Consider the following 71,898-nt stretch of genomic DNA (forward strand, 5'->3'; position numbering starts at 1 on the left):
GTGAATGCAGACCAGAAAATTGAGCAAGATCTCCAGAATTGATGTCTGTGGGAACAGTCCCTCCCAAAAAGAAGCCTCAACCTTCTGTCTTTTGGAGTTGGGCACAGGGCGGAGCTTCCTTCCAGATGTCTTCAGTTTGAAATGCTGGTCTTTCTACTCATCCCCACACATTCTCAGTGAGCTCCCTCTCGGCATTGAGGGGCTCTTTTTAAACTTAACTTTCTAATAATAAGTCCTTTGGAAAGAAGAGTTTGCTAAGTTCATTGATTCTCTTGGCAAACTCACAAATCCTGGGTTTGGACAGATTAAACAGAGTACGGATTTCCAATACCGATTCAAAGGACAGTCCCTGAAAATCCAGAAAGCTTTCTTTAAACTCCAGAAAAAAATAAATGAGAGGAAGGAAAGAAAGAAGTGAGGGAGAAAAGGAGGGGCGGAAGGTTGGTGAAAGACAGAGAGGAAATAAATCGTGTAGAAAACATGATTTCCAAAGCCAAAAGGACAAAACACGTCCACTAACATATATTAACCTTTATTCTATAACAGAGACATAAATAATTTTATGAATTCCTATGACCTGTACAAAAGACAAAATAAGATATTGCACTAAGTTTAGATATGGGATATTAGGATTTAATATTAGTTCAACAGAGAAATATATACAATTTCAGGAGTTAAGGCAAAACCAGATGATACTTGAAACATAAGAGAAGATTTGAAAAATAGGCATAATTAAAAACAAGGGCATCCCATCTCTCGTTAATAAAGTGGTCATGTCTAAAGAAAAAAAAATCCCTCAGGTTTCCAATAAAGTGGTTATTATCAATCATGTTAATTAAAGTTGAGCAATAAACTGTAAGATTTCCCAGGGAGGAGAGAACTGGTAGAGGAGGTTGGCAGACTGAGCACTGAGAACACGGAGAAGAGACTTGTTCCTTGTCAGATTTAAGATCTATTCTTCCTATTAGAAAATATAATAATTTGGAAAATATGACTCTTTCACATATATAATTAAAATACAACTATGAAGCATTCTTTTTTATTTTCTTTAGGGGAAGTCATGTTGGGGAGCTCATAGGGTAAATTCACGGGCAAGCCATCCATCACCCTATTTGTAGAGAAGACACAAAATCGTCACTGAAAAACAATTCTCAGTTACCTTAGGAGAACAAAACAAACAGAGTCCAAAGGAATAAAAACAAGGGTGATCAATAGATGAACACAGCACACAGTTCTTTGGCAGAAACACACTAACCATTGATTGAAGTCCGAACTTTCAAGTGTTCTCGTTCTTAGACCCGGTGGGCAGTCTTTTGAAAATAAACAAATAAAATTCCACATCTGCAAGGAATTCAGTAATTCCAGGAAATTAAAATCAGAAGAGCCCCGGCAGACAGCTCGTGAGCTTACATTTAATCAGAGCTGGGGTTCGCCTGCTGGGGGTTCCGATCCAAACATACTCAAACGCACACACGAAAGTAATCTGGGAGACTTTGTATTGGTTCGGACGGGCCTAGAATCCTTAAAGAGAATCCATATTCACCCATGAGAAATCAATAAGAGACATCAATCCGATGATGAGAAAATGATCTTCATGTCGTCCAGACGGGCCGCCCTCACCCGCTGGACATCGCGGAGCGGTAGACTCTATAGGGGAAACACCAGGAAGCCGGAGAAGGTGGAGTACTGCCAGCCCCCGACCAAATTACCTTTCTCCAGTTTCAGGTAGACCTTGTCCTCTTTATCTAGGTAGAGGAGGACCCCATTAGTGGCGGCTTCACGAGTCACGTCTTTGTCGCCAGCAAAGGCAGATATGACTGGTTTTCCATTTAGCATCAGGTTAACCTAGGAGAAAAAAAAAATCACTGAGAAGCCTTCCTGCAACCCAAGCATCTACTGGGGTGACCTGATAAAACGTCTCCTGTTCAGTAAGCAGATCCCCTTGCTGCCATGCTAGCCAGTGGCAGGGGCTAGATGAGCCGATGCCTTTTCATTAAAAAGAAAATGTATGTCTTCCATAGAAAATTCCTTCAATAGCTACAAAAGAACAGCATCTGAAGAGCAACCCAGCCACGTGGAGACTGGCCTCCTTTCAACTCATTAATGAAGCTTCCTGCTCGACCGCTCATCTTCCACAGCGATCTTTTGGGAGTGAGGTAAGTCTGTGGCTTCCCTGTGGACATTGGTCAATGGAGACCTGGTGCCCTTTGGCCCCAGAGGTAGCAAGATTCTAACAACATCCCTACAGGCTACTCCCCAGCCGTGATGGAAATCACTTGACATCAGGGGATGTGTGCCGTGATCACATCCTCTGTTTTCCCGAATAAGAACTGTGTATTAAAAGTAATAATCGCTGCTAAGACGATCTTAACGAAGGGTAATTAGCAAAAAGAATCACTTCTTCATGCTACAATTTCAATTATACTGTGCTCGACTTTACCTCCATTTCTAAAGATTGGGGAGAATTTGTTTATGAGATATTCCTTTTATGTTAAAAAAAAAGACAGAATTAATTAAATCTGACATTGATCTATGTATCCATTCACTAAGATGTGCAAACATGGTGGAAGAGGGCCTCGTCCATCATCCACGGTGACACAGTGTAGAGTGTCAACCCGTGCACAAGATAGAAAGTCATCCTGGAATTCCATAGACATGGATCATTTATTGAAAGCTGACATATTTGAACAGTGTGGAAACTGGTGCCATGGTTGTCTTTGAAGGTAAGATCAAGCCCATCATCTTAGAAAGCACAGTGGAAAATATATTGCTAACGATGGAATTGTAATTGGCAAGAACTCACTGGCATCAGAGAACCTGTAGATGAATTAAAGCAGAAGCACAGCACCCCCTTTCCTAAAGGTATTTTGAATAGTATTCCTTCATAGATTTGTTCCTTTTGGTTAACTGTAGCTCATAATTTGTAATAATCGTTAACAAATTATTTTACTTATTTACTTATGATGCACTTTCAAGTTCCATCAGCCTTACAAGTTTTTCCTTATGAGTTCAAATAATTTTTGCACATGCATTAAATGAAATAAAGTTTTTTAAAGAGATGCGTGGCACTGAATTTTTGCTAAACTATGATTTTCAAATGGTTAGTTATTATTAAGGTGATAAGTTCAATTTTTTTTCCTATGTTTCCAGTCACATGACAATGTTACCAAGAAGAAAGTTGGATATTAAGTATTTTTAAAATAAACTACAAAAGTGGTTGGTTTCTTTTGATAATGAAAACACCTTTAGCTAAATACTTAAACGTACATCCCATGGCCAATAAGCACCCCTTCCAGGGCGAGGGAGGGAGGGTGGAGGCACATACCTGGATTGTTTGGCTCTGGTAGACTTTAATTACATGAAAACTGAAACTGTAAATTCCTTTTCTTGGGGCTACAAAGACAGACTCCAGCGTGAAAAAATTACCCACATTTACAAGAATCTACAAACAAAAATAATAAATAACAGTAAATTATTACAATATTCTCTCCTGTAAGTAAAATAGAATTCCCCCTCCCCTCCTGCCTTCCTCTGTTTCTTTCATTTCTTCCCTGCTTTCTTTAGCTCTTCTTCTTACTTGACAACTAACTTAACGACCCCTAGAGAATAAAACACTGAGTTCTATTCCTTTTCTGTTCAGTGTCTTGGAAAATGGATTAGTAAAGAAGAGGAAAAATTGAGTCACTGCTCTGTATCCAAGCCTGAATTTCCAGCAGGGCCCATGACGGGGGAACATCCAGGTAACATGTGGGGGCGGGTAAATATCAGCTTCACCTGGAGAGTCAGCTACAAGGCCTCTGCCATCCACTTCCATCCCACCCTCCGCCAGCCTCCTCTGTGTCCAGAGGTGACGTTTCCAAGTGGACCAATTGGCGCCTGTGGGCTCTCTGCAGTCACTCCTGGACATGCCACGGAGGCCAGGGCACCCCCATACCATGTGATACAATCCGTGACAACAAACGGTTGGTACACAGAGTGACCCAAATGCCTGCTCCCCTCAGCCCTGCCAAACCTCCCCGGGACCCTGTTTTTTCATTTCATTCTTAAACCATCTAGATCTTAATTATAGCGTTTTGGCAGTGACTCAGCCTTTGCAGGCTGCCAAAGCAGAGAGCAGGAGCAGGGACGGTCTGCGTAGCATGGGGCCTGCCTGCGTTCCACCCAGTGTCACCCATTCCCCTCGCATCAGTCATCTGCTCTTTAAAGTTCAAGGGTCAAAAATGAAAAGCAACGTTAAGTCACTGTTTTCCAAGAAAGCAATGATGCATTTTGTATTCCAAGATCTTCAACCTGGTTCCACTGGTTATGAAATTAACTCTGAATTTCAATGTGACCTCTTCAACTAAATGTGTACATGTCACAGAGGTAAGTTCCTTCCTATGAGAAAGAAGGTGCGGGGTGTGTGTGTGTGTGTGTGTGTGTGTGTGTGTGTGTGCTGGGGGCTGGGGGTGTGGTGAGTGCTGTAAGGTTTCTTCCATTTCTCTCCAAGAAATGAATCTATCAGTGGCATTCAAAAATATCAGCTATCCCTATAAAGATATAGTCTCTCTATATCAAAGGCAACCTGCTACTATCTCTTTCAAACACTACTTTCTTGACAAAATTATACATTTTAATCTTTTGGCATCATTCCCTAAAAAGATAATATTATCAGTGAGCAATGCACCAGAATACAGCTCTGGTCAGGCAGATCTACCAGGCTCAATGACTCAAAATACAGGATGTGTATCATTTTTTGCCAAGACTTCACCTTCTTCCAAATAAGCCCCAGATTTCTTTCTCTAACCTGATCAATGCTCTTTCAATAACAAGTCACCGGCTCTGCAATGATCCCCACAGAGGCTCGCCCATATAAAATAAATGGAGGCACTTAGCGGGGACTTCCTGAATCCAAGACAAGTAGCATAATTCATTAGCAATCATGGAAATGGCTGATTAATGTTGACTCCACAGAAGCCTGCGTGTTGACTCCACATTGTAATTAGAACATCCAGGCACATGGCGCTTCCTAACTGACTGTGGCGTGTTGCCTCTGAGATGCAGGGCTCCGGGGACAGAGCACAAACTCTTCTCCTCGTGTAATTGAAAGAAAGGTCACCGAAAAGAAAGCCTGCTCCGAGGCCAGGGCAGTGCCCACGGGGTTCCAGCACTTAATTAACGCACTGACACACCGGCGGGCTGGCCTGAGACTTTATTTCCAGCAAGATGGAAATACTGCACCAAAACCCCACAGGAGCAGCTTAATTCTTTCTGAAGTCTGACTATTGGACAGAAAGGCGGAGAGGCCGTCTCTGCCTCGGACCAGCCGGACTGTGAACCACTTAGGAACAATTAAGTGAGGAGCAGAAATGCCCCTGGTCCTTCCCGCACACCCCGCAGCACCACTTAACCTGTGGGTTTCCTGGCTGCCTTGGCATACAGCCGCGAACTGCACCGGTGCTTTGGGGATTTAAAAGACTCTGGGTGCTCTTAGGGCTCACCTGAAAACCCCAGGGACGGTTTTCAGTTTTAAGACTCCTGCTGAAGCTAGGCTGATAGCTGGGTGTCTCCTGAGCCAAATCCCAGAGCTCTGGGTCTCTAAAAAGGAGCCACAGCCACCGTCAGCTCCTCTCCCTTGTCCTGCTCCCAACCCCAAAGTCTACCTGGCGCCAGTAATTTGCAATTCTCTGGAGAACAGGAGCCACGGGAAGGGAGAACCAGCTCCCCAGTGCAGCAGCCAGGTCTCCTCTCTCCTCCTCTGCAACTTTTCTCCAACTACCAGAGAAAGGTTTTCCGCTGCAGCGCGCCTGCAATGTGTAGGGGGATCCTGGCAGCCAAAGAGGGGCAAGATGGGACGGGGCCATAGCTCCCCGCCGCTCTGGGCACCTGCGAGATCTGTGCAGAGGTTGGCCCCCCGATGTTCCTGGAGGCGCTGCTCCACCGGGGAGAAACAAACCCTCATCTCACGTCTGCGAGGGCCCCGGGCAGCCCCTCCGCGGCGCCCGCAGTGGAGTGCCAGAGGGGCCAGGCAGTGCCCAGGGGCTTGCCAGGTCCGGGGAGCAGATTCCCCGCCGGCTCCGAGGAACCTGTTGCTGTGCAACTTGTCCTAGGCTCCCGCTCCCACCGCCCCGGCGGCCTCTCGCGGGGGGCTCGAGAGCGCATCGGGCTTGGGGGTGAGGACCGTGGAGACATTAGAAGTTTCGGTCCCGGACAGGGTCGGGGAGGCCCGCGCCTCAGGGCCCCGCATCCCGACCGCACCCGCTTCGCGCGAGCCGGCACAGCGGCCCGGAGAGCCCCCCGCGCCCTCCCGAGGCCCCGCGCCCCCGGGGGTCTGACCTGGTCGAAGTAGATGATGCGCGTCTTGTTGCTCATCTCGGACGGCTCGTGGTTGGTGCTGCGCACCGCCGAGAAGGCGACCTTGGAGTTGGCCGCGCGCACGGAGATCCCCAGCGGGGACGACGACGAGCCCTTGGAGTCCGTGGCCGGGTTGGAGTCGCACACCACCAGGCACTTGCCCTCCAGCACGATGGGCTCCGTGTCGTTCTGCGCCCAGACGCGCAGCGCGGGCAGGGCGAGCGCGAGCAGCACGGCGGGCACCGCGGACAGCGCCCGGCGCCCCGAGCCCATCGTGAGCCGCGTGGGCAGCGCAGCCGGGGGCGCTTGTGCTCGGCGTCGCCTGGTGCCCGGGGCCCGAGCTCGGGGGACGCGGGCGGCTAGATCGGCTGCGCTGCAGGGGCCGCGGCGGCGCGCGCGCTGCCTCGGGCTCTGTGGTCTGGAGTCGGAGTCTCCGCTCGCGCTCCCTCGCTGGCTCTGCTACCTTTGTCCTTTAAGGAGCTCATGCAGAACCCCCTACTCCACCCTCCTCCGCCCCAGAATCAGCCCTGTCGGGGGGGCCCTGCGCCTGCCCGTGTTCCTAGACATCTAAAAGTCACCCGACCCTCGCAGCCACCCCTCAAAGGGGAAAATAATCAAACATCCTCACCCCCAAAACCGAGGTGCCCTCGGCGAGCCGCCCGGCAGCAAAGGCAAAAGAGGGGCGCACGGGCGCCCGGGAGCGGCCGGGCCGCGGCGCGCTCGCTCCGGGGACGGATTACTGAGGCCGGAGGGGTTTCCCGGACCGAGGAGAAGACGAGGCTGCGCTCATGGCCAGGGCTCCGGCGACTCCCACTTTCGCGTGGTCAGAAATCCCCCGGCGCCGGCGTCTCTCCAAGGTCCGCAGGCGGCCGCGGCCGCGGGGCCCCCGGCGCAGAAGGCACGGCCGGGCGGCGCAGTCCGGGGGCGCAGGCGGGCTCGGCCGCGGGTCGTCTCCAGCCTCCGCCGCGCGCCCCGGTCCCTGCGCACAACTTTCGCGGTCCTCGCGCGGCGCGGAGAGCAGCCGCGGGCACACGCGCGCTATTTATAGGCGCGCGGCGTCCGGCCGGGGTGGGCTTCCAGCTCACCCCGCGGCTCCTGGAAACGGGGAGTCGTCGGGCCGGCCCCACCGAGCAGCTCCCGCCCGGCCTTCCGCGCACCCCAGGACGAGCCGGGCGCGCGGCGCCGCTGGGTCCCCAGGTCGGAGGCCACCCAGACGCGCGGGCGCGGCGCGGAGACTGTGTGCCCGGAGAGGGGCGCCCGCCGCCCCGCGCTCGCCCCCCGCTCCGCGCCTGCTCGCCCCTCCTTGGTCTGGACCCGCGGGGCGGGGGCTGCGGCTGCTCTCACCCCTCCCCGGCGCGGGACTCCGCCGCCCGGCGCCCTCCGAGCGGAGCGCGGCGCTGCCCGCCGGGGCTGCGGGGCCGAGCGCGCGGCGGGGGCTCGGCGTGGCCGCCCCTGGGACCTGGGCACCCGCCGGCGTCCCAGCCGCGCCAGCCACAGCGGCTGCCCCGGAGCCCTGGGGCCTCGCAGGCTCTGGGAAACCTCCCGGCGGGCTCCAGCCGGTGGAAACCGCTGGGAGGAGGCACCGGACGCCTTCAGCTCTGGGGAGGAGAGTCAGAAGCCGCAGGGGCGCCCTGCCCGCTCCACGCGCGCATCTGCCCGGGGCGCGGCCAGAGCGCGAGGGAGCGAGGGAGTTGACTCAGCAAGAAGAAGTCCCTGGAACCCTCGCCTAGAAAAGGCCCCCTGGTTCCTGAGAACGCAGCACCTTTCTCCCCTCTTGATGTGGGGCCCTCCCCTCCCAGCCACCCCACTGCCATCTTGGCCTCTGATTGGCAAGATTTATCTTCCTCTTCCGCAGCCACCACTGGGAGGAAGGACTCGGCTCTGTGGAGATGGGCTGCTGTGGAGCTTGCCCAAGTCTCTTGCCTTTCTGAGCAGGCAGGACTCAGCTAAGGAAGGTCCCCAGGAAGGACCCTGGGGTCATGTCACTACCTTTCCAAAGTCCGTCTAGATCTCCGGCTGCCAGAGGGCAGGCTTGGTGTCTTGAATCAAAGCATCATCCCCATAAGCCCTTCAGAGATCCCAGAAATGTACTGACTAGGTATTCATGGAGGGGGTGTTTATTGGCAATGACCCCTGGGTGGATGGCAACCTGTTGTTTTGTTTTTTTGTGTATGTTTTTGTTTTTCTGGATGGAGGATGTCCTCATTAGAACGGATTCAAGTCTTTCCCCAACAGAAGCCAAACCTGCATCTCCAGAGCCTTGTCCCCTCATGAGGTCCTTCAGGAGGGCCAGGTATGGTGCCACATGTCCAGTTGTTAAAACTAGAAATGCTCCTACTGGTTGGGATTTCCCCCTGGCCTGCTCTTTCCTGTAATCTTACACTTTGTAGCTCTCCTGGGGATTTACCTGGCGGGCCTGGAGAGCAGCTTCCAGGTCCAAGCCTGGGCTGATCAGTTTCAGGCTCAGAAGAGTTTAAGGTAAAACACTTGGTTTATAAGCGAAGATAATATGCTCTTTCCCACCAACCTACGTTTTCTCTGCATCCTTTTTTCTAGGCATCTTCCTTCCTTCAAGAACTCAGGAACTATCCTTTCACTAAAAATATTCCCAAAACTAGCAGAGTCACCATGTTTGGGACTCAGTAATTGATTGTGGAATGACTAGATGCCTTTAGATAGAATGCATTTATCAGTCATTCACCTTTTAGTATAAACCGGTGTAAATGAAGGTCTCCCAGTAAACTTTAAATTGAAAGCCTCTTGGGTCATTGGTGATGAAAGTCTTAATTCCTTACTAAAAGCTGTTCTTAAGAAGATATCCAATGATGTGGGGCCCAGGGTCCTCTCTCCTTCCCCCAGCCCACCACTGATTGAGCAGGCAAAACACCTGGGTGCTAGCACTGCCAATCCATTCAGCACTAGGAGACCAGAGCATGTGTTGGGACACAGCCAGATGAGTTGGGATTGCCAGGTTTTCTCTCTCTCTCTGACCTGAGTGAGCCACGGAGATGACTTCCGATAAGCTCTGGGGCCAGTAAGAGCATTTCTGGTTTTAAGTGGAACTGCAGCTTGGACATGTGGCACCATACCTGGCCCTCTCCATGGACCTCATGAGGGGACAAGCCTGGAGTTGAGGTCTGGCTTCTGCTGTGGAAGGACTTGAACCCCTGCTAATGAGGAGGTCCTCCATTCAGAGCTGAACCATTTCAGAGTCATGCGGGAGTCAAAGCAGAGGAAAACAGGACTGACCACGCTTGTAGACAGAGGCCAAGACTGAAGACGTGCACCTCTGAGTGATGAGTGGGGAGGGGCCAGTGAGCTTCCAACTCAGAGTTCCTACTCAGGAGGGACTGACCTTCACTCTTCTAACTTGGGTTTCCTGAGAGCCTCCTGAATGCTTGAAATAAAACCCACTTCACTTGAGCTACTTTCAGAAACCTACTACTGTTCTTTACCATCCAGAACCCTCAGTAGAACAATGTCCCAGAAATCACTTCACATAAGGCTGGGCATCTCCTGCCAGAGACATTAATGAATCCAATCTCCTGCCCATGGAAATGTTTTCCTAACATTTGGGGAAAGAAAGCATCACCTGCTCCCCAGCCCCTCCTCCAGCCCAGCACCCCCAGGAGGAAAGAAATGGGTCCAAGTTTCATCCTGATGACAGTACAGATGCCTTCCACCCTCCCACCCGCCCGCCCACCCACCCTTCCTTTTCAGTTGAAAATGTTTTATCAGAAAAACTAGTTGTGACCTGAATGTTTCCCTTGTTTGAGATTCCTAGATTGTATGTGAGGTCCAGGAATAATGCTAGATGTTGTCCAGGAATGTTGCTAAGTCTTTAGTGATCTCATTTCTCTGCAGTTGAGCTCAACTTAAAGTCAAGTATCAAAGCAGGTCAGTAAATGAGGATCTGAACTGGATCTGAAATTAGGAGCAAGCAATAATCCCGTGGCCAGTAATTCTGCACCTGCTGCCTGAACATCCCTTCGAGAAACCAAGTCGCAAGCAAGATTCAAGAGCAATTGTATTTCCTAAGATGTCTTTAAAAAGGCACAGACAGACAGACGTGGCACTCAGCCCTGAGTGCCTCGCCTGGAAACAACTCTGTTGAGTGATAGAAGATTCCATGCATCATGCAGCAGACACAGGTCAGGAGGAAGAAGGTGGAAAATCTAGACGGTGAGGCTCCCATCACATCCAGCCATACACCCAGTGGGCCACTTAATTACCCTCTGCGCCCACAGTGACAGTGCTCAACCAAGCCAACGCTCTTCTTCAAGGGAGAAAAAGGCTCCATGAACAACCCAGACAGAGGACAGAAGGTTCCAGGGCCGTGTAAATCCTCAGGATTTCCTCTAGAGACAGCCACACTCCGTGTTTTGTGTGAAGACAGCATTTGTGGGGGAAATAGATAGAAATAGTAGAAAAATAATTGTGAATTGACTTTATAGTACACAACACTAATGATAAAGGACTGATCACAAAAATCTACAAAGAGCTGATGAGACTCAACAACAACAAAGAAAATAATCCAGTCAAAAAATGGGCAGAAGAGCTAAAAAGAAACTTCTCTGAAGAGGAAATGCAAATGGCCAACAGGCATATGAAAAAATGTTCAACATCACTTGTCATCAGGGAAATGCAAATCAAAACTACCATGAGATACCATCTCACACCAGTGAGAATGGCACATATTAAAAAAACTAGCAACAACAAATGTTGGCGAGGGTGTGGAGAAAAAGGAACTCTCCTGCACTGCTGGTGGGAGTGCAAACTGGCCCAACCACTATGGAGAGCTGTGTGGAGATTTCTGGACCTACTAAACATAGAGCTTCCATAGGATCCAGCAATTCCACTCCTAGGTATTCACCCAAAGGACACAGAAACATCCATTCCAAAGAGCACCTGCACCCCTATGTTTATAGCAGCACTGTTTACAATAGCTAAGCTTTGGAAACAGCCCAAATGCCCAAAAATAAATGACTGGATCAAGAAGATGTGGTCCATATACACCAGGGAATATTACTCAGCATTCAAAAAAGATAAACACATGCAATTTGCAGCAACATGGATGGCGCTGGAAGGGATCATGCTCAGCGAAATAAGCCAGAAAGAAAAAGAAAAATACCGGATGGTCTCACTCATAGCAGGAATCTAGAAAACTTAAATAAGGGACCAGGAAAATGAATAACTATAAGAAAGTGAAAATCAAAATCAACAAAAAACTATGAACCAGAGATACTCTATGGGGGGTAGGGGGCGGGGAGGGGAGGGATTGGGGTCAAAATAAGGGGGTTGCAATTGTATGGGGAATATAAAATAAAATTTATTATAGAAAAAAAAATAAAACAGGTGGTGAACTATTTGGAGAAAAAAAAAAAAGAATTGCTTGGGAAAGTCCCCACATTGGCACTGGGGCCGTGTCGGAGACAACACCCTAGGACTTGCGTGGAGGTCTCCTGCGTTGCCCACGTTTGTCCCTGTAATTATATTTATCACAATTTTCAGAAGTTGCTGCTTTATTTGTTGTGTCCTCTGGGGATTAGCAACTCCTTCAAAGCACCAAATTTAGCAAACAGTAGATAAGGAAAAAATTACTGAATAAAGTATTATTGTTGCTCTGATTTTTCAAAAGGGAAATAATACATCTTTTACCCACTCTGCCATCAGTATGACAGGAAAAGTAATTTCTGTCGAAGGTTTTGGGGAGCTGGAAATGTTGTCTACCCTTAGTTACTAAGACTGGGAAGTCAAGGAAACACAAAATTTATTAGAAGACCTGGCTCACAGAGTGCAGTGGGGGGACTGGACCTCGTGCACAAACATGAAACCTTCTAGATACTCCGTAACATTGCCCCCCCCCTCCTGAATATAAGAAAAAGAATGTGTATTATAATATAAGAATACAAGAATAATAATGTGTATAAGAATAATAATGTGTATGACTCTTTTGCTTACTGAAATCTGGCTTTTCCTGAGGTCTACATGATGGATAATGGCCACCACACTCCCAAATTTCTCATGCAACAAATCCAGCCACCCAGAGGATCGTCCAGAATCCCAAGGAAGAGACTCCTTGACCACTGTGGTGTCCAGTGTCTGTCCCTCGCCAGAGAAGCAGACTCACAACCACACACAACGCCTTCCCAGCAACCAGGCGTGCTGCAGGATCCATGGGAGACACAAGCCGGCTGCACGGGAGTGAGAAGGTGCGAGTCGCAGGTTAACACGCGCTGTGTGTTTCCTAATAGCCCCAAAGTGTGTCCAGATGAGGGTGGGCTTGGCTCAAGGTGAGGAAAATAAATGAAAAGACAGACAGAAAATGTCAACTTTAGGTAAATGGGATAGAAAGAGAGCAAACGCGGCTCCTTTGACTTAATAGTTTCTTGTCAGATGTTTATTATTTGAGTGGTGCCGGCCGTTGTGTGCTACACGGCGACGCGCACCTGGAGCATCTTCTTTTAAAGAAAGGGGCTCAAACACGGTACAAAAATGAAAAACAATGTAAAAAATATATAAATAAAAGAATTTTAAAGGAAAGGAAAGGGCCCTGGACGAGTAGAAACTTATTCTACTACATTTCTTTCATTTAAATTTAATTACGGTTCGGAGAGAAAAGGAACTAACGTGCCGGCTGATAAGCAGGATTGGCTGGACAGCAATTTTCTTTCTTTTGTTGTATTGATCCAACTCTGAAAACTCATCCGCTCATAGTCTAGGAGGAGGCCCAGAGGTGGAAAGCTTCACCGCGTACATTTAAGAAAAGAAAAGGGACATTGGGAGGCCAGGGCTCGTGAGTAGGATCAGCATTTCTGGTTGCATCTTAGATCAGCTTCGCTCCGAACGTGCAGGCGTCCCGGGAGGCCCTGGGCTCTCGCCGCTTCTGGGCAAATGCCGGAGCCTGAACCGGGCCCTGGCTTGGAAGCACCTGCGGGAGGTCCAGTACTGGCCAGGCTGATGACCCTTTGGTTGAAAAGGGGGGTAAAAAGGGCATCGAGAATCACTTTCTTCTCTCAGCAGTGTGACCACTGGGGACAGCATGACCACCTGGGAAAATTACAATCGCAAAACAACTCCCCGTCCACAGCTGGCGGCAGGGACCAGACAGGGCCAGGCAAGCAGGGCGGCCTGCACGGCCAGGCTCCCGGGAGCAAACAGGTCGCCGTGACTGTCGCTCACAGGGGGTCCACTGGGGACGTGGCGCACCGCGGTGCCCTGGATGAAAGCCCATCAACTGTCTTGGAGGCCCCAGCCTGCTCCCCTCACAGACGCCCTCAGGAGAAGGCAGCCTTCCTGTGGGGAGACAGAATTAAGATTCCAAGGGCCGGTTCCCAGACAAGAGAAAAGGCGGGTTTGCCAAGCGACTCACCTGCTACTGCCATTAGTTAGCGCCTGGCCCTGCAGTGGCCCCCCGAGTGAGTGAGTCGCCCCCAGTTCTGCAGGGCAGCTGCTCTGAGGTGCCCCGGAGGCATCAGGCGGGTTGGCGAGGATCCCCCAGGGGTGGACCAAGAGTTTCATTTTCTTTTTATTCCTTTCTTCGCCATTCTGCTAATCACCCGGGCTCATCACTCGGGGAATCTGAAAGAAGCACTTAGTAGAAATAAATTCTCCAAAGTGAAAATTATATGGAAAGTCAAGGACAGCTCATCAGAAACCGTCATCAGCCGCAGAGGAATCAGAAAGCCAGTGGGGGCGGGGGAAAATCCCGCAGTTGGTGGAGACTCAGAGTCGGATCAAGCATCTTAAGGAGGTTCTGGCCCTACCCACCTGGCAGCTGGGGCTTCTGGACACTTCTGACTCTTCTGAGTTTAATGGCGTGTGTTTGGAGCAAGAGGGAGAAACAGCTTCAGTGCCTGGAGCGGTGAGGAAGAGCTGCCCCGGCAGCCCACAGTGTGTGTCCTCCGCCGCCTCCCAGGCCTGGGCCTCCTGCGCCATCCAGTGTAATTCTGCTGCTTCCAGAGAAGTATTCTCCTACGACGTGGCCACTAGGAGCCAGCCAACCCCGCGCTTCATCTGCTGCTCACCTGAGGAGGCTGCAGTCGCCTTTGACTCTGAAGAAAAAGTTGGCTGTGGTGGTGGGCTCATGTGTCGATCACCACAGAAAGTTCCAGAAGGATTTTCAAGGGTCAGCAGCAGTCTGGGACATTTCCCCTTGTGCACTAATCGAGTTTGTTTGGGGGAATCTCAGTGGCTGGTACCTGCTCTTGTTAATGGTGGCCTTGTCTCAGAAGTAGGCTGTATTAGCCGGACTCGCGGGCGGAGGAGCTGAGAGGCTGCGGCCAGAGGGGTTCTGGGGGCAGGTGGCCGGGCTGGGCTTGACGGCAAGTCACCTGTCCTCGTGTCCAAAATCTCGCCCCTAGACTGCACGAGAAAGTGCGAGACAAAGACTCGGGGCTCCTAATATGTCCAGTGGACGACGCCAAATTCGGAGGCGCTGACCGCATTCCTAGAATTTGTAATATCGGTGAAAGGCAAGCATGAATAAAGCTTGTGGGGAAAGAAGACAGGTTTTAAATCACAGAATTCTTAATAAAAGCTACTGACCATAAACCCAAGGTGGGGGATATGTGTGTGTCCGTGTATTTATATTTGATATACATATACACACACTTAAATTCTTGATATACACTAGGCATGCACGACATGCCATATAATTATATAAATATATGAATACATATCTAATACACGTATATCAGGCATTAAATATACACGAGATCAAATACATGTTACATGTGATTACATGACAAGTGGACCTTCTTGCAGCTTTCTGTGCTTTTCACTCATGACACTCACCGGAGCTGCAATTTGACCTTCATCTTGTCTAGTCATTTGACTGGAAGCACCTTCCTTGAAATACCACAGGCATTGGGGGTGCCTCTTTGCTCCCAGACACCGAGTCCCCAGGGGTCCCTACATGTTATTCGCTTGAGGGAAGGAGGGATAAGGAGGCACAGCAGAGAGTCTAACACCTGCCCTCTCTGAGTGTATTTCCAACAGCGCTAGCTCATGTCAAACACTAACTTATGTTTTCCCTACTTTTCACGAATTATTTATCACGTGGAACAAGCCATCCTGCTATACTTGGAAATTTCATGCCTTTTCAGGAAAAGAGCTGCAAGTAGCCCTTTCTGTCCCTGCACCCCATCTTCACAGCTGCCCGCCAGGTCACACTCGGGCTGAGCTCCCAACTCCACCACATCCTTATCTGCCAGCAGGGTTCCAGGAGAACCTGTCTCCACGCGGTCGTGAGGGAGTGAGCAGAGTGAGACCAAGTCGTCCCTGTTCTGTCCCCTGCCTGCTAACCGGTGCTCAGGGTGCCAGGAATCAGTGCAAGGTATGGCCATGGCTTCTGCATCCGCTGGCTTCTGCCTATTTCCGCTGGCTGTGTACCTCGGGAATGACAAACAATACACCGACTAACTTGACTTTCTTAGCCATCTGTCTGTTGGCTAAATAACTACCTCTTGGATCGACCAGCTCATCACTTTGGCAGCTGGTGTTTGGGTGATTGACTGCACAGAACAACTTCTGGGTTGGGTCCAATATCTCCTGACCACAAAAAAATGAATTGCACAGGACTTTGCATAGACTTTCTATAAAGCAAAATAGATAAGACAAGCAAAATGAAGGAGGAAATAGATGAACTGTGCTCAGAGCAAAGCCTTTTAAGCCCCTTCGTGGCTGGATTTCATTCTCTCTCCCTTTTGCCTCTCCACCGTTGCTCTGCTTTTCTTCTTTTCTAACCTTCTTCTGTAATTTTTCTCAATAAGTTTCTAGCCTGACGCCCCATTCAACCCCTATTTAATCGAGACTTAGTGTGTGCAAGCTGAGGCCATCAGATGTGCCATCAGGGCTGAGGTGGACACTTGCTGTCTCAGTGGCTCGCAACCGGACCACATCCCCATGTCTGGAGACCCTTCCTCCTTATGAAGCAGACCCCCACATCCTACCACAAAAGCCAAAGTAGGCAATGCTCATTTTCCAGCTTCCCTTGCAGCTACGTCGCAAGCATGTGACCCAAACCCAGCAAATCAGACGCACCTGCCCCAGATGTTACTGTGAAGTCCCTAAGAGAGAACAAGAGCCTGGAAGAGCCGCTTCTAGGGATGGGGGCAGCAGGTGCCGATGTTTTGGGGCAGTAACCAGCCTCACACATCCAGATGGGGGTGGGAGGATCATGTGCAGCAGACTGAGGGGTCAGTGCCCAGCAGCCTCCATCATCCTGCCTTGGTGACCCAGGTCTATAAGCCCGAGATGACTCCCCAATCACCTCCAACCTAGCTCCCCACCCCTCTTAGATAGCCTGAGAACCACTGAGCACCCTGTAATAAATTCCTTCCCTGCTGAAACTAGGGTCAGCTTTGTTTGCTGGCAAGCAAGAGTGCAGGTGGACCCGGAGGCTAACCAGGCACTGTAGTGGGGTGCCAGCCGAAATAACCGTGAGGAGGTACAGTGGGTGCCCACACCTGTCTCCAGCGGGCAGCTGCTAGTAAGCCCGTACAACGTGAGCCTAGTCAGGCCAGACGTTCGATGTTTCCATAGAGAGACAAATGCAGATTTTGAGCTGAAACCCTCACTTTGGGATGTTAGCACCAAGTTCAAAAATGCCTGTGGGCCACTGAGCATGACCGAGCCTCGTCACATGAAGGGGACACAGAGCAAGGCCAGGCTCGGGGGTACGCACGGCAGGGCCAGCGGTCCCTGAGGCAGCTGACACAGGGCTGCTGGCCGCTCACCTGTCCCTCACCTATGTTTTCTATTTAACCTACGAGTTCACGGGGTTTCTGTGAAGTGCAGAGCTCAGATGGGAGATGGGACAGTTCCTACAAGAAGCCTCTCTTATAGGTGCCCTGAAATGTTTCTTTCAAGTAAAAAGTGAAGCAAGTCCCGAAGAAGAGGCACTGAAAAGCAAAAAGGTTGCAGACTGGTGGTTCTGGGGCTGCAGACTGCCCGGTCATGCTCAGAGGCCCACGGGCATTTTTGAACTTGAGAATAATGCCTGTGGATTGTTCTCCCTGTTTGACACGACAGCGTTTCCATAGCAATGTGAACTTGGGTTTGCACGCAGCCATTGTGATGGGACTTTGGCAGACTGTGCAAAATCATTAATTGCACGTGAGTCAGGAGCCTGGCACTGCTGGCACCGGCCTGCTGGACAGCAGCTTTTAGGAGCCTGAGCCTGGGGGCTTGGGCCGCGTCTTCGGCCCATGTGCCCCTGTGCTGGCCGTGCTCACCCTTCCCTCGAACACACGTGGCCTAGGGCCCTTCCCACGCCTGCCTGTGCCAGGCAACTGCCACTGGGGGTCCAGGCAGCAAGGATTCGCTCTTTGGTCAAAGATTTGGGAAATAAAGATGAGCTTCCTGGGCTGCTGTTGTTTGCAGTGTAATTGTCTTCACTAAGGGCTGTTTTTCCTGAGCTCATTTGGGCTGATGTCTCAGTTGCCCTCAAAGACCATCGTGGACCACACAGCCCCCTTGTGACCCATTCCCTGTGGTTTTCTCGGTTCCTTCATGATCTTCCTCCAAAGTCCCAGACCCACCTGTACGCCCGATCACCGGTGCTCAGGGGAGCCTGGCCTGGGGTCTGATGGTGGTGGGGGGCTCTGAGGCCACTCCTCTCATCCGTACCCCTTCCTCTCAGATCAAGAGGTAGTGTTGGGCACAGGCAAAGTGGGGTGGTCTGCTGTCCCACGATGCTGATACAACATTATTCCTGACGGCTCTGCTTGCAGAGCCCTTGCTAGTCGGGATTCGGTACCAGGAGTGCTTCTAGAGGAACAGAATTTTAAACATGAGTTTTCTGAATTGACCCTGGGGTTTCCAGGGTTGGTCCTCTCGTATGATTAGATGGAAGCACCATTTCCAGCAGCAGAGACCACGGTCGTGACCTGTTTACAGAGACAGAGAAATGTCTGCATTGGATGCTCCGAATCAACCACGCATCAGAAACCAGGAGTTCAGTGATTCCATATATACTTGGTGTAATTTTTGGAGCAACAACACTGGTTGGTTGCTTCTAATGTTTCTGGACAAAGTAGTAAAAGTTAAGGATGAGCTCAGGGACTCAAAAAGTATAACCAACTGATCACGCTGATTATCCTGCTAATAATTCCTTAATTACCACAATCAACGCGCTCACAATTAAATCTGATAGTGCTGATTGAACACTGATGTGAATGGTTGAGGCCCACTTATTTCATTGTAGCGGATCCATTCAGTCAACATTCACTATTAATTTAACAGCTACCAGGTGCCACACACCCTCCACACTCTCAGCTGCAAACAAAGTGATTCTCACACCCCTCCCCTGGCTAGAGGCCCATGGGGTTCCCGCTGCTTGGAGAGGAGATATGGCACCTCCACCCCATCGGCGTGGGTCCTGGCTCTCACCTAGCTCCCTGACCTGAGCCTAAATGCCACCAGCCCCCTGGGCCCGCAAGCGGCCACATCCCGCCCCACGCGGCGCTCCCCGTGCAGTAGTCTCTGCACGTAGAATGACGGCCTCCCCACCTCTTGGTTGAATGACATTTATTTTTCCAAGCGCAACCATCCCTTAGAACCATCATCGATGCCGGGAATGTTCTAGATCTGTACTGTCTAAGTAACTGCATGTGGCCAGTGAACCTGGAAATGTGACTAATGCACGGAAGAGCCGAACTTTAAATGTTATTTCACGTTAATGAATGAAGGGAGTCAAAGGGTGTAAACCTCAGTTATAGCCCTGGAGGTGTCGTGTGCAGACTGGTGGCTAGTTACGATCTATGAAAAACTACCAAGAGAGTAAATCTTAACTGCTGTCATGGCGAGAACAAGAATTATTACTATTTCACTTTAATGAATTTAGATTTAAATGACAGTATAGCTCTAAAATTTAGTTCAAATGTCAATCTTCGCTGCTCACTTTTAAGCCAATATACATGATAACTGGTACTTTTTAATCATAGGATTTATCACAGAAAGTCCATGTGTGATTAGTAGGTTGATCTCTTTATTGTCAATTTCTCCCTCTAGTCAGCAATTTTCATGATGTTTAGGGATGATCAGTTTTGTTCCAAATTGATCTCTAAGACCCAATGCCAGTGACCGGCACAGAGCAAACAATATCTGTGAATGAGTGAATGAATCAACCAATGAATGAGATTCAATGACTGTAAGCGCTCAGAAATCACTGCGTGTTGCCGAGCTTCATTTCTTCATCTAAAAAAGTCTACGGGTCCCTTCAAATTTAAGCACAGTATAGATGTCACCACTAAATAGGAGATGACAGAAATGTGGCCTATGTGGAAATTTCTAGGCATTACCTTAGACCATATTGTCTCCACAATGACTACACCTAATGCATTTCAGAAAATGACAGTAATTTATAGTGCAGAGACCAGTCTATGAAATTTTATCAGAATTCATTTCCACCACTTCATTAAGACATAAAATTTATACAATCCATATTTCGCTATTGAAACAATTCAGCGGGGTGACCATTTATATTTTGCTGGGATTGGAAAACTTTTCAGACTCGAAGTTGAAATCTGGAGCCTCAAAACATAAGAGACACTCAGGGTAATCACTCCACCTCTGATTTATGCAACCTAGCAACTAATAAAACGTGGATCAGGGAGATTTAATATCAATTTATAATTATCTTTTTCTTCTTATTACTTTTGGTAATAACTTTCGTGTCTTTCTCATCACACACTCCTCTTTCAGAACAAAGTAAACCAAAACTGCAGAAGGATCATTTGACCAGGCAGTCAAATAAATTGCATAAAAAGCAGACTGATGGGGTGGGGGGTGGTTTTACATTTTGATTGAAAAGTTTATCACTAATTTAAACTTGGCAAGGGTCTTGTATATAATATTTAGGTTAGTTGCCAATTCTCAAGATTCAGAATTTAAATAGAGCGAGTCCTCTAGACCTAGCTTAAAATCCATCCTTCGTGGGCCTCCCTGGTGGCTCAAGGGGTTAAGCACCGCACTATGAAGCAATCCGCAGCCTCCACAGCACAAGTTTGATCCCCGGCCAGCCAGGGTGCTACCCACATGGCGCAGCAGACCTTTCCTGTCTCGCCTGCTGATCCCCTCAGCAGTGTATTTCAGTCAGTCTGCCTGTTCTGTTCCCCACTCTGTCTCTGGTGAATCCTCTCTCATACAAACACCCTGCCCCCGCATCTCTGGCCTGTACCCCAGCTCTTACATGTATAAATAAATAAATCTTTAAAAAAAAAATCCATCCTTCTTTCCACGTTGCCCTGGCCATGCTAATGGCCTCGCTTCCTTTTGCCAGGGCAGAGGCTTAATAAACAATCCATGGCACTGAGCTCACAAAGACAGCAGAGCACAGCAGTCAAAGGCACAGACCCTGGAAGAAGAGGCAAGTGTTAAACTTGACCTCACTACTTGTTTTTACACTCAAGTAACATTGCGCTGTAACCTCATGTGAGTGTCGGGTGTCCACCTTTGAAGACCAACATGCGCATCCACTGGTTTAAGTTCACCACTAAACCTCCAAATGCATCCTTCGGCTTTCCATTGCCCCGTGTCCCATCTACCCTCTCTTTTCCCCACTTTCCTATGTGACTGCTGATAGTTGGCTACAATCACAGCCAACTCCTCACACAATATCACCCTTGGGTGCGTGGAAACTGTGATGTGCGACGAAGCCTGGTCTGCAAATGACATCATGTCCTACAGCATCAGCCTGAATTGTTTTTTCTCGTCAATGTTATAACAAGATGACACTGAACAAAACAGCATGATTCCAGGATCTGCTCACCTATCTGCAGAGTTGGCTTGGGGGAGGGTGGGGTGAAACATATGAGGTGTTCATTGCCATTCATCAGTGTCAAAGGGCATCAGCCACTGGTCAGTGGAGAGGAGGGAACAGAAGCATAAGCCCCAGGGCCACTGTGAAGCTCATCGACGGTTCTGTCTATTTTTACAAAGTTTTGACTTGAGGAGCTTCACACAGTGTCTAGACTGTGATAAACTCGTTACCTGTATTGCTTCATTTAAGTCTCCTTAGCAAGCCTATGAGATTATTACTGTCATTTTAGAGAAAATTAGCTGTGGTCCAGAGAGATAAGTAGCAAGTCCAAGAGCAGACAGTCGGCGCGGGGCGCTGAGACTAGGGGCCACGTTGTCGGCTCTTGGTGTCTGCTGTGATCTAGTCCCTCAGGCCTACTGCTAGGAACTCAGAACTGGGAAACAGAGAATGAATCATTTGACAGTAAAAATATGAGCTGGGTGGTGTTATGGATGAGGGCTGGGGCTTCGGGGCGGCACATGGGGCCCAAATGTAAGAAGGCACCCACTCTCAGAAGCAAAGGTAGCTTCCTCCCTAAAATTGGTTTCTATAAGATCCCCCTGTATCTTTAAAATAAACTTGCTTTCCCATAAAATAACCCGATGGGTTTCTATCCCTTGGAACTAATTCTCCGAGTGTCTATAGGATGAGCTATACATAATTTGGAAGAAATAGTAGGAATTCAAACTTCCATGGCTTGGGAATGCAGCTCAAAGATTAAAACAGTGTGGTCACTTAATCTAAAGAGTCCTTTTAATTTAAATGGAACATGAGGTAGAGACTTAAAAAGGTACTTGAAACCTAAGGATCTGATTAAATATTAAGATAAACTCGAAATTAACTCAAGCAATTTAAGAGCTTTATTTCATCAAAAGCAAGACTCAAATAGCATATGTACAGTTTATTTCTAAAGGTCATATAATCAAGATTTGTGGATGGCAGAAAATCTACACTTCATGAGACTGTCTGGCCATCTGTCTACATGTAGTAGTTTATGGAATTATATAGAGAACAAGATATTTCATCTCTGTTTCACCTTCACTCCCTGTTGCCTCAGCTCTATCTTAAGACACCTGTTGACCCACTTAGGGTGGCTGTGCAGAACCACCTCAAATCTCAGTGGCTTAATATACATATTCCTCACTGCTCATGCATCCAAGGGTCTGCGTGGAAGTGGTCTGGCCTCTGCCAGACTTCTGAGACCAGTCAAACTTTAGGGGGTGGTCTAATTGTCTGTACATTTTGCAGCCGGAGCTTGGACTGGCACATGGTCATGGCTTCTGGCATACGGTCATGTTCATCACATTCCATTAGCCAAAGCAAGTCACACAGCGAGCTCTGATTCAGAGTGGAAAAATAGGTTCCTCTCCACGATGTGAGGAGCTTCAAAGTGACAATACCAAAAAAAGGTGTGGCTATGAAAAGAGACATCCATCACAACAATAAAACGAATGCTCATCCTGTCCAATCATTCCAGTATGTGACCACGAATAATTCAACGACTCTGTCTGGTCCTTATCTCAATTTATAAAGTAGGTAATAATATTAACCCTATCTCAATGCTGTAGGGATTAAGCGAGGCAACACGTTACGCGTATATTACAATACCTAGAACACACTCCACCAATTTTAGCTATTATTTCCTATTGATATTATTGGTAAATTTCCTCATGCAGAAGTTAGAACTCTACGATCCAAGCGTGGGGCAGGATGGGCGAAGAGGAGATTGCAGTGTCCCAGAAGAGGGGAATAAGTGCCTTTCCACTAAATTCCACCAAGCCAGATGCTCTCTGGCCTGAGCAATTTTTGATAAGTAGATGATTTAATGACTTATTTTGTGCCAAAATGGAAACTTCATAGTCACCCACAATAAGAAAAACAGAGTTCACAGAGCAGCCATCAAAATGTCAAAAGAAAAAAAAAAAAAAAAAAAGGCTGGCAGGATCTGAAAAGAAATGCATAGCTTTCGTGTTTGGCTCTATTTCCAATTTTTATTGGTATTCTACATTAGTGCAGAAAGAAGGAAATCTAATTTAAATTTACAACTTGTAGAGCTAGGTTATTCACAGGGCACTTTTCCTATATTTTTCTTTCAAAAAATATTCTAAATGAAAAGAAATTCCTTTATCTTAATTGAGAACAACAGAGATGAGATTATGGGCAAAAGCTGACTGATTTTCAAATGTAGAGTTTTATCCTAATAAGGATTTTCTTCATCAAATTCACAGCACTTTGGTCTTTGAGTATCTTTGCTGAATAATTTCCTTATCCTCCACCATTATATTAGCCTTTACTCAAATCCTATCCTTTTCATGATAATTAGTTGAAGTAAAGTAAAACTTAAAGTGAAAAGATATGCAGGTAGGCCAGAAAACTCACTTGAACATAGCCTAAAATTAAATGTGGTAAAATATGATTTTCTGCTATGAACAAGTTACCCCCATACAGAAGTATGTGTTCAATGTCTATTAGTGCAATTAGAAATAAAATGAAAATGAGTAAAGGTCTTAAAGAGACCAAGAAGGCTGTCATCAAAGGTAGGCTGGAAGGTCAGCCTCACTGCAGAAGGCATGGTTCTGTTCAGGTGAGCCTGGGGACCTCACACACTGGCTCAGCCATGGCCCTCGGTGCAACAGACAACACTTGATTGTCTGTTCGGGCTACAGGCCAGCTTCCTTGACTATGAGACCTACTGCAGTTAAACACAAGTAATCTACCTGCTCTCTGTTTTGATAAGGGAATTCTAGCAGTGGAGGTCCCAGAATAAAAGGGGTCTTTCACCTGTGTGTAGCTTTTTTCTTGTTGCCATGTGAGTTTTTGAGTTCAGGTAGCCAAATGAGAAACCAAGCCGTTTGCAGATCACAATGCTCCCACTCATGTGAGAGAATCTTAAAGGGTAGATAGAGACTCAAAATGCTCCTATCCTAAAATACCCAAACTGCTTCCCAGAGCCCAGAGTCTCCTGGCACAAGCAGCAGGAACAGAGATGGGGTCCCCTGGGAAGTGTTAAGAGGACCCCTATTCTCAGACAGAGTTGATGAAGCCAATAGATAAGTGGACATAACTGGTTCCATTTTAACCTTCTTCTGTACTTTTTGGGAAACAACAACATGATCTACTTATGTCATCATTACCATCAGCATCACTGATGTGTCATTTCAAGAGAAGAATTAAGAAAGTTTGAAAGGGAGAGAAAAATCTAAGAATGTTTATAATGAGAAAATTATATGTTGAAGAGGAAGGTAGTAATTCTCAAGAGCTTTATAAGAAAATTCTTAAAATAGCAGCAATTTTTTCGTTAATAGCATTGGAAATAAGAGAGCAGCGGTGTTTTGAGGAGCATGATATTTTTGTGCTGGCAGTAAGTTGCTAAGATAACCAGGAAATTGCAGACTTTAGAAGTTAGGTTCGTTGGGAAAATGTTCCTCTCCCTAGGGAGAAAGATTGGTCTGAACTTTTAAAAAAAAACTGAAAGAAGTCAAGATAAACCATGCTTAGTACCGGTTCAGATTTTTTTAAATATTTGAATTTACATAGATTTCTTCACAGGAAGGGAGGCACTTACGGGCCGCTGCACATCAAACTCTGGCTCCATCTCTTGTGGGCTCTGAGACAGGAGACAACGCCTGTTCGCTCTCGCAGACTCAGCCTCTTCATCTATAACATGGAGATAACACTGGGATTAATCCTAGGGTGGGTGGAAAGAATAGAAAAAGCACCTGTAGCAGTGCCTGCCAGATAGTTCACGGTTAAAAACACTGTTCTCTTTTGAATTGAAGTAACACTGCGCTGTCACATTATCTAAGTGCCAGGAAACATCATGGAAAATGGACATGTGAACACAATGCATTAACTGTTCCACCAAGAGCTGGAGTCAAATCTATCCTTCACCATTCCATCCCCCCTTTTCCTGATTTACCCACCCCTTTCCTGTCCTTTCTTGTAATCCCTCGATCTTAAAGTGCGAAAGCTTATTTTTGTTTTACTTACTTTGTTGATTCCTGTTTTCTCTATGTACAGCACATGAGTGAAATCATACAGTGTTGGTGTGTCTTTGTCTGGCTTATTTCACTAAGCATCATAGCCAAGAGGTTCACCCACGCTGTTGCAAGCAGCAGGGTTTCTTCTTTTTTATAGCTGAATAGTATTCCATTGTGTATATAGAGAGCATTTTCTTTAGCCTTTCATCAACTGACCAACACTTAAGTTGTTTCCAGCTCTTGGCTGTTGTAAGTAGCTGCAATACATTTGGGGGTGCAGATAGCTCTCTAAATTAGTGTCAAAAGCACGATACATTATTCTTATTGCAGCAGTAATTCATCATCTCCACAAACCCTCTTCTACTCCACCATGTATGCTCTTTTCGGGTTTCAAAATTGTTCACATGGTGATTGTGTGACTGCAAAGACATGACGCTGATTTTTTAACACATGGCAAATCCATTGTCCTGCCAGCTCGCACGTGCTTGCTTTTTTCCCCACTTGGCCACAGACAAAGGCCGCACACTTACTGCAAATGGCGGGACCAATTGTCAAATCATTTTTGAAATTTCTCTCTGGGAATTATTTTCAGTTCAGTTTAACCATTCACCCAGGAAAACCTCTAATGGTTTATATACATCCCTTGTTTTTGACCAAAACAACCACACTCAGCTTGTTATCTCGATCCTTTACTTAACTAATGTCTAATTGAACATTTAGTAAGCATGAAGAGTCGGCTCACTGTGTAGGATTGGAGTAAAGTAGACAGGCTCCTGACATGTTGGTGCTTTCAACAATCCACAAGTAATAGAACAAACACAGCAGACAAATATGTAATTACACATTGTGACAAATGCAGCAGAGAAAATAAGCATGACATAGCAGCAGAGAATAATTGAAGGGACACTCCTATTTAGATCACAGCACATGATAATCTCTTCAGTGCACAGGGAAGGGCCGCGGAGTGACAAACTTGGACTTACATTTCAAACAGGCGCGCAGGCTGTTCTGGAGAAAAATGAAAAAAGCATAAAAGTGCACATGAGCAAGCCAGTAAGGAGCCTATTAGGGATATTTAGGCAAGAAAATGATGGGAACTTGGAGGAGAAGGGCCCCAGTGTAATCTTAGGAAGACGTGTGTATATTTGAGGTACATTTTTGAAGCAGAAAAGGCAGAATTGGAGGCTAAGGAATGGAAGAGACAGCATAAGGGGTGACTCCCAGGCAGAGATGCACACGTGAAGACCCCCCAGAGCTCAGGCTGCAGGACCCTCCTCACAGACACCCTTTCTGGGTTGCAGTGGGGGGCCTTTGCAATCAATTCATGGCGTCAGGGCGTTGTTGATATTTGCAAAAGAAAAATATTTGTGTCTGCCTCTTCAAATAGGGAGTCCTTGGATTCCTCGAGTCCTCCATCTCCCTGCTCCCAACTTTGACCCTCCCTTCTTTCACGGGAGGGTGAGGGTCCCATTTGCAAGTGTAGGTGTGGGGTGCCTGCCAGGCATTCAGGTCACTGAGAAGAACCTAAATGACTTCCAGATCTTTCCAAACATCAAACCCACTTTCAAAGAAAAAAAAAATCTGTTGACAACATTCGGCTTCTAAATTAGTGGTTCTTGATATTTTTGATAATTTAGGACACATCCCGGAAAATGCAAACACAGTTTCACTCGCCGGAAACCAAGGGCTCCTCCCGTCCCTACCTGCAGTCATCACATTGTGGGACAGATCGTCTATTTTCCCCAAGATTATCCTGATAGCCATATTTTTTTGAAAGTATGAATTGTGGAGCATTTGTTAAAATTCAGCCATCTTGCTTCATAATCCCATCTTATTCCCACAATGCCAGTGCATTTGAAGACAGTAGAAATGGTGTGGTTTCTATGCTGAAACCTTCTGAGAATGTGGATTTTCAAAGCACATTTCTCATCTTTTGCATATTCCCAGGCTATGCCGTTTTAAAGAGCTGAATGTATTTCCTAGTTTCTATAGCGTGTACTGGTTTTTTTTTTTTTTTTAAGAGCATCAGCCGATCACTGGAGAAATTCATGAATACTAAATATTGCTCTGCAGAATGGCTTTTGCTGGCTCCCTCATCTGGTGTCACTCAGACATCCTTTTGTTTATTCACTGAGTCATATTACAATGCTTCTGACTTTTCTTCTCAATTCCACGATAAACCTGAAATTGGGAGGTATTGAAAAGTGCTCCTCCCCCATTTCGCTTGTAGGAAAACACAAAAGTTATTTATTAAATCACCAAACCATCAATACAAATTCTGTTAGGACCTAAATTCAGTGTCCTGTGATGATCACAGTTTCCACAAGATTTGCCTCTCCAGAAACCGCAGGGCACCCATGAGACCAAGAGAGCTGCGTGGGCTTCCATCCCCTCGGCAGGACCCCACCCGCCCGTCACCTCCACTAGACCATCAGCTCCTTACGGACAAAGGTGGCCACGAACCTACTCTGTGACCACACACGTCGCACATGGTAAATATGAACACAGTAGGACTGAATGGTGACGTTGGTTTGGCTAGTTGACGCCTTGAATTGCTGCATCTGGAGTCTTCCCATCTTGTCTGCTTGTTCAGCTCCATACCTGCTACCCAGCAAGAATGTGACCAGGCACGTGCCACAGATAATCTCATTGGATTGCTCACGAGAATCCCGTTCGTGACACTGTCCCCATTTTGCTGATGAGAAAGACTAAGACTTTGAGGACTTCAGTAACTGCCTCCGAAAGGTTTGCCTGCCTGCTAAGCTCATCCTCTTTTCACTACCCCACGCTGACAATGTGGCTTGCTCTGTGGCTGCTGATCTGGCCGCCTTAAAGTCCATGAGACACCCTGAGCACCATCCTACCTCAGGACCTTTGCACTTGCTCTTCCCTGCCCCTGAAAGCCGACTTCCACTCCCCCACTCTCTCGATACGCACTTCTTCGTCATACCCGTTCCAAATGCCTTCTCTCGGAGCAGCTATGCGGAGCTCTCCACCCAAACCTCTTCTTCTTCCCTCTTGCCACTCCCTACTCATCGCCCTGCTTGGGGTTGAATTATAGTATCTATCACTACCTATCGCTCTTACCATTTGTTGTGAGTTCAACTGATTTCCTAAAATTTTAGATTTCAATACATTTATAGACCAGCATCAGATGACTTTATTTTGTAGCTATTGGTTTTTTTCTCCATTTGTTTTATGTTTGTGAGTGACACTGTATCATGGCCCAGCTGATGTGGTCTCTGCAGATGACAGAAGGTGCCCATGGGAAGCGCGGGTTGCATCTCACTGTGCTCTTTTTGCTTGGTGGATATTTAAGCTTTTCTGCTTGTTCCTTCATTGCTATCAGCACCATTTTCCATCCCATACATACAAAGTTAACTAAAAATTAATCCACAAAAATATTAAAATGTGATATGTTTCCTAAGCCTTGTTTCATTTATCATCTTTATGTTCCTGCCAGTAAATTTTTCTGGCATTTGCTTTAACTTTGCATTCAATGAGGATTGATGGCGTGTAGGAGGATGAGTCTGACTGTGATCACAATTTCACAAAGGGATGTAATTAACAACAAAAACAGCAATGAGGACGATCGCTGGCATTTATGAGTAGACCCTCCGCGCAAGGCGCGTTCTCTGCTCTTGCTAAGTGTTTTTCTGTGACCCATACAGTCACCATCCCCTATAAATGCTCTTATTCCCACATTGAGGGGAAGAATCGAAGCTCAAGAGTTGGAAAACTGGTGGATCAGTAAATGCAGGAGGCGGGATTTAAAAGCAGGCTGTCCGACCTAAACTATTCTCAGCTGCTCTGTAATGACAGCCGGTGTGTTGGGGGGGAGGTGTCTGCTACCATTATCTGCCCCTCCCCCCCATGCAGTCTAGTCAGCATTCAGGAATTCACAAGTGTGGACAGAGTGAAGCAGAAAAACCCCAGATTACAAGTGATGTTGAACATTTTTTCATATGCCTGTTGGCCATTTGCATTTCCTCTTCAGAGAAGTTTCTTTTTAGCTCTTCTGCCCATTTTTTGACAGGATTATTTTCTTTGCTGTTGTTGAGTCTCATCAGCTCTTTGCAGATTTTTGTGATCAGCCCTTTTGTTGTGTGCAAAACACATTTTGTTGTGTGCAAAAATGTTCTCCCAGTCGGTGGGGCAGAAAAACCCCAACTCGGTGTGGCCCTGTGAGCTGGGTCCCAAGGTTTAATATTAATTTTGTGCTTCTCTAAAAAGTTATATATTTCATAAAGTCTTTTGCTCTCCCCATCAGCCCTAAGAGGCAGTTGGTATTATTATGCTCAGATTACTTTTAGGGAGACAGCAGAGAGGAAAACAGGTCACTTGTCCAAGCTCCCCCAGCTGGGAAGGGGGAGTGAGGAGTCAAACCTGGGGAGCTTGGTCCCAAATCCACCTTCTTCTCACTGCCGCCCCTCATCCTTAAGAGACTGAAGTTTCTGGTTAAGACACAGTGCTTCGTGGAGACTTTCTATTTAGCTTTTTTCCTTTTTCCATCTAAAAAGCTCAAGGGATCCACTGCAGGGAGATTGTAAGCCATGAATACTCTTTAAAACTTACAGCAGTAAAAAATAATAGGGGAGCAGAAAGGAGAAATGGTTCCCATAAATCAAGGGATTTTTTTTCCCCTTCTTCTGAGTGTTTCCAATTGGCATGGAGTTTTCCAAACAAGTCTTTGTATTTGTGGGGGATTTAGATCCAATCAATAGCCTCAAATTTCACATTATTAAAGTAATTCTGAACCTGTCAAGAATCCTGACCATAAACCAGTTCCCTATGTTGGGACTGGATCAGTCACAAAACAGCCAAAAATCTCATTTTTCAATCCACTTCATCAACTGGTCAGTAATTGACAAGCACCCCCTAGAGTAACTCATTTGTGAAAACAATTAGAAGAGAAGACTTCTGGGGGCCAAGAAGTGTTGGTCCCAGGGTTGAACTATCAGACCATGTCTTTAAACATGTTTTTAAGCACAGCCTGTTGCCATTTGAAAATAATTTCAAAGGGTCAACCAACTCCACGTCGTGGTGAAAAGCAAGACTGAAATACTCTCCACCAAGGCCATTTATTGTGCCTCTTTGTAGGTATTTTGACACAGAGTTGGAAGTTCAGGTAGCAAAGTACCTTATAAACTGAGTGTGCATGGAAATGGGGGTGGGGGAGAGGGGCTTGTTAAAATACAAATTGTAATTCCTCACAAACTCCCAGGTGATGGACTGCATCTTAAAGATAAGCTTTACGTCACCAAAAAGTCACAGGCGTTGAAATCAGGTCGACGTGGGCTTGAACCCTACTTGTTGGCTGTATGAACCTTGAACAAACCTGAATCCCTCTGAGCCTCTGTTTCCTTGCTTGTCACGTGGCACTGGATAAGACAGAAGCTAGAAGATTGTCGTGCAGTGTCTGGGAAAAGGGAGATATTTGATAAATAGAAGCCATCCAATGATACTGTATGTTATTGTGCTAATATGACTCTTTGTAACTCACTCTAAGAAGATGGAGGCAAAATGGGTAAAGATGCTAGAGGAAGCCCCGGGGGTGGGGTATGGGGTCCCCAAAGCCATCACCTGCGCCTGTTACGGCTTGAGTATTTCATGTCCATCAGTCGATGGCTGAAAGAGTAAATAGTCTCAGGTCATCGTTACCTTGACCGTAGAGCAGGTGTTAAGAAGGAAACTGAGGCTCAGAGGTGGTAACTCGCCCTACGTGTTATGGCTCACAAGTGACAAATGTCTAGTGGACAAACCATCTCGATCGCTCTGCAACAATGGAAGTGCCCCATCAATGATGCGTCCATGCACATAGATTTACAGTGAAAGCCTCAGCATTAGGGTGTGTTTGGGAGGAATCTGGTATATACTGAGTGCCCCATTTATTCTGTAAAATGCTCGATGCTCTAGAAGTTAGATATTCACAGCACTTTACCTGCCTCTCTTTACCTATTATGTGGAACCATCTTCATGGAATCATTCCACTTTTTGTGTTAAACTGCTTTCCACATTTCCTCTAGACCCTGCCTGTGTAATCCTGAGTACTTCATTCGGTGACTTTTGAAGCAGGGTATAGATGAGAGACCCTAGCAAATGAAACCTGGTTCTCTGATTGTGTAACTCAGCGCTCTTTTTGACACAAGTGACAGAAATCCAATTCAAACTAGTTTAAGAAAAGAAAAGGTATTTATTGACTCACCTCCCTGAGAATTCTGGGGTGATGGCGGGCTTCAGGAACAGGTAGACCTAGGGGTTCAAACAGTGTCATCAAGACCTAGCCACTCCATCCCTCAGTCCTGCTTCCCTTTGCATTGATTTAATTCCCAAGTGTCTTGCATTGGTGGTAAATGGCCCTTAGGAACTCAATGCTGACATTTCCATCAAAACAGTGATTTTGTTTTTGGTAATTTCAGAAGATGAGCTTTTTTCCAGTGGACACATAGCAATCCTTGAACCAACCAACATGGCCAAGAGAATGAAATATGCAGTTTGGCGAGGAATTCGTCATGTGATCACCCCTAAGGAGTGGGGAGTGGCGTCACCCAGAGGTCTGCAAAGATGCTGTTGTCAAAATAAGGATAAACGAATGCAGGGAAAATAAAAACAACCAAAAAGCTGCCACAAGTGCTAGAGGGTCTCACAGAAAGCCAAGAAATCACAAGTGGATTAGAGGAAGCTGCAGAGCTAAGGATTTAGAGCTGCGTTGATAGAGGATTTATCCACCTTTCCCAGTGACCTTCCAGTCCCATAATACAGACGCCACTGGGATGCACATAAAGGATTCTTACATACTGGGGCAGGGTTGATTATGACCGCCATACCTCTTGGTCCAAAGAGGTGAGTTAGTGAGGCAGATTTAAGGCGTGGTTCCACCATATCCCTGCAGCTCTTTGGGAGTTGGAGGATGATGGAAGTTCCCAAGTCAGTACAAAGAAGTTCATCTTTACCATCTATCTTGTAGGTGTCGCCAAGACCCCAAACAGCAATGACTTCCATCAATGAGGTACCCCCCAAGCAGTCCAGTAGAATATCGGTGCTGACACTGATGTTCAAAACACTGGAAACACTTTTCTGACGGCCGTCAAATCAGGCCGGGAAAGAAGAAAATCAAAATGTGTGTGTGCGTGCGTGCGTGCGCATATAAACACACAGTTTTATAGAATCATCTAGTTAAATGCAGCGGACCACCCAGTGCTGAAGAGTTAAGACAAAGGCAGGGACAGAGAAATTATTATCACCAGCACAAATTCTGCTCTGGGCCTCAGGGATAGGGATACCGTGGAAATAGCAATCGTATTCGAGGCTATTTAACATGATTCACATATCAATGAAGGAGTTTCAGGTTGGGAGAATTTAATGACCTACAGAAAATTGCCAGCAAGTTAGGAAACTACATCGTGTTGATCCCTGCATCGGATTTCCACATCTCTGTCAGGTGCTCTCTCCACAACACACACACCAAAGGACTGATGAACTTAAAAAAATATTCAGGAATCTCAGCAGAGATTGAAAATTGTGTTCCAGGACCATGACTTTCAAAAGTTTAGCCTCTTCGCTTAGAGAAGTCAGCACTGCTGTTGACTGTAAGTGGTGGAAACCCCCATTCAAAATGGCTCAGTGTGAAAGTCTATTCATTACGTAACTATGGGAACCAGGGCGGGCTGCAGCGTGGTTATGCCCAGCACTCAAAGGACATCCTCAGAATGTGGTTTCTGTCTCCCTCTTAGCTCTGAATCCTATTGCATTGCTTCCATCCTCAGGCTTCATACTGGGGTCCCTAGTGCCATCACCCCCAGAATAAGGGCAGTAGGAAATAGACTCACTCACTGGTGTTTCCCTCACAAGTCTGACTCTTCCCAAACAGGCCAACATGGGCTCAGGTGGCTCTCCTGGACCTGTCCCTCTGCTGGGGGAGTTTGAGTTCCTGAGGGGTCTGTCTGGCCCACCGGATCTGCCACCACCATGAGGAACGGAGCTTCTTTTGTGGGGAAGAGCACATCCTCAAAGGGAATGCAAGATACTATTATCAGATACTGTTATCAGAAGAAAAGGCTTTCTGGGGCCTCCCTGGTGGCGCAAGGGGTTAAGCACCACACTATGAAGCAATCCGCAGCCTATGCAGCACGAGTTTGATCCCCGGCTAGCCAGGGAGCTACCCACACGGTGCAGCAGACCTCTCCTGTCTCCCCGCTGCTCCCCTCAGCAGTGGATTTCGGTCAGTCTGCCTGCTCTGTTACCCGCTCTGTCTCTCACCCCCTGTATCTCTGGCCTGTACCCCTGTTCTTGTATGCATAAATAAATAAATATTTTTAAAAAGAAGAAGAAGAAAAGAAAATAAAAAATAATACCTATTAAAGAAGGGCTGGAGGCAATTAAAGTCTCTGTGAAGGTCAAAAGAAAATGGCTATTCACAGGTGGACAATGAAAGCAACTCACTTCTGACACTCCTCCTTCGTGTCATTTCCCTGCTTAGAATCTTATTCACTCCTAGCCCCTTTCAAAACCAGACCAAATACTTGACAATCAGAGCTCAACATTAGATTTTTCTTCAGAAAAAAAAGTGATTCTGAATTTCGTGAGTTTTCCTGCTTTAGACAACCCAACCCAACCCGTCAGAGGCCATTTTGACTTGCTAGAAATCAAGCAGGTGCTCAACATCAGAGCAGATCCCAAGCCCTCTGGGGGGCACAGTGAAGACAGTCACAAATGGAGAGTCCCCAAGCCACGCACACCCTGTGGATTCACAGAGTCTGTGAGAGGAACGTTCTAAAGATGTGGCAAAATCCAACCAAGCAAGCATTACTGCCCTTGTTACACACAAGATGGAAAATTGGACTTTCCTTCAATTGGACACACGTGTCCATGTTTTTTCAACAGCCATTGCTGTTGGATGTTAGGGCATCAGTCGGCAATTAATGAAACTCACAGTAGAACTTCAGAAAACTTTCATCTCTTTTGGAAGCCACGTCCCTTCAACTACTGGCCTCAGGTTCCCCGAATTCTCCCATCACTCTTGCTGCTAAAAATTAATAATATCCAGTCAAGTATTTCTATTTATTTGTTTTCACCCTCCACTCAACCATCTGTACCTATACTCCATCTGCCTCCCTCCCCAACCCGTTCCCTCTGGCAACCATGATTTTCCTTTTGCTGAGTTCAAAAATTAGTCCTACTATTCTTTGCCTGTGAATATTTGGGGGGTATTTATTTTGCAGAGATGAGTGAAACCCTCTCATGTCTGTGTTTAATTTCTTGACTGATTTCACTCACCATCATCACCTCGCCGTCCATTCAGCCAAGTGTTTCTAAATGAACAGAAAATGTAATCAGAGACTCCCTTCTTTGGGACGCGATGCTTCTCTCAAAGAAAAAGAATTGTCGTGTGCTATGAATCATTCCTCCCAAGTTGAGGGAGAAGTGAGCACATGCCAGCTCCTCGAGTCCCAGGCCCCACAGCAGGGGTGCACACTTGCTGGATCAGGGGCCTGGGAGCACACAGTGGAGGTTCTGCAAGGCCCTTGGTGTCCCACACAATCACCCAGCTCTGCGGTGACCGTGCAAAGGCCCCCACAGACGCCATGTGAAGGAAAGAATAGGGCTGTGTTCCCCAACACTTGAGTTATTAAAACAGACAACAGTCCAGATTTGGCCCCAAAGAGCATTATTTGCTGACCCCTGATCCAGAACAATGTTGAGGAGGATTCTGAGCTTTTATCTGCATTTGGCAGGAAACATTGTCAAGGCGGATGAGCGACATCTACCAAAGACTTGGCAAAGAGGGGCAGCAGCTCGTGAGCTCCACACAGGCTGTCCCCGCAGGCCCAGCATCTGCTGTTTCCCCCACGAGGCCCCGCACTGCGTGTCAGGACCTGTGAACTGTCCACCGAGGGCAGAGGGGGCGCCTGGGTTTTCTTCTGAGGTGAACTAATGGCGCTTGGGAGGGACCCAGCCCGTGACCTTGGCCTCATTAGCACCAGCCCTGACCAGCTGAAGTGTCTTGCTACAGAGCAGGCCTCTGGAAAAAGCAGGGAAAAAATACCGTCCTTGTTCTTTTGAAATGGTCGCAGCTCACACTGGGAGAAATGATCATTAGGAGGAGGAAGAGGCGGTGTCTGTCCCAATTTCACCTCCTGTCGTCAGACATGCTTCGCGCTCTGCCTTTGGGGCTTGTGGATTAATGAAACTTACAGTCAACGTTCCACACCTTCAATAAACACCGGCCGCTGTTATCTCCTTCACGAGGCAGATAATGCGCTATTTAGGAAGAAAACTGGAAATCATTTCCAAACGAGAGAATATAGGAAAATGAAATGCGGGCGCAGGAATTCATCACTCTGTGGGTTTTTTTCTCCTCCAACCATGTCGCGAGTGTAGATAAGAACAAACTTATTTTCACAAGAGATCTCCTAAAATGAAAGCAGAAGATGAGACATTTTAACGATTTTAATTATTTTGTCTGTGTTTGGGATATCTTTGCACGGACTGCAAAGGGCTGGAGGAAACATTTGTAAAGTGATGAACCGATGACCGCAGCCAGTGGCGGGGCGAGAAATCCCTGCGGCCCAAACACTGACCAGGATGTCCAGCAATGTAGTCATTACAATTGATTAATTAAAAGAATTTTAAAAGTGAGCCAGGCTGGCTTCACCACCAAGCGACCCTCAGTCCCCCAAGGCCCCGAACATGGACGAGCCTTGACACGGCTTATGTTCAGTGTCACCATCTTGAAATTCTTAGCAGTTTTGGAGCAAAAGTCTCCACATTTTTATTTTATGCAGGAACCCGCAATTCTGCAGCAGTCCTGAGTGTGTCAGTCACTGAACAGAATGTGGCTCTGACCCTTGACCTCTGGGGGCTGCTTTGCTGAATCAAGGTTGACGAGAACCTGTCATTGGAGGATAGTGTAGCGCCATTTTAAATATTCATCTATAATAAAGCCCGACTCCACGAACACACAAGTGAAGCTAAATTGCCAGGCACAGGGAGCGAGAGCTGATTGGAAAATCTCACTGCCAAGTGAACGGCTGCACCCGCCTGGGCTTCCCTGGACTCAGAAAAAAGCCAAAATCCAGACAAACAGCCCTTGGGAATCCCAGGGAGGCTGTTCCCCAAGTTGTTCCTGAGAATGGCATGAAAAATAAATAAATAAACCTGTTGTTTTACTAAAGCAGCTATTTTCAAGCTTGTACTTTTTGAAATGCAAGGCGTATTCTACTCCGAGTTTGAGACTTTGATGCAATTATCATAAACAACAGAATAAAGTGACTTCCTCGGAAATCTCCTCTGAGAAATTCAAGGAGCTGGGACAGATCTGCCTGGCGCCAGCACATCCTCCGAGATGGCCCCTCCCGGCTGGCTTTGCACTTGAACAGGACCGTGTCTCCCTGCACTCTTCTCCTCGTCGTGGGCAAGAGGAATTGGAGTCTGGCGCTCCCGCCCCAGCAAGCTGGCTGCCTCGCTGTTGAAAAGTTAACACTGCAAACTGTGTGCTGTGATCACCACAGATCCCTGCTTATCTGGTGGGGAAGGAGATTCAAAGTATATGTGCAAAAGAAAAGTGCCCAGCTGAGCTTTCTGACCTCTGAGCGGCCACAGGGCCCAGAGGGGTCCCTGAGGTTAATCACCTGGTATCTGTTTAGCCAAATGACCCAGGGGGAAGCTGTCCCCACGCCTCCATGCAGACCGCCTCAGTGACTGCGCAGGGACAAGGGCTTGTGAGCAACTTGTCCAGCGCATAAGGTGCTCGATAACTACATTACAAATACATCATTGGAAAAAAAAATTAATTAATCAATTAAAGGCTCTCTTATTTTTTCCAGCTAAAATTGCTAACATCTAAACTCTCTAGATCTTCCTAACAACTCGGTCATCTGTGAAATTGTCTCGTAACATTGTGGGGAAATATGAAAACGACCCCTTCTTGAACGCTCACTCGCATCCACATGCTCTCCATGTGCCGCCCTATTTCATGTTCACAGCAACCTGGGAGGAGCCTCCTATTTTTATCCACATTTTATGATGAGGCAGGTGAGATTCAGAAGCATTGGGATACCATGTGCAGTCACAGAGCCAGCAAAATTAAGACAGATTCAAACCAAGAAAGCTCACACCCTGACCCTCGTGCTATGTATTAATAGGATTTTGAAGCTCCTGGCTGGCCCTTCCTTGTCCTGGCTCCATTCCCGATCAACAAAGCTACTCCTCATTCAATCATTCTGAGGCAACAGCTTGCATTTGTATTTTGCAGAATCACTGGTTCCAGGGAGAGAGAAGAGAGTATTAAGAGTCTTAGCAACCAACACAGGCTGACCCATTCCAGGGAGGGTTGATGGAAAGGATCCAACCATCCAAATTGCTGCTGCTTCCCAAGGTATCACATAGAGCCACACCTTCCCATGCCTCCCTTCAGCTCACCGTAATAACAGGCTCCGTGTCAAATATCTTCTATGCACCCGGCAATCTGCGTCTACTCTCACTGCAGCTGACGCCCCCACCAAGGTCCAAGATGATGTTCTCCTTATTTATACATAGCTGAGTAGTTTCCCCCCAGAAATCATGTCTACCTGCAACCTCAGGTATGACCTTGTATGGAAACAGGGTGTCTTACCTGCACCCCTGTGTTTATTGCAGGATTATTTATAATAGCTAAGCTATGGGAACAACCCAAATGCCCAAAAATAGATGACTTGATCCAAAAATGGATCAAGAAGATGTGGTACATATACAGAATGGAATATTACTCAGCAATCAAAAAGATAAACTCATGCCATTTGCAGCAACATGGATGGAGCTGGAAGGGATCATGCTCAGCGAAATAAGCCAGAAAGAAAAGGAAAAATACCAGATGGTCTCACTCATAGGGGGAATGTAGAGGATCCAAATAAGGGATCAAGGGTGGGGGGAGATTATAATAAAGAGAAAATCAAAATCAACAAGCAACAAGCAACTCTAAACCAGAGACATACTGGGGAGGGAAAACACGGCAGAGACTCCGCGTGAAGATGAAGGCAGAGGTGGCGGGAGGCAGCTCCGAGCCGCACCAGAAGGGGGTGGGGGGATCAGTAGTCATGGCAAATGTGTTACCCTGGATGATGCTGTCACATCTCCCCCCAAACATGTGGTTCACAAAACTCAAGAAAAAGACCCAAGTAAGAATTAGCAATCTGGGTGGTCTCACAAGCCCAAACCATGCATCACGTCAACCGTGGTGGTGGTGGTGGTGATGGTGATAAGTGACCGCCATTTGTCAAATATTCACAACCCCCATTCTGGATTACCTCCTGTCACCTCGCTCTCGTTCAACCGGAGGAGGCATGCACTAGTCAAAGTACAGTATGAGGCAGACATGCTGCCTCGTTTCTCCACTTTACACATTGGAAGTAACTCTACCCCTGGAGCCTGGAGAAAGAGGAGCAAGTGACCCTCAAGAACTTGGGGTCTAAGCCTGTGAATCTTGGTGAAGATCCCTCTTCTGAGTGCCAGGGCATATTGAGAGGATAATCCCTTTCTCTCTGACTCCGTTTCTTCCCCTGTAAAGTGAGCGTCATGGGACCTGCATTCAAGTTCATCATGAAGACTCTATGGGGTCCTCCCCAGTGGCGCAGAGGGTTGAGCGCAGTGCTGTGAAGCTGTCCGCAGCCTCTGCAGCACCAGTGCAATTCCCAGCCAGCCGGGGAGCTACCCACATGGCGCAGCAGACCTCTCCTGCCTCACCCACTGCTCCCATCAGCAGTGATTTTGGTCCACGTGCCTGTTCTGTTCCCCACTCTGTCTCTGGTGAATCCTCTCACCCTCCCACACCGCTGGCCTGTACCCCAGCTCTTGCATAAATAAATAAAATCTTTAAAAAAATTATAAAAAAATATTCTATGGGATGACGTGAGTCTGGCGCCTGCAGGGTCTGCACAAGGGGCTGCTTCATTGTTAACACGCTGCAGGGTCCCAGAGATGCACTTTCCCTCTTGTCCAGTCATTGCACTCTGGTGAATGTTTCCTGAGAAAAATTAGCAAAAGGATAAAACTACCGGCACAGCGATAGTCCTTATATGACTATCTGCATTTATTTTATTTTTTTAGAGAAGAATTAAAGATGCGTGTTATCTATAATAGCAAATAACTAGAGACAACCAAACTGCTCAATAGTAATCCTGAAGGTAATTATGGTACATCAGTGTGATAGAATCTTCTGCGGACATTACAAATTATAATTATGGATCCAGCATCGTGACATGGAAGTGGCTTTGGTATAATGTTTCAAGAGAGAAACAAGTGCAAAGTGACGCATCTTTTCCTGATATCTGGGACTGGGTGGGTTTCCTGCAGCATAATATAGCCGGAGTCGAGCACCGAGTGAGCAGAAGGGACGCGGGCAGGGACTAGCAGAACAGGAAGGCCAGGTGCCAAAATAGGAAAGTGGTGACGGTAGCATTGAAGATTTTTCTCGTTTTTCCTGAAGTTAAAAAGGGTAAAGTAATGGAGAAAGACAGGGAGGAAGCAAAGAGAGTAAAATAAAGTAAAGGGTGGAGAAAAGAAGAGAGAGGAGACAAAGAGAGAAGGAGGGAGAGGAAGCCGGGTAGAAGGAAGGAAAGATTAGACATGAGGCTCTTCTGTTTACCCGGCAAAAGCAACCAGAACTTACTGTTAAGAACCTAGACCTCAGGGCCTCCCCTGGTGGTGCAGCGGTTGAGTGCTGGGCTGCAAAGCTGCCCGCAGCCTCTGTAGCGCTGGTTCGATCCCCGGCCACCGGTGAGTGTCCCACATGGCGCACAGACCTCTCCTGCCGCCCGCTGCTCCCCTCAGCAGTGTACTTCGGTCCTTCTGCCTGTTCTGTTCCCCGCTCTGGCTCTGGTGAATCCTCTCACCCTCCCGCGCTTCTGACTATACCCAGTGCTTGTGTAAATAAATAAATCTTTAAAAAAAGAACCTAGACCTCAGAATCACAAGCTTATATTTGAATCTTAGACTCTAACTCTGCTGTTCATCTGCTTGAACAAGTTGGAAAAGTTATTTAATGATTCCCCTTAAATCTACTCACTCAGATATAAAATAAGACCAAGAAGAGCACCACCATCTTGGGAATACCATGAAGATTAAATAAGATAATTTATTAGGATGACACATAGTAGACACTCAATAGCAGTAACTGCTTTTAATTACCATTTGCATAATTTTAGCATCATTTAAAAATTCTTCTAAGTCAGCCACCTATGGCAGAGAAAACACATAGTGGTCAAACTGTCCGGTCAGACCACTAGAAAACAGACTTCCAAGCCACCAGGGGACACCCTGGGGACACAGGCACCCCTGAAGTGCTGACCACTGCACCCTTCCACTTCAAGGGACTCTGTTTCTCAAGACTCACCAAACCAGTGCATTTTCTCAGCAGTTTCTTGCCCAGACCAACCGCAATGGCTCCATCCACAGAAACAATGAACAGGCCCCCAGCAGCCTTTATTGATATTCAGTTTACAAAGCAGTGACCTGGAGATAGGGCATCTCTTGTAGATTAATGGCTCACGAGGGTCACTACTGGTGCGAACTTCTAGGGGATACGGATTCCTCTCACTGGCTGTCAGCCCACGGTTTCAACACCAAATGCTTCTTGCACACAAGGGTCTCCATTAGTGGCCGGGATGCGCAGGCAATAACAAGATTGCCTTCATAGCCTCCTCTGCGTGTTTCAAAGCAAGGGGGCTTAGTCTTGGCATCTAATATTTCCATACACTGGAAATCTTCATGCAAAACCACATTTCCTGCATCTTTCCAGGACAAGGCCTGCACGGGCCGGGATACGAAGGCTTACTGCTCGCCTCCAATCAGGACCCATATTCTTCACCCCAGAGCGCTGGCTAAATTCTGCGTGAAACTCTGCTCCTCCGAATGACCACATTTCAAGCTGTCCTGAGTCACTGAGATTCAAGCAGAAGTAGCTTTGGGGAAGCGTTTGAGCCGCCTGGCACTAGCCTCCAGCAGGTGGTCAGAGCAAGTGGTAAAGATGGTGCAGCCAAGAGAGGCAGGAGCCGCTGACTCCTGCAGCTGCTCCACCCACCCTGCCTGACTCCAGCGCTTCTGATGTGAGCGGGGAACTATGTCAACCACTGTGCGGGGCCCAACGTGCCGCCGGTATCACAAGCGGACATGTCCACCGTCCACCGTCACCGTTGCAGGGATCTGGCAGAAGACAGGAGACTCCCGGGTCCAAGACAAAGGGTTTTTCCTTCAGCACAGCAGGCAGCAGGCACGTCCTGGCAGCATCTGGTCCCCTGGCCCCTGAGTGCCTGGGATGCAAGGGGGAGCAACCCTGCTGGATTCTGTCCAGGCGGTGACGTTACACCCCAGACTTGATCAGCCCAATTTTTTCCAAGGGCTGTGAGCACACTGTCCTACCTCTGCCTGTGTACCTTTCTTAGAGCAAACAAACCTTCCTTCTGTCCCCAAGCTGTTTGCATCACATATGCTGGAGAAGACTGGCCAGAGCAAAAGGTGTCAGGGCTGCTGCTCCCAAAACCTGCAGAAATGAGGAGACCCAGGCAGGACCCCTCCTAACAACAGCCGTCTGCGCTGCAGAAGCCGCAGTTTTTGCCAGCCTGTCACTAGCCACGGAGTGGAAATCCTCACCAATTCTTTCTATGGCTGCACCAACCTGGCCTTTTTCACGTAACAGAATGTTGCTCATATGAGATTCTCTTAGACTCAGAGACCACGTAGAGCAGCAGAAGAAAGTATGTGCACTGACTCTGGAACCAGACGGCCTGAGTTCTGATCCCAGTTCCACTGTTTATGAGCTGTGTGTCTTCAGCATGTTACTTAACCTCTCTGGACTTGGTTCCAGCTAAAAAAGCGGGACTAATCGGGGCAGCGACCTCCCAGTTCTGAGAGTTCGGTGTGCTGATACACGTGGAGCGCTGAGTCGGTGGAGAAGAGCATCACGGTCAGAGGCAGAGCTTGGGAGTCCCAGGGGCTTGAGTCTGAATCCCAGTTCCACCACTCAGGGGGGCGCATCTTAACCACCTCAAATTGTCTACCCACACAGAGCACGCTTCCCTCGGAGAGCTATGGGTAGGGAAGGATGATGCCTGTAAAATACCCAGCACAGTGCCTGGCACGAGCAAAATTTCTTAACAAAACAGCCGGCGTTGCTGTTACTGCTCATTTTGCGTTAGACTTAAAATCTGTGCTTTAATCATTTAGAGACATCAGAAGACCTTTGTACTTCTGGCTTTATCACATGAATATTTTTAGTCAAACATTATTAAATTTCTCTGATTGCAGACCCCTTTAATCTTCTGGTTTCGTTCTGACAGAGGTCACCTGGGGTTGCCCCAACCTCATCAAATTCTCACTCAATTCACTTGCAACATAGAAAGATACAGGTTCTTAGAACTACCCATTTTTATGCTTCTGAATCAGGGAAAAAGATTTGGTCTTTCTTCTTTTAAAAGGTCTCTGAACTCCATTTGTTCTAAATAATACTTTATGTGAAGGACCCAAGTGCTAATTGAAAGCGTTTTATTCCCCATAGATGAAATAAAAATGAGATCTGAATTCCTCATCTACACTAAAATCCTCCAATGCTATACATATGTTAATATCAATCATATGTATTGAAACAATTTCAGAAATTTGGAAGTTAAAGATTTTATAGATTTTCTTAAAGAAAGGTTGATTTGAATTATTTTTTAAATACAACAGCAGAGTGTCACTATAGAATTTCTTCATTTCATCATATCTTTCTGACAGCTGAGAAAGGTCTCTTTCATACGTCTAAATTAGATCTTATAATAAATGCACAATCTTGACTTGAGACAGGTTTATTACACAACCAAACCCCCAGCAGTAAGCTTATAATTAAGTAGTAATATTAATGCAGTGAGCTTGGGCATGTGTTCCAATAAAGTGCAAAGATTTAAAAAGAGCTGAATGTGGGTGATAGAAGGATTTTCCATTTATTAAAGTGTTTGCAGTGATATTTCATCTCAGCTCCCTCCTACAGGTGCATCTCTATTCTTCATCCCTTTTTCTGACATCACCAAGCTGAATTCTTAAATTCACCAAAATAAATCTTGGGTTCCTTCTGCTAATAGATTTTCCTATTTCAGGACTATAAAAAAAAAGTTCTGAAAAATGGTCCAAAGAACTTGGGGGGTTGCCATTATTAAGGCAGGAAGGCCAGGTGACAAAAATGACACCAGAGTCAGACACAACTCAGCAAATATTTATTGGGGCTCTACAATGTCTCTCAGACGAGTTCTCCTTTCATCACTTGGCAAACTCCTGTTCATCCTCTAGGGACACACAGGGGAAAGGAAGCCATCCCAGAGTTCCTCTAGGCTTGAGTGAAATAGGCCTAGGCATCCATCTCAAAGTGTCCTGAGCACATCTCCCTCACTGCATTTACCCGATTTTGGTGTATTTTTAAAAAATTTCTGCATCTTGGAGCCTCCCCGGTGGCGCAGAGGTTGAACGCTGGGTTGCGAAGCTGCCCGCAGCCTCTGCAGTGCCGGTTCGATCCCCGGCTGCTCCCCGGCCACCAGAGGAGGGTCCCACATGGTGCGCAGACCTCTCCTGCCGCCCGCTGCTCCCCTCAGCAGTGTACTTCGGTCCTTCTGCCTGCTCTGCTCCCCGCTCTGGCTCTGGTGAATTCTCTCACCCTCCCGCGCTTCTGACCATACCCAGTGCTTGTATAAATAAATAAATAAATAAATAAATAAATAAATAAATAAATAAATAAATAAATAAATAAATCTTTAAAAAAAATTCTGCATCTTGCATTTGTGATCCTAGTTCCTTAGCATCAGGCTTAGAACACAACAGGTGCTTATGTCGCTGTTGTGATAGTAAGTACAGAAAAAAATCTTCAAGAAGTTTAGTGGAACTAGAAGAGAAAATAGCTTTGAAGTAAGGCATGGGGAAAACTGCAGCTATAAGGCAAGACGGGGGAGTATCGCATGTCATGTTCTGGGCCAGGATATATAAAGTACAGTCACGTTTCTGTAGAGTGCAGAGGGGTGATACAAGAGAAGTGTAGGCCTGGCAGGGTGCACTATAGGGAAGAGTAGGGACTTTGGTTAAAAAGACAGTGGGGGGGAAAAAAACAGAAAACATTCTTGATTTCTAAACAAGGACCATTTCAAATATGGCAGGATTTGGCATCAGTTTGAAATCTTTGAGAAATTTTACTTCCCCATCCTGGGTTCACGTGTGGTTTTTCTCACTTCCATATTGCAACCAAAGAATCTATCACGCATAAGGCTCTAGGGCACAGAGCATGCATCTCTCCTTTCTGATTAAGAAAAAAACAAAAATAAGGACAGCTTTCTCCAGGTAAGTTAGAGGGGAAACGACCAAATTTATCTTCCAACATTAAAAATCTAGAAAAGTAAGCAAAGCCCACAGAGGGGAAAAGGTTTACATTGGACAATAAACAGCACAGGACTAAAAGAGAAACTAAGCTGAGTACAACTGCACCTGTTCTCACCTGAAGACAATGTCCAGACTGCAGCACGGGGAGAGGGAACCCAAATAGAGCCTGTTGAGTTCACAGAAATGAGGAAAGAAATGAAATTTTTTGAGGAAAATTCAAGGGATGAAGGGAAAGGTCCTTCAGGACCATGAACAAAGCAACCTTTTTGTCAGATCCAGCAGCACGCTGGAGAAACAAGCACTGTTCTCCGCTGTCTTCCTCGTGACAACGCCGTGCACCAGGGGGCATTTCCAATTCCTCAAACTGTTATAGGGCAGCCCCGATATTGAACGGGTTGCCTGGCTGTGGGTCCACTTCCAAAAGCCTCGTCTCTTTTACAGGTGAGGAAACTGGAGTAGTAAAAAAGGAAGAACTAGTGAAACAAATTTGCATAAATCAAACCCCAGCTCAGCCCTTTATAGCTCAAGAATTACAAGTGTGATACTTCACTGGAGCTGAAATTTGCTAAGCTGACATGCTCATGTAGTTTCCTGTTCATTTCAGGAATACAATTTTCAAAGACAAGCAACCTTGATGAACATCATTTTCGAACATATTATTTAAGATTCCTTCCTGCTCATGTCAGATTAAAAATTACTAAGGAAATACCCCAAAATCGATATTTTGAAACTGGTTTGTGTTCCACACTCGAAGGAAAATGACTCAGCTGATGCCCAATTCGTGACCTCTTCCGCCGTGGTTCTAGAAACCACATCTCTGTACCACAGCTGGGGTGCAGAGTTCGCTGGTGACAAGAAGGCTAAGGAACCAGACTTTACTGAGGTTCCTACAGTTCGAGAAGCTTCCATGGATGTAGAAGAATTTCTGTACTTTATCACCTGAAAAGCACCGTCAAGCTCTCTTAGTTTTGAGGAAACTTAGCGAGCTCTGGCAAATGCAAAAGATTTTGTTGTGCAAGGACACAAATCAAGGTGAAGCGTGTCTCCTTTCCTCGAAGCCGAAATAACTACAAATAGAATAAAGTGATAATAGGCAGGCGGGACTATTATATTCTTTTAAAAATTGGGAACAGTAGGGAGTTGATAACTTCTACGTAAATGTGACAAGAATCGAAAGCACAATAGGCTCTAAATTCATCCAACTGCCAGGCTCAGTGCTCTCCTGACAAAATGAGTTTCTGATAAAAGAATACATTTCCCCACCATCTCCTTTACCTGCCCAATTTCCTCCTCTGGGGATTCTCACCAGCAACATCTTAATTGATTGTCACTGCCCAGGACTTCATCATGCCAAGGGCTACCCCGGACCCCACCCCGGGGGGCGTCGTACACAATGTATTTCAGCAATACGCGGTGTTCATGTAGATAGCGAGTTCGTAATAGAATCTGGGAAGATGTTCTTTGGCAGAAAATGATTTCGTAGACATTTTTCATTATGATAGATGTGGTATTACAGCCGTGATAAAAAATTTCAAGCTGTGTTGCAGCTTTGTCACCAGTGTTATAAATCACTCGCTCGTATATGAAAGTCTGCAGAAAGCAACGGAAGGGGAGGGGGAAAAGCCTTCATCTCCTATTTACAGACTAGATATAATTTGGTATTATTCTGGAAAGTTCAAGGCAGCTCGGAGAATCTGTATGCAGCGCTGACAGCAGCAGCCACGTTCCGTGGCTGCAGAGATGGGGAGGAAGCCGCCGAGCAGTGAGTTAACATTTCCAGACACAAGCCCTGGTGGGAAAAGTAAAGGCTGGGCCTCCGAGGGACCAGGCCTGAGAAGGCCACAGCCATCGGTGGGCTCAGCCTGCAAAGGAACTGAGGACGTGTTACTAAGTGACACACCACGCGAGAAGCCACTCCACGTGAAACCAATGCTGGTTACTCCGAAGTGTGGACGCGGGTGTGTCGGTCTGCCTTTCCGTCTGCCTTCACCGCCGGCACATGCAAGTGTGCTGCTTTAGACTGGGCAGAGAAGACCCTCATTTGGGGATTCCAAACTGAAGGATGCCCTCTTCCTCTAGACCAGATTGGATTAAGACGGGGAGACAGAAAGATGAGTAATGGACTTATCGTCCACACTTTGCTCTCTACCCAGCAAACAGCTCAGTTCACTGACACTGCTTAGTCCTTGCCTGGACTAAAAGGGACTCTACCATCACAAAGGGCTGACACCCATTTTGCTCATTGATGGAGGTGGATGGGGGGTCATGACTGAGGGGATTTCCCCACAATCTATAGCCAAGGCTCTAAACCAGTGTTCTCGCCCGCAGGTGGTTCTGCCATACTGGGGACAGGTGGCGAGGTCTGCAGACATTCTTGATTTTCACAACTGGTGGGGTGGGGAGAGGTGTTACTGGTTTCTAGTAGAGAGAGACCAGGGACTCCGCTAAGCCTCTTCTGGTGATGCTACCCAGCCCCCAGCCACGTGTCAGCTGCACCCAGGGGAGAAACCCTGGTCTATGGCTAACCAGGCAAATCCCGAGCCAAGAAAGCAATGGCCTGATCCTTTCTCGAGAATGGAGTCTGATTCCAGCCTCACGGCGTCACTCACCATATACAGCATGTGCTGTACCAGGTACGGAGGAACAAGAGGGGCTCTAAGCAGAGCAAGGTGGGTACGCCTCACTGTCCTCGGGGAAGACCTCCTGGCATCCTGCAGAAGACACTGCTGTGGCCAGAGCTTAAGGAGGGAGAGGTCACTGTCTGCTCCCAGAATGCACCTTCCTCCTCGAGGAAGAAAAAGCATGACAGGGCCAGGGCTCAAGTCCATCTGTTGTAGAAGATTCTCCATGGCCAAGTTACCAATACAATCTCTAAAAGCTAAAGAATGGGAAGGGTGACTGAGAAGGGATGGAATGTGTAGGAAGGGAACCCTCCGTCCCAGTTAGTTCTCACACTCCTGGACTGGTTGCAGCAGGGGCCGCAAGCACCTCAGAGCTGTTTGGCGACTTGGCAACATTCCGCTCCCAGCAAGGAAAAGAGCTGGACTGTGGACCCAGTGGGTGTGAACACAAACTCCTCGGGCGATCACATTAGAGATTCATCCCTACGCTTGAGTCATTCTTGATGCCAAGAGGCAGCATCTGGATGTGGGGACAGCCTGGCTTGCTGGCTAGAAAGATGAACCTGGTAAAATGCAGACGTGGTTATGAAATCCAGGGGGATTTATTGACTGATGAGCAAATCTTCATAAAGTGCATGAAGTCTAGGTCGCGCCTGCATTAAAGCAGCAAAGCCAGCGCAGGCAAAGCTGCTCTTCGCTACGCCTCCAGAGTACCTTCTCCTGCTGGAGTTTCCACCCAACACAGAGGTTTCACCCGGGCCTGCCCCCCAGCATATTTCTGGTGATATCTACAGCAATCGCGTCTGTGTCGTCTACAACCATCCAAATGTACAACTACTCAAGAATGGTGAAGTTTGGACACAAGAAATGGAAAACTTGGAGGCATTTAAATTGTAGTTGCAAACATCAAGCTACTGTCTCCTCTTGAAACCAGGTCACACCAACCCCTTCCTGCTTCACTCTGGAAGAACTGATTCTCCATGTGGACATTCACTGTACCCAGAACAGACTTTTATCAGACTTTTATCAATTTTCCCTTTATGGGAGAGGTTTGGAAGTTTGGGAAAAGATGTCTTTCATAAGCTGCTTGGGAGAACAGCGAAGCTCCAAGAACTTTCTAGATTAACAAGAAAAAATGACCCAACTACTTTCTCAGCGAACTAGACTGTTAACTTGGGGGCCTTTGGTTTTCTGAAACAAAGTCATTCAAGTTTGGGGTCGAACCAAATTGCTCAGATAAGAAGGAGGTTGAGCGCTGCATAGAGAAAGGAAAAAGGAGGAAAGAGAGAAAAATGCTACTGGGGTGCAGGGGAGAGAAATTACAGAGTCCGCTCCAAGGCCGTGAACATTTGTACATTTTTTATCAGCTGTGTATTGGAAACCAATTCCCCATAGGTCTCTTGTTTCCAGGCTGAGCTTTGTTGAGATTTATCTTTTCAGGGATTCTTACACGGCCAAGAGTTTTGGAAAGTAGAGGTAGTGTCGCCTTCAGAGCAAATGACATGCTTACTTATTCATTTCTGGTTTAATAAAGACAGTTGTCTGGACAGGGGGCAGGGGGGTGTCTAAATGCCACAAGATGAAAACAGGAAACTGACCATGTGGGCCACAGGCCTCAGAGACACACTCAGGTTCTGAGGTCTCCCCTACTCTGAGCTTCTTGAAGGTTGAGGTCAAGTTCTGCTCACTTTGTAGCCCTGGTGCTAGCTGGATGCTTGACTTGCAGCACCGGCATGCTCAGTGGCTTTGTGTGACTGAATGACCCACGGCCTTAGAGACCAGGCATATCCTGTATTGCTGATAACCAGCAATCAGAGCTCCTGTCTCTTTCTCACCTTTTCAACATTTTTCTCATGCTTAGAATAAAACCCAAAGTTCTTACTGAGGCCTCTAAGGACCCTCGTGAGCTGCCCTCCCTAGCCACCTCCTCTCACCGATGCCCTCACTCTGCTCGTCCCACAGGCCTCCTCCATCTTCCTCAACTTCGCCAAGCGTGCCCCCTCCCAGGGTTCCTGCACCCGCCGCTCCATCTACCTAAATGTCCTTCCCTAAGACATCAAAATAGATCTCTCCCTTCATCTTGTCCAAATGTCACCTCATCGGAGACACCTTCCCCGAGCACCAATAGAAAAGAGCACCCCTGTCACTCTGTCCCTTCAGTGGACTTTTTTTTTTTTTGACTTTTCCACTCTTCATGAATACTGATTTCATTGTAGGCTGGTTATGTCTCCCCAACTAGACTGTCATCTCCACAAGCACGCAGACTGTTTTTAGTCACTCACTGCATTGCTAGCGGAGAACAGTTCCTGGCGTGTCGTGGGTGATTCATAAATATGTATGGAGTGACTGGGATCTGGAGCACAAGAAGGAGGAGGAAAAGGACAAGGAGAATGAGGTGGGCAAAGGGTGGGAAAGAGAAGGAAGGGAGAAACGAAAACAGAGAGAAGACAAGACAGGGTGAGGGAGGGAGCAACCAGAAGAAGATGGACAAAAAAGGAGTGAATATGCTTGGTGGAATACTACGCAGCCATAAAAAAGATGAACGCTTGCCTTGCCCAACATGAGTGGACTTTGATGATGATGCTCAGTGAAAGACATCAGAAAGCCAAAGTCGCTGGATGATTTCACTCATTTGTGGACTATAAATAACCAAAGAAAACAAACTGGCAAAACACAACAAAAATAAATTCATAGACTCTGTGAAAACTGTGATTGTTACCAGAGTCATGGGTGGGAGAGGGGTGGAGGGGGTCAAGGTGACAGGATAACAGCACTCTAACTTTCGGGGGCTGGGAGTAAAGTGTACACACATAGCAAGTTTGGAACTGTACTCCCAGCGTGATATAATTTTGGAAACAAACGGCAAATAAATAAAATTTGATTTGGAAAAAAGGCACCTAAATTGAGCAGCCGTGAGAATCCTTGGGAAGGTCTTAGGGTCTGTCTCCTCGCTGGTACAGGACACGATTTCTGGCTTGTGGAAGCAGACTCTCCCTCTGAGAGAAACAGGGGCAGAGATAGCATCTGACAGAAGGGTGGGTTCTGGGAGACCCCCACCCTCAGGGAGCAGGGAAGAGAATTTCACTTCCCTCCGCAGAGGGAAGCTAAGTGGAGCCTCTGGCTAGCTCTCTCCCAGCTTGTCATTTAGCAGCTACCGATGGCGACATGATATTCTAATACCCCCTCCCATGCCTGGCTGGGTTTTAGCGGTTTGCATGCTTGAATTTTCTGCTTTAATAGCTGGAACCCAGAAATCTTTGTTAAATTCAGTCATAAGCCTTGAATAAAATGCATCCTTTAATCATAAAGAGAATTCCCTGGCTGAAGTAAACAAGCAGGTTTTAAACCGTGCTGTACATCTAGGGCTCATAATACTCCCCAAGGAGATGCTTACAGAAAGTATAAATACCTAAAACAAGCCGTGTCTTTGGGGCTCAGGGAACTTCAACTCTAGTGACTCAAAGTAAACTATAAACATGAATGAGGCTCAATCGCATTAGAACACCTGCGTTATCGGTGGTTACAAGGCCGGGATGGTCAAAAACCAAGAAGTCTCCGGCTTTGGGGTCCACAAATCGTAAAGGCTGTTGCGGTCCAGAGCTGTCAGCTCTTGTCGGCTGATTCTCCCGTTTGATCGGCTTTTGTAAGCTGGTTGGTTTGCTCTGTTAGTCCCCTGCCTCTTTCCCGTTACTGAGGCCATTGACCACGGGGCTGCGTCTAGTAGGACTCCAGGCAGGCTGAGATTATCAGATGCTTCTGCTTGGTGGTAAAAGAAGGGGAGACACAGGGCAGCACCCCCAAGGCCCCTCACCCAGGTCCTGTGTGATAATCAGGGCCCCCGCCCCCCACCCCAGGCAGCTTCTGAATGCAGAGAGAGAGACAGTTTCAAATCATCCCATCTCTAAGTTAGTTTCATGCTACTTAGGATTCCCTTGGCTGTAAGAGCTGTAAGCCAGAGATCAAAACCCTTTTGTAAAGTGCCCCTGAATAATGCAGCAACGGCATCTCGGCGCGAAGGCCGGGTGATACCTTATGAATAAGCAATATTAAAGCTGGGCACTTTTTTGTTCAGGAAAAAGCTCTTTTCCTATAGAGAATCTTTACAATTTGCACCAGGCTCTTTAATAGTATCTAATTGGTGCATTTCATTACAAAGGAACAAAAAAGTAAGTGCGGCTGCTCCTCGCAGGCTGGAGATCGTTCCTGTATCCAGGAAATCTTCTGTCCATTAGAGGAGGGCCAGCCTTCGGCCCGAGTGCGGGATCTTACTCATCCACCCAGAACATGATTAAAAAGGAACCCAGAATATAATGAGAGAATCACTGCCGGGACCACACGCACCGAGTGGGTTTTAAATAAAGCATGAATTATTCCCCGCTACGGAGGCCCATTCCATGGAGCCGGGAGCCAGGGGGACGGTACAAGAAAAACACGAACCTCTGCCCGAAATGCCACGTTCGCGGGGCATTCATCAATGTTTCATCTCCTTGTTTCTCTTATCTCGCATTTCCTGCAGGCCCGTGGTCTGCTCAGTGGCGCTCACTGGTGCCCTATTTTACACACCAATCAAACTGCTAGACTCACACGCTCGGTGATTCACTACCTGGTTGGCCTGGCCAGTTCGATAAGCCATCGCTGCAGGCCTACTATGTGACAGCCTCCTGTGTGACAGTCAACCGTGTGACACCCTCCTGTGTGACTGTCTCTGAGATTCCAAGAAGACAACTCCCAGCAGCCACCAGGAATTTGGGCCACATAGTCAAAGTGGTGCCCACTTTCCTGCTTTGTGACACCAGGTCACTTTTCCCATTTGCCAAATAGGGCTGAGAACAGTAGCCACCACTGAGTCGGGCCATCGCCGCAAGCATTAATATCCCCAAATACTTAGAACAGTGGCTGGTGACACAGGACTCTTTGGTGGCCTTACAGTGATTTTTCTAGGATGATCGATTGCGAATAGAAGCCAGAACAGGAAGTCCATTTTGAGAGACAAACGCTACGCTATTGGTCAGCACGATTTTGTGCAGAGAGGGCGGCCTAAGTGGGAGGGAGAGACATTGGGTTGGAATAAGGGAAGATTTTCAATCTGACATGAAACCTAGTTGAAACTTTTATTTTTTTTAAAGTTTTTTTTTTATGCATAGAAGAACTGGGGTGCAGACCAGAGGTGCGGGGGTGAGGGGATTCACCAGAGACAGAGTGGGGAGCAGAACAGGCGGATCCACTGAAATCCACTGCTGAGGGGAGCAGCAGGGAGACGGGAGAGGTCTGCTGCGCCCTGTGGGTAGCTCCCTGGCCAGCCAGGGGGATCGAACTCATGCTGCTGAGGCTGAGGATAGCTTCACGGGCTGCATCTTAACCCCTTGCGCCACCAGGGCGGCCCCTAGGCTTTTTTTTTTTTTTTTTTTAAATTTTAAGAAACTTCCAAGTTGTTTTCCAAAGTATTTGTCATTTTGCACTTCCTCCAGCCACGTGCGCCAGTTTCCATTTCTCCACATCCTTCCTAATGCTTTGCTTGGTCAGACTTTTTAATTTTAGCAGTAGGTGCTCAGTGGTATCCAACTAGACTTCCTATTTGCATTTCCCTAGCTCAGCACCTTTTCAGGTGCGTAACGGCCACACATACAGTTTTTGTGACGAGGTCTCTTTTCAAATATTTTGTCCACTTTTCAAATTGGATTGTTTGATTGGTCATTGAGGCATTTTGAGGGCTCTTTTTATAACCTGGACATAAATTCTTTATTAGATATGCCACATAAATATTTCTTCCAGCATGTTCCTTATCTTCTCATTCTCCTAGCAGGATCTTTTTAAAATGATGCAATTTTTCATTTTGATGAAGTTCAATGTATCAATTTCCTTTTTTTTTTAAAATGGATTATATTTTGGTCTAGTCTCTAAGAAATCTCCCCAACTCAGGTCTTAAGAGATTTCTCCTATAGTTTTCTTCTTTCATCTAGAACTTATAATTTTAGGTCTTTCTCTTGGACCTATGATCCAGTTGAAGTGGATTTTTGTATATAATCAGCAGAATGGCCCAAAGTTCATTTATTTATGTAGGGATATCCAATTATTCTTTCTCAACAGAACTGGCTTTGTACCTTTGTCAAAAATCACCAGTCCAGGTGATTTTACGTGGCGTGCTGGTGGGAGAATTATGGGGACCACACCTGGGAAGAGAAATCAAATATTTCTCAAAAATGAACAATGATATAAGAAAACGATAAATAAAAATTTTTAATCTTTACCACATGTGCAGGGATCCAGTTCTGGAATTCCTATCCTAATTGGCTTTTCTAACCCATCAGTATAGTCTATCTCTCCATTTAGTGACATCTTTAACTTCTCTCAGCAATGTTTCATAATTTTCAGGGATAGGTTTTTCATGTGTGTATCAATTCCTAAATATTTCATATTTTTTTCAGATTACCCCATGTTATGTCACAACTGTGAGACTATTGCAAATTGTATGTCTTAGTTGCAACTTCCAGTGGTAACAAGGATATAAAAAAAATTGATTTTTGCATATCCTGATCTCAAGTCTTTGAATTTGCTAAATTTATTGTTTTTAGTTGCTTTTTTTGGTATATTCTGCAAGATTATGAAGACACTCATGTCCTCTGCAAACAAAGACAGTTTTACTTCTTGCTTTCCGATCTGAATGCTTTCCATTTCTTTTCCCTGCTTTCTTCCACTGGCTAGAAACTGCACGATGTGGAAGGCAGTGCTGGGAGCACACACCTTTGTCTTGTGTCCGATCTTAAGGAAAATCATTCGGTCTTTAACCATGAAGTCCAACGTTTCTGGCAAAGCCATAGCAGATGCCCCGTATCAGGCTGAGGGGGTGTCCTTCTGCTCTGAACCCGCATACTACTCAGTGTTCACCCGCGCACTCTGCGAGACCCGTCACCCTCTGCGTGTGACTCTCCCGCCCTGCATCCCACCTGCTTCTCCACCCACCCACTCTCCTAGAAGCTGTGCCTCCATCTCCCGACCCTGTGAGCTCTCCCTAGGCTGCCTCTCTCTGAGGCATGGTCTGGAAACTCTCTCAAGGCAGCAAACTGAGGCAACGAGAGTCTCGCCATTTTTGTTTCCCATCTCTCAGGGGTCACTTCAAGTCCATTGTTTTATATATTTTGTCTTTTTGTTAGGAAGAGGGATACATCTTTCCTCTTGGTTAAAAGTGTAGGGCTCTTTCAACTTTGACCTCTTTTACTCTTGCTACTCAAGGTCACTCACTAGTTTTCCGACCAACTGAACAACCTGCTGTGGCCTCCAAGTTCGAGCACCTTGCCTCTAGGTTGGCTCAGAAAAAAAACGATACCCGGGTTCAAATGGTGGCTGCTGCACTTATAACCATATGAGTTTATTTTCTCCTCTGTAAATTGAAGCACCAAAACCCACTTTACAGGATTGTTGTAAAGAGTAAATGCCACTATAGGTAGAGTAACTTCTCCGGTGACTCGTAAACAGCAGGTGCTCAGTAAACGATGCACTGTCGCCCCTGGACGTCTGGTTCTAGCTTTTTCTCTCTTCCTCCTCCTCTTCTTCCCTGCCTCCACTTTTCTTTCTCCGGATCTGTTCAGCCCTAATAGTTGATGACTGTGGGCTGCAGTGACAAATTACACTTTAAGTTAAGTATCAGGCCCCATGACAGCTGAGTCATGTCATCTAGAGTCTGTGGAGTGGGAATGAGTCCCAGTCTTGAAATACCAGGGCGTGTGGGTGGCTTCTGCGGGAATCACTGACGAGCACCTGTTAAATATTTTACTTTTCTTAGACAATCCTCAGTCACTCCCTTTTAAGATTTAAAATAAAGTCTCCCTATACTTGACAAAAGACCAAACACACCTGGGCCACCACTGCTGGGTGTTCTGGTTGCTTCTCGCACAGCCCCGTGGGGCACCAGCCCTTGTAGATACTGCATTTGTAGGGCTGTAAAAAGTGCCCAACTGCTGGCAGCAGAGGAGACTGAGAAGAGATGTCTGTGGCTGATTTTCCTAAGTAGAGCTTCAGCTGCAGAGGAGTTAAAAGTGGTTAAAACAGGTCCGTCGAGTATCCCAATAGTTTCATAGTGAAATAACAATTCATGTCCCCACTGGGGGTCATCACAGCTGCCCCATCTGGAAACTTTCTCAGCCTTGGGAAATATTCCATGGATCTAGAATTGGCATAATGTAGTGGCTAAGAACTCGGGCATTCAGACCAGCCAAAACTGTTCCAATCCCAGTTCCGCCTTTTCCTAGTTAGTGTTACCTTGGTTAACTTTTTTGACGGTTCTGGATTTTCATTTGTAAAATTAGAGTAAATACACCTGTTTTAAACAGGATGGATGTGGGGTTGTCATGAAATCAAATATGCAAAGTGCTCTGCGTATAATGCATGCCCAGTAAATAGTGACTGACATCATTACCCTTATAGTTCAATCATCATCACAATCACTGCTGCTGCTGTCAGCAACAGTGCACTGACCTCTCAGTTTCCTCCAGGACACTGCCCTACAGAATCTTCCAGGGTGATAGGAAGGCTCTGCATCATCGTCGTTCAGTGTGATGGGCAGTAAGCATGCAGGGTGTTGAGCGCGCACGGTACAGAGCGAGACTCACTGCCTACAGCTGCTGAGGCTGTGACTTACAAATGCCAGCAAGTTATTCCTCACCATTCGGAAGGCCAGAAAGGCCAAGATCAAGTCAGCGGCAGATTTGGAGTCCAGCAGCACCACTTTCCAGCTATAGGGGGTGACCTCTCGCTGTGCCCACATGGCACAAGGGGCCCAGGAGGCCCCTGAGGTCTCTGTAATGGGGCACTAACCCCATTCATGAGGGCTCCATCCTCATGATTTCATCACCTCTCAAAGGCCAAGCCTCCTATTACCATCATCTGGGGGCTAGGTTTCAACATCTAAACCTGGGGGTGGGGGGGGAAGCAGAATAGTCAGTTTGTAGCATCAACAATGGAATGACGGGAAAATCACAAAAATCCAGCAGCCCCACAAAAGAAAAGTCACCCAGGACCAGGTCTGTGGAAGCAGCATCTTCGGCAGGAAAGCTAACACCTCAGGCCTTGGAGGTGAACCGATGGTCTCTCGAGGTCCTGCTGGCCACTGCCTCCCCTCATTTCAACCCTTATTGAGCGGCTCCAGTGACAGGGCCCTGACCACTCACCATCACCCTCACCTGCCTCTCACCTCTGCCCACGTCACTTCTGCACACAGCGGTCATCACTGACATTACACCGCCATTGCTCTGTGAACAGCCTGTCTCCTGTGCTCGGATGCCGGCGGGGCAGAGTCTTGTCTGTTCTGGTCACTGTCTGTCTCGGGACAGGAAGGGGTCTGGCCTAGTGTGGCCGACTGTGCTGAGCTGAATACGACCTGCTAATTTGAGGTGAACTTGCCATATGTGACAACATGGGGAGCTTGGGGGGATTATGCAAGATGAAGTAAGTCAGAAGGAGAAAAACAAATACCATATGATTTCACTCATTTGTGAACTATAAGGAAAACAGTGCAACCTAACAAACAACACAGAACAAACCCTTAGACTCTGGCAACAGAAAGGAGTTGCCAAGGGGAAGGAGAAAAGGCAGGGGAGAGGTTGGGGGCGAGGACTGGATTGGGTGGGAGGTGAGGGGTGATAGCGACAGCTACTGAGGCAGGAAACTGTAGACTGGAGGTGCTACGGTGTCATATAGTAATTTTATTTTATTTTATTTTTAAAGATTTATTTATTTATTTATACCAGCACTGGGTACAGTCAGAAGCGCGGGAGGGTGAGAGAATTCACCAGAGTCAGAGTGGGGAACAGAACAGGCAGACTGAGGAAATACACTGCTGAGGGGAGCAGCAGGCGGCAGGAGAGGTCTGCGCGCCATGTGGGACCCTCCTCCAGTGGCCGGGAGCAGCCGGGGATCGAACCGGCGCTTTAGAGGCTGCGGGCAGCCTCGCAACCCAGCGCTCAACCGCTGCGCCACCGGGGAGGCCCATTTAGTAATTTTAAAAAATAAATAGAGAAGACCAGAGACTGACATTTTCTAGGAAGCAGAACATTTTGTAAAACAAAAAACATTCCCCTCCTTGCAGGCTCCTACCCCCACCCACTATACGTTCAGATAAGGGCCTGGGGAGTCTCGAGACCACCACGAGCGGCCTCCACCCCTCGTCCACAGCTCGCAGGGACGGCCTTCATCTCCAGGACGGGGCGAGTGCTCTGAATTCTAAACAGGACCTAACATTTCACACCCTGTCCTTTTTTCTCTTCAGCAGCTTCCTCTCCCCCAGCTAATGTGATTAAGCATTCACAGCGACGGCTGTACATTTTTATTAGTCTATGACAAGTGATTCAGAGGTAATTAAGCAACGAAATGTTTCTAACAGTGCCCACTCCACTGAAGGAATAAACTCTGCATTTTGCTGGCTAAACGGGCAAAATAAAGAAAAAAGCAGAGCGCTGGGCGAGCGTCGAGGAGGGCTGTGAGGAACACTTCCCGGCCCGTGGGAGGACCTTGACTAAGCCTAAGAAAGTGAAATTCTGTGTTTATTCAGAAGGATGAGAAAGATAAGAAAAATCAATATAAAGATATATATTACACAGTCACTTATTAAAGCCCTGCTTTTCTTCTTTAAAATAGGCAGCATCTTCAATGTACAGTCATAGGGGAGGAGTAAATAAATTGGGGAGTCACAGAATTTTCCAAGAATGTGCTGGAATGAGAGACATTGACATGGAAGGTGGCCCAGCTATATGGACAGGGGGAAATGTCGTGGTATAGTTCTCATTTTAAAAAATCTATAAAAGGGTCTCCCTGGTGGTACAAGGGGTTAAGACAAAACCTATGAAGCTGTCCACAGCCACTGCAGCATGAGTTCGATCCCTGGCCAGGGAGCTACCCACATGGTGCAGCAGACCTCTCCTGTCTCACCCGCTGCTCCCCTCAGCAGTGTATTTTAGTCAGTCTGCCTATTCTGTTCCCTGCTCTGTCTCTGGTGAATCCTCTCACCCCACCCCCTGCACCTCTGGCCTGTACCCCAGTTCTTATATGCATAAATAAATCTTTTTTAAAAAGTATAAAAAATATATAAATTTTTTAATTGATCAATATGTGTAGATTTGTATTGTCATTGAAAAATATCTTCAGACCAGGCCACTACCTTATACCACACTCAAAAATTAACTCAAAATGGATTAAAGATCTGAAGGGAAGGCCTGAAACATCACAGCCCCAGAAGAAGGAAGAGGTGTGAGCTCCTTGACATGGGTCTTGGCCAAAGGACCACAGGGCTCACTGGATTATTATAAGGAAATAGTATCAGAGTGACCAGGTGCTTCCTCCTCACCCTCCCATCCCCAACCCCTACTCCCACCACACACAATCACACCACATGCACATACCACACCAACTGCACACACACAACACACACAGAGAGGACTCACACCACACACACCACACACCACACACCACACATCACACATATCCTCCACCACCTCAGGGGAATAAAGGGATTGGTGATAATCAGACAATCAGCTACTTATTTTCCAGAAGAAGCCCTGTCTGACCCAGGGGACCCCAACTTTGCAGGTACAAGCATCTGGCAAGGCTATCACAGGTTCGCCATTGTGATCACAACTTCACTCTTCACCCTTAGCACAGTGGTCCCCTGAGGGCTCCATGCAGCTCTCCTGGTCTCCCCTTCATCCAGATGGGACATTTACCAGGATGGGGTTCAAGGTCACGATTCTGCTCGAAAAGGAAACTTGGTCGCTCTCATCTTTTGATACCACGGAGCCCCAAGAAAGCCCTGACAGCCACGAACTGCTTCTAAACTAAGCAGGGCAAGATACACAATAGACCAGATCCTTTAAAAGGAATAATACAAGAACAAAAATAACCAAAAGCTTTTTGACATGAAATGTAAATCTTTCTCATGTCGTCTTTCAAGTGCAATTCACTTTTTTCCCTGTCTGAACTGGAAAGGCACATTGAAGACAGGGCTGAGATAATGCAGAGGATTTGAGGTTTTCAGCAGCCTGCCTCAGCCATAATTCAGGGTGCAGGACCACCCCACGCCTCTTTCAGATGGGGGCATGGCCTGCCCACAGGTTGTGCTTGGCTGGATGTCTCTATTTTTATTCTGATCACCCAGGTCCCCACCTGTTCCCCATCAGAGACAGCATGGACCCAAGCGGCTCATCCACCTGATTTATAACTGAATTATGATGGAGTTACAACTGGAAACTTGAAATGATGAGTCAGGCTGAGGACATTGGGAACAAGGAGCCACCATTCACTTGAGAGGCAAAAAGCTTGATTTCAAAGGGATGCCCCCATCCTATGACTTTATGGGTCTGTCATAGGATGAAATAAAATAACTATGGATAGAGCTTCTACAGTCATCCATGTACAGATTTTTATGTGAACATGCTTTCATTTCTCCAAGCTAAGCAGCCCATCCACAAACACACTCATTTTTCCCAATGAATAACATTTACGCTTAATATTAATGAAACAAATCACATTAAGTATATCGCAGGAGAAAACCTTTTTGTATCACAAAGTAAGTGTATGCAACATAACAAGGCCTCAAACACTGTTGATTTTATAGTAAGATTCTAAAGCTGTGTTGGCCATTGTTGGCCTGTATCCATGTATGAAAACAACTAAGCTTGTCCGGATAGTATAAATATCCCTTCAATATCTTTGTCACATTCTTAATCAATCCATTTTTCACACAAGAGAAGGTTTGGTATCATTCTTCCATTTCCCATTAAATCACATAGCAGAGAATAGAGTACAAGATCCTCATAATTTCACTTAATTTTCACATATCCAAACCTCCCTGGTGGCCTCAGGGGTTAAGTCTCAGCACTGTCACCTCCACAGCCTGAGTTCAATCCCTGGCCAGGCACAGCAGACCTCTCCTGTCTCCCCGCTGCTCCCTCAGCAGTGTTTTTCAGTGGATCCACCTGTTCTGCTCCCCACTCTGTCTCTGGTGAGCCCTTTCGCACCCCAACACACACACACTGCTGGCCTCCAACCCAGTTCTTCTATGCAAAATTTTTTTTTTAAAGCTGGGCAAGAGAAAGCAATAACGTTGCAAGCCTTTTGGGTGATTCCTCCTGGCACCCTGGGAGGCAGGTTAGCATGGTCCTGAGTGCTGCGGTGACCAAGACCTTGCAAACATCTGGACCCGGGTCACACGAGCCCCCGGGTCCCTTTCTCCATTAAAACATGGAAAAAGCAGATCTCCTCAGTGGCGCAGCCATTGAGCGCTGGGTTGTGAATCTGCCCGCAGCCTCTGAAGCGCCGGTTCCATCCCCGGGCAAGGGTCCCACATGGCACGCAGACCTCTCCTGTCACGTCCGCTGCTCCCCTCAGCTGTGTACTTCGGTCCTTCTGCCTGTTCTGCTCCCGGCTCTGGCTCTGGTGGGTTCTCCCACCCTCCCGCGCTTCTGACTGTACCCAGTGCTTGTATAAATAAATCTTTAAAAAAATTTTTTTTAAATAAAATAAAATAAAATGAAACATGGAAAAAGCTATGCTGGCTCACTGCACTAATACCGAAAGACACGTGTCATCCAGGCTGGATTTACTGTCATATCTGCATCATTATAAATTCATTTTTTATTCTGATTTGAAGAGAAATTAACGTTAAAACATCTTCACAAATCCCTAAGAGTATGGGTGTCTCAAATGCCACGCTTCCTGGCCCCACTCCCGAAGTCAGGGTGCCCTGGGCGCCATGTGTCCTCACTTCACTGAGAACGACTCTGGTGTCCACACTGACCTGTATTTTCCCCAGAACACAAATGAACACGAGTCAGCTAACTCTTCTGCGACTCTGAGAAAGAGCGACCCCTCCAGCACGGATGGAAGACTGTGGGATACCTGCTGTCTCTAACTCAACCCAAACATGTTGGGGTAATTTTTACTCTGAGCTCATTTTATTCCGCCCTTGACATTAGACTCTAACTTCAGATAACATCCAACTCGCTCATGGCCTGAACTGATTCATTGCCAATCTTCCAAGGGATCTTATAATCATCAATATTAATAATGCTTCGTGCATCCACCACGCATGTGCGAAGGCCCTCTGAGGTGATGTCACTTAATCCTCATGGGTCTCCTGAGGGGTGGGGGGCAGGTACCAGCATCTGCCCGACAGAAAGGGAAACAGCCCTGAGCATCTCCGGGACTTTCACACATGGAAACATGAGGAAGGAGAATCGCAGGCCTTCCGGAGACATGAACTTGCCTGCTCTCTTAGTGGCTCATGGAACCTGCTCTATCATTTTCAAGAAAATGCAAAATGAAAATGAGGGGCCTCTAACTAATCAGGAATGATCAAGAATTTCAAGATGGCGATGGCAGAGCGCTGAACTAAGTGGGCAGCCGATTGTGTGCCCGGTGCCACCCACTGTCTGCAGGCCCGGCGCAGACGTCCCATCCAGAGCTTGCAATGCCGCGAGGCAGGAGGGGGCGCTTCAGCTCTGGGGCCTGGGCAGGTGGCAGCTCCCAGGCCCTGCTCTGGGGACAGTCAGCTGAGACTCTGGGGTGAGGGGTTGCTCACACCCCTCCGGGTCTTAGGGTGTGTCCCTAACACCAGAACAGCATGGACCCAAGCCCTGGGTCAAACAGGAGGGGCTAGGTGGGCATGGCTGTGAGTAGATCGCTTCCCAATAAGCACCAGCAGAAGTTTAGAACAAGCCTCAACCACACTTGGTCCACCGCCTGTGCCAACGAGCACCCTACTAAGATGAATGTCACTATACTTAGTCACCCTTGATGGCGGACGCCTAGGCCACCTCTGGTTGTTCACAGGATTCGACAGCATAATTCAATCACTTCATTCCTCAGGATGCAGTCATGGACGTGGACAGGCCAGATGGGAAAGCATCCAGATGGAAGGGTGATGTGACATATTGGTAATCTGACCTCTGGAAAGTCTGTGCTAGGCGGGTCCCCTCCCCAGGCGACACGAGCTATAACCATGGTAACAGGCAGTGGGCTTGCTGCCATGTTGGCCGGGCAGGTTCACCTCCCCATATGCCCAAGAAGAGAAGACTTCGATGTGGCCTCCAGAAGCAAACATGGCAGCAAACATGGGAGGAAAATAAGAGAATTTTCACTTTTTTTTCCCAGATAACCTTTCCTTTGAATGAACAAAGCTGAAGACAAAACCATCATGCACCCTGTCATTTTTCATTGGAAAAATACTAACGTGATGTGTATTTGACAAGCAGTATTCACCTAAAAACATAACGTGTTTACCTGGACTCAGGATGGACCCAGCCAAATACCCCCAGATCCTCATGCAGGTGGTTTATCTGACTTTAGTCACCACTAGTGATTGTAGGAAGAGCCAGTTTCAGGAGGAAGCAGGGTGTGGGGCTGAAGGCGGAGAGGTTTCAGATGGCTTTGATCCCGCGACGACCACATCATTTGGTACGACTTCCCAGGGAAGACAGGAGGTAGCTAGGGGAGAACATCCCCTCTTGTTTAATCCCTAGCCTTGAAAAACCACTCCAACAGTGAAGGTGTGCTCGAGTTTCCATGACAACCGATTCTCACCCTCTCCCTGTTGCAGCAGACAGCAGGTCATCTCCTGCTCGTTCACAGGTAGACTCCAAACTCTGTGAAGGCAGAGCCTGGGTCTCCCTTGTGCTGAGGACTTGCAGCAGAGCCTGGTCTTGACTTGCATGGCAGAGAGCTAGGCCAGGGCACACATGTGACCTGGAACCTTCTCCAGGGAAGTGAGCAGATCTGGAAAACGCCCCTACGGTGGTATTGCTTGCGCTCCTCCCTAGCAGCACCCACCCTGCTCTGACCACAGCGGGGCCCGAGGGTGGGGCCTGCAGCCCCAGCCAAGCCCATCAGAGCAGAGCAGTGATCAGGAGTGGGCGCACAGCCTAAGGCAGTCCAGAGAGGAAGCATCTTGGTGTTTTCAGAATTGCTGGAATGCTCTCTTGTTCTTTCTCACTGGGCTTGAATCTGACCAGACAGGAAGCTGCAATCCCCTGGAGGATTTTGAAACTGTGTGGAGCGTGAGCATGACACCAACACGCTGTGGAAGCCACCGCACAGAAGGGGGCCAGCTCTGCTCAGAGCTCAGAGCCAGGAGCCAGGCTCCCCCCAGGCCTCTTCTCTTCACTAAGCAGTGACTCTTCCCTGCAGGTGGGACTGGTAAGACCAGCGAGGCCCAGAAACCTCTCTCATCGTGAGGTGTCTGTATTAAATAGAGGCTAAAGATAGGAAATTCTAAGTTCTGGGGTCTGCGTCTTGCTCTTAGCCAGTGTGATCAGCTTGAATCACACGAAGCTCCCTGTTTTGCCACGATTTATCATTCTAATGAGGATTTGGCTCCAAAGCCGGGCTTCTCCCTTATGTTTTGATTTTCCTCCTATTTACTCCTCTGCATTGCCAGCGCTCTGGCACTTAGCCATAAAACCAGTTACAGCTAACAGAGTGTGAGCAGAAGTGATGTGTGTCATTTCTGGCGGAGGCAATAAAAGGCCCAGGTGCACCTCTCTGGCACGTCTGTGCCCTTCCATCGCAACAGGGGGAAGAACACAGTCCCGAGGTGCAGCTACAGAACGAAGTCAAGTCTGCAACGTGGGGCCCTGAGTGAGTCCGTGGAGCAGAGTGCCCTGGCAGCCAGGGGGCATGAGGGGGAGGGAAAGAATTACTTCTGCTGAGTCAAGTCACTAAGACTTGGGGCTATTTGTTATGACATAGAATCATCCATTTCCACCAAAACAGGGAGCTTTGTATGTTTCTACCTCCGCCTTTCCCACTCACTCAGGAAACATGTTCATTCCAGATTGAAGTTGACACTAAAACCGTCAAAGAGAAAGGAAGAGCTTCCAAAGGCCCTGCCCAAATCAATCAAGAGATGACAGTATTTCAAATACTCACCCACGTGGGGTAATTCCAAAACCAAAAATAGGTACTTGTTTGCAAAGTCCATATGGAAAATTACAAAAATGGCACCTGTAATCCCTGGCACCAAAATAGAAGGATTTTCCCTTCTCCTACGAAAAGCGACAAGCAGACAAACACCATATTCTCAGGCATGGTGTCCACACCAGCTGCTATCAGTTCCTTTCAACTCTTTTTTATGAATTTATCTCCACATATTGGCCAGGGGAAAAACTTATTTATGTAAAATGAGAATCTCATTAGGCTTTTGGGACATTGATGAAAAGGAGCTTTATGACATTATATAAAGAATACCCGCAGCATGCTAACAGACTCAAACATTTGTCAGATTTCTGACCCACTCACTGTGTACTCAGAAAGGAAATCTTAACGGTTTTGCTGAAAATGTTCTACTTTTCAGCAAAATAGTTAATATTCCTTCATATGCATTTATAAGTTGCATGTTTTTAATGGACTTCGAGCACTCGTTATCATGCCCCCCCAAAAAATTGGTTTAAGCAAGGTCTGCACTGAATGGCAAAATGAGACAGGCCGCTGAACCAATGTCGGGGTGTACCCATCAGAAAAGAAATCCTCGGGGTGCTTGTAATTTGTGAAGGAGCCCAGAACAGTAATTTGGGTCTTAACAAAACAGGCAAGAGAAAAAGATCACAGTGAGAGAAAGTCACCGCTTGTGATGCGGATGCCCCTCCTAGCCGTTCTCTTCACCGATACTTACAAAGATGAAGCAGGATAGATCCTAAAGGCTGAGAAGGGTCCTGCTGATGATCGTCAGTGTCTGTTCTCATAACTCTTTATAGTGACAGGCTTAGAGCCCAGAGATCCTGGAAGGGGGAGGAGAGAAAGAATCAAATAGCTTCAATTTTGTTTTCTGTTTATTGCATCATTTTTTTATTGTGGTAACATTGATTTACAACACTATGATTTAGGGGTACAGGGTCACACCTCCTCAGGTAGATGTTACCATGCCACACTCACCACCCTAGCACTCTAATTCTCCACCCTAGACCACTGAGTCCCCTCCTTGCTTTGCTCCTCTTCCTCTACGCACCCCCTGTCTCCCCCAGTCAGATGTCCGGGGTTTGCCTTGGTCCGGTTTTATATGTTCCTTTGATTTGTTTCTCTCTATCCCACATGAGTAAAGCCATCAGGTGTTCTGAAAACAAGGTTTCCATCTGAGTTGCAGGTCTTCACGTTAACTTTTTATTTTTGCTAACAGGAAGAAAACCTAGCAAGTTCTCTGGATGGTGGGGATTTGGCTTTGTTGCCAACATTCCTGCCTGGGTCCTCTGGTAGGAATGCGGCTTCTTCCCGTCTGGCTATTGCACCGAGGTCCAGACACAGGGACCTCCGTTGTAGCTTGGCCTTCTGTCTCATCAGCTGCGGGACCAGTCCCTGGGGCAGCTGTGTGGGGGACACGCTGCAGAGATGAAGGAGAACACAGCTGCGGGCCCCTGGACTTTCAAGTTGCGCTTGGGAGCTGTGTCCCTACAGGCAGATGTAGGGCTCACAGGGGTGAAGTCCAGGGGGCGGGTGGGTGCCCAGACCTGCAGGGCTGGCCGGGGCAGCAGCGGCTTTGACTGGGGAAGACCTGCAGGTCCAGCCTCTGGGCAGCTCCGGCCGCAGGGGCTCACAGCTCTGGCAGGAAGTGATGGTTGTGATGGGCTCTTCCCGGGTCCGCTCTGCGCAGGGGAGAGTGGTGTAAGTCGTCCTTCCCTTCTGCTGGAAGGGTAGCCAGACTGAGCTCGCAATGAGTGGGCCCGAAAGCCAGCCACACCCTGACATAGAACCCAGCCCACCATGGAGCAGCCTGGCTGAAGAGGAGCAGGCACCGCGGGGATGCTGAGGCGCCCGTGCAGCAGGAACGCAAAGACCCTTGAGGCCGTGTCGACCCTGCCTGGCTCACGCTGTCTTGAAACTACCGCCTCATTGGCAATTTGTTCTCAACTTAAAAAAAAAAATCAGAATATAGTCTAGCTCAGAGCAGGCCGACATCCTCAGGTTGGGAAGATACCGCCGCTGTGCTCTGGCCAGAAGAGCCAGTGGATCGACTCAGCAGGAGGGAGAAGGCTGGAGGGATATGAAAAGTCAGCTCTGACACTCAGAAAACTGAGTTTAAATTTTTTTTAATTTTAGGGTTACATTTTTGCTCTTCCACACATGCACCTGAGTTTTTCTCTTCTCCCCAGACTCCCAGGGTAAATTGTAAGGAGAAATTTGTGCGCGCACACATGGCAGGTCTGGTGGCTCTTCCACTCACCCACAGCCTCTCCAGCTAGGAACGACTCATCCCATTCGTTGCCACTTTGCAAATGCCCACCTGGATGGAGAACCTTGCTTCGACAGTAGAAGAGTTTCTGGAATCCGGCCTCTCCTTCCTGTTCTCCCTGACAGCCCATTGCCGTGCTCGGTTCAAGTTCTGGTTTGTTTTTAAGCAGCTTAGTTCTTAAAGAAGCCTTGGAATGCTTCGACCTTTTGGGCAGTGTTGTGGCTTTGATTTCTGTAAAGAATGGGTGTCCCTGCTTGTTCATTACTTGCATTTTTTTAATGTAGAAATATCAGAGAACTCTGTGATTGCATAACTGTCCTGGATTATTTTAGGAATCATTTCCTCTGCTACTAAAATTTTACTCTCATTTACTCTCACTTTATTTTGAGAAAGTGTGTCTCCTTTTGACAAAATTCCAAGTAGAAAAATTTTTTTTTGCTAAACAATGCATCCGGGTTAACAAAAGATAAATCTCTTCCTTAAAAATAGCTGCAACCTTAATAGCTCCGATTTTCATCCAAAATAAAATTATTTCCTTATAACCTTCACTCAAGCAGAAAAGACAGATGTGACTCTGTGACCTGAGGAGTTAAGCTGGGTCTCAGTTTCCTCCTCTTTATAAGGGGGGGGGGACACTAGAAATGAAGTATTAACATTGCAGGGGCCTTTTGAGATGACACCCCCTTTTCTCTGAGAAGCTCCCCCCTGACTTTCCTGGTGCCAGGGGTCCACCTCGCCTACCAGATTCCGGGGGTGGCCTTCAGGTGGAGCCAGGCACACCAAGAGGGTCACTCAACACCATGGCAATGTAACTTGCAAAGGTGGGGAACAGGTAGCCCAGGGAGCTGACCAGGAGACTCTGCCTGTGGCCAGGCAGAAGCCACAGAGCCTGAGGCTCCAGAGATGCCAGGTTCCACTTCCCAGGCCCAGCCAGTGAGGTCTGGCTACCTTCCGACACTTCACGGCCTATAGATCTTATTATAGCCTCGTTTTTTTTTTAATGAAATGACATTGGTTTACAACACTGTGCATGATTTAGGGGACTAGGTTCACGCCTCTTCAGATGGATGTCACCACACTACAGTCTCATTTTTTAAAAAAGAAAGATTTTTCTTTAAAAAGAAAAGCAACTCCCCCACCCACTCTTTTTGTTTGTTTTATTTTTGCCAAATGGATCACAAGTGAGTTTCTCTTCCTTACAACCTGATGGTGTTACCTGGTATGAGGACAGAGGCCCAGCTCCTGCACCAGCTGCCCGGGAGGGTGCCCCACCCAGGGCGCCCCCCACCATGGGCCCCTCCCGCAGGGGCACCAATTAAAGCAAAACATGGGCTTTCAAACACGTGATCCCCAATCTGCATTACGGTGACACCAAGCCAACATCAAATGCCCAATTACCCAAATGTCTTGCTCGGGTAACAGCCTTGAACTAGTCAGAGTCTTTGGCAAATCATGGCTTTAGAGAAATGAAAGGCAACTTTGAAAGCAGATGATTTTGCATCTCCTTAACAGCCACTCTCTGAATAATTGAAAGGGCCTCCCGTCATCCATCATTCAGGCTCCGTGAGGCCTGCGGAGCCTGAGCCGCGGGAGCTCGTCGCCCCTCAAGCCCTGCTCTGGGCTTTCATGCAGCTGAAGAATGTCTCTGTCCCTCAGAGAGGGCTCCAGGGGGCCTCCTGCAGTCTGCCCTTCCAAAGGGGTCTGCGCAGCCCCCTGGGCTCCCAGCTGGAGGCCCAGATGCAGCTGGCCTGGATGGGAAGTGGCTGCTGGGGCTCAGGTTGGGGGCTAGGAACCATTTGAGGGAGCGACTACCTGAGGGTGCGAGCCGGAGGTGCTGGCCTGGAGGATGCTGCTGGCCTGGGGGATGCTGCTGGCCTGGGGGATGCTGCTGAGAGGACTTCGAGGGGGATTCGTGGAGGAGGCCAGCGCGGCTGGCTGGTGGCCCACTCAGCACCCGCGCTGTCCTGTCCAACGAAGCAACGCTCGGGGCTCTGCGCTCAGGGCGCCCCTCTAGCGAGGACCTGGCTCTTTAGAGAACAAACCATTCTCCCTCTGCCCAGGAAATTTAAGAGTGTGTGATTGTGATGCAAATTGACTTACTCTGAGGTGTTTCTAGTTGATACTTTTTCTCAGCTCTTGTTACCACGGGCAACATAATTCAGCCCAGACCCCACCCCACCCCACACCCCCACATCCCAAACACTGGCCAAAGAATGTGAAGCCTGGTTAAGCCCCGGGCTCTGAGAGCACAGATTAGGCCCGAGGGGACAGGCGCCCGTCAGGGTTGTCATCCCGCACACTTCCAGGGGTGTCTAGGAGTTCCCAGGAATCGTGAAGTCAAGTCAGCGGTGGGGGAGAAACACACCCCAGGATGAGGCGACGTCACAGTAAGGAGACAAGCAGGCCCCAGCTCTGCTCTGGAGCCGGGAAGGCACGAGGGCGCTCAGAGGCCTGCTGCTGAGAGCGCGTCCCCTCCACCGAGCCCTGAGACCTCCCCGCCACCTGAGGAGCACGCCGGGCGCTGCCCCGAGCCCGCCACACTTCTGCAAAGTCCTGAACAGGCGGCGCCGCGGTTCCAGCTTGGCCTAGACTAGGACACGGAGCAGCCCACAGGGCGCGGGATTCGGAACTGGCTCCGGGACCAGGACAAGGAGACTCAGACACCGGCTGCTTGCCCGCCCCCCACCCCCCGGGTTGCCCACACCTCCCAGCGGGTGGACTTCCCTGTCTTGAGTCAGAGTCTCTGGGTTCCCGGATCAAGACACAAGACCCGCTCGGGAGCAGAGTCCAGCTCCTCCTCCGACACTGTGCACGGCGCCTGAACCCCTCCCGCTTCAGTTTCTCCACCAGCAAAACGGGAAGCCATCCCCACCCATCACCACAGAAAATGGTTCCAAGAGTCCAACACGGGAGGCTTCGGCAAACACGGACTACACTGCCAGGGCCTGGACTTGGTCATGTTCCACCAGCAGACAGCCCGCTCGCGCAGCCAGCCAGCCCCCAGGGGCCCTGTGGGGTGGTGTCATTGGCCCCTGGGATTATGGTGCAATAAGCAGACCCTTGGGAGGATGCCAGAAGATTCCACAAAGGATCACTGAGCCTTGTCACGGCCCTCGCCATGCACAGCGGCAGTTGCAAGCAGCTCTTGCCAATGTCGTGTGGCTCCTTTGTTCAAAGGAAGCACTTGGCTGGTTCAGGAGCTGCCATTGTTGGAATCCTCAGTGCTACCAGAGAACCAAACTGGCCGTGAAGTGCTGTCACGTCGAATTTTCTCCTCCTGAGGTCACACCTTGCCCAAACAGGTTTTTGAACGTGCAGGAGCATCAGGGAGGGGAGGAGAAGAGGGAGCTGCGTGGGACAATTTCCAGAAATATGTTTTGACTTGAGAGCGCCATTCTTGGCAAGGGCAGTGTGGCGCGCCGCGTGGACAGCCGCTCCAGCAGGCCTAATGAGGCCCTGGGCGCCGACAGGGGCACTCACACCTGAATAATTGGGTCACCGAGGATTCCCAAGGACGCAGGACAAACTGTGCAGTCTGAATCGTTGGCAGAGTCATGGCCAGGGGACCCGAGTCACAGTCACTGGAGGGGACAGGGGACTGGGAGCAGGGCCAGGAGTGAAGGGTCACAAGGACCCCACAACCCAACCGGCCAGCAGGCGGTCGCCGCCCTGGCTGCTCAGACAGGCCGGTCCAGACCCCGCCCTGTCTACTCTACCAGCACGAACTCTGATTGTTCATTTCTGTTACTGACCCCTGACCTCCGAGGGGGAGCACAGGGAAAGGTGGCTGGGGACCCAGAGTGGGTTCCTTCTCCAAGGCTGTCCCCAAGCCCTGAGGACTCTCACCAGGATGACAGCCCCGAGGGACACAGCCTCCTTTCTCCAGAATCTTGGGAAACGAAGTCTCTGCGACCCTGTTCCAGCCAGGAAAACCCCTCGGCCAGGGGAGGCCGGGTGTTGTGGCTGGCAGGATGAGGAGCCTCCTGTTAGGGTTTAACTCCCTTGATCCCAGTCAGCTCAAGGTCCAGGTCCCTTATCCCAGAATCTGAGCGATCACAGGCGGAGGAGCCAGGCTCTCTGGGTTACACTGGTAAGAGGCGCCATGGCTTACTGTGTGACTTCAGACCAATGTCTTACCTGCTCTGCGCCTCGGCTTCATCCACCTGAAATAAGAGGATGCGGATGTGAACCGCTTGGGTGGCGGGAAGTTAGGAAGTGACACGGATGAGGGGTGCACGGTCTCTGGCCCAGGCAGCGCACTCAGAAAAACAGTCGCTGATTTCACCGGGCAGTTCTTTGAAACATGAGGCCAGATCCCCATTCTCTATTCAGAATGGCAAAGGAAACCCTAACTGCTCCCCAGAGCAGCTTGGAATTCCGGCAGCTACTCTCGTCTGCAGCGTGACAGTATAAATAGGCCTTGATTAACTTTGCCAAAGTTATTTCTAATTTAAGCTGAGTCCTGTCGGCCGGTTCCGCGTGTCAGGAGAAGAGCGCAGCCACCACTGACCTTTTCAAGCAAAGTTAATTGCTTGGGTTTTAAGGTTATAGAGCTGAAATTTTGCCATCTATTGATCCAGGAGTACGAAGTTTCCTGCTAATTTCTAATTTCCCCGGGAAGAAAAAGTAGGACTCTGCCCGATGCCGCCCGTCTTCCCTGGCAGGAACACAAATATCCAGAAATGTCTGGTTTCCCAATCAACTGGGCCAATTATGCGGTGTAATTTCTCAAATGAAAACTCCAACCCAACTATTTAGTTTTTCATTTAGTCCACGAGGACTTGGGGGGCACTATGGGAGGCCGGCAGGGGGTGGGCAGCGGAGCCGATGACCGCCGATGCACCCCGATGCACGCCAGCTCGCTGCATGGCCACTGGACGGGAGCAGGGAGGACCGAGCCTGACCCGGAGGAGGCACCTCGCGTGCAGGCGGAGGCGGGAGCAGTGCTTCTGCAATTTGTTGTCAGCACATGCTGGAAGCTATAAACACTGCTGCCAACACAGTGCTCGGGCCTCCCTGGACAGTCTGTCTCGGCACCCTCAGCTCTGCCAGGAGGTGAGAAGGCAGAGCAGGAATTTCATCAAGACAAGGCAAAGCTTCCAGAAGCCATGTGGCTCAAGCCAGGATGCAGAGAGCGGGTGCTTAGTGTGTGGGCAGCAGAGCTGGGGTGTCACAGCAGGGGCCACACAGGAAACGGCATGACGGGAGAGGCAGAGGGCACTGGGGGAACAAAAGAGTGTGTGTCCCCCAACAAAGGGCAACAGCCACTCAGCTGTGGTTGATGGGCTTTCCAGGGACAGCTGGAATTCCAGATATTTATGTAAAATATGTCCCCCCTTTCTTAAAACATTGGTAACTGATTTAAAACTTAGGACACCATATGAAAAACGAAGTGTGTGCATTGGCCAAACCGAACTAGGCCCTCTCCATCAGACGGGTGAAGTCGGGGCCATGGAAGGTTGGGAAGGAGGAAGGAGCAAGAGAGAATGAACTGGGTCCTCAGTGAGACCAAGGACAACCCCCATGCCACGGGGCAGGCATCGCGCATTCGTTGGTTCCCTCGACCACACAGATGTCTTAGACTCAGCT

At 47.9% G+C, this 71,898-nt stretch overlaps 1 protein-coding gene across 1 annotated transcript; it reads right to left on the reverse strand.

Moving 5' to 3' along the window:
• Nucleotides 1-669: 669 nt before the first annotated feature.
• CBLN4 (cerebellin 4 precursor) lies at nt 670-6,606 on the reverse strand. Its single transcript, XM_037521717.2, has 3 exons — nt 6,316-6,606; nt 3,326-3,442; nt 670-1,845 (listed from the first exon to the last, which is right to left on the reverse strand). The coding sequence occupies exons 1-3, from the start codon at nt 6,604-6,606 to the stop codon at nt 1,648-1,650; spliced, it is 606 nt and encodes a 201-aa protein (XP_037377614.1). The 3' UTR covers nt 670-1,647.
• Nucleotides 6,607-71,898: the final 65,292 nt, after the last annotated feature.

This window comes from Talpa occidentalis, unplaced genomic scaffold (genome assembly GCF_014898055.3).
Source record: "Talpa occidentalis isolate TD23 unplaced genomic scaffold, MPIMG_talOcc4v2.1 talOcc4.10, whole genome shotgun sequence".
In the NCBI taxonomy this organism is placed as follows: Eukaryota; Metazoa; Chordata; class Mammalia; order Eulipotyphla; family Talpidae; genus Talpa; species Talpa occidentalis.

Bases quoted from the DNA above. Each gene is read 5' to 3' on its own strand.
- CBLN4 (XM_037521717.2), bottom strand. From the start codon at position 6,606: ATGGGCTCGGGGCGCCGGGCGCTGTCCGCGGTGCCCGCCGTGCTGCTC. The intron at 3,443-6,315 runs GTCAGACCCCCG...TTTTGTTTGTAG, and splicing joins GCATCATCTACTTCGACCAG to ATTCTTGTAAATGTGGGTAA. The intron at 1,846-3,325 runs GTATGTGCCTCC...TTTTTCTCCTAG, and splicing joins ACCAGAGCCAAACAATCCAG to GTTAACCTGATGCTAAATGG.